The 72,089-nt window shown below is 38.0% G+C and overlaps 1 protein-coding gene across 1 annotated transcript; it reads right to left on the reverse strand.

Annotated features, from left to right (window-relative positions):
* Positions 1-24,152: 24,152 nt before the first annotated feature.
* On the reverse strand, positions 24,153-59,794 carry DBX2 (developing brain homeobox 2). Its single transcript, XM_003252266.4, has 4 exons — positions 59,226-59,794; positions 44,570-44,665; positions 32,044-32,231; positions 24,153-24,821 (listed from the first exon to the last, which is right to left on the reverse strand). Exons 1-4 carry the CDS (start codon positions 59,626-59,628, stop codon positions 24,489-24,491), a joined length of 1,020 nt encoding a protein of 339 aa, XP_003252314.2. The 5' UTR covers positions 59,629-59,794; the 3' UTR covers positions 24,153-24,488.
* Positions 59,795-72,089: the final 12,295 nt, after the last annotated feature.

The following is a 72,089-nucleotide window of genomic DNA, read 5'->3' on the forward strand; positions in this document are numbered from 1 at the left end:
TGTTTATATGCCATATGCAGTTTGCAAAGCACTTCTACATAATTTACCAAGAAAAAAATAACCGATGCTATGATTAGAGATTTTCCTTGTTTAGTTATTGCTAGTTTTATGAGTCTCTTTTCCTCTGCAAAGTGAAACTAATCTCAGGATCTAGATTTCATAATTGTTGTGAAAGTTAAATGAAATAAAGAATGTGAAAAAATTTCATGAACTCCATTGCATTGTACAGTAATAGAATTTTGTAAAATCTTATCAAATTCAGTTATTATTTAGATCAATAATAACATATTAAGGACTTTTTATGTGCCAGAGAATATGCTATGTGCTAGAAATATAAATATAAATAACACATAGTCCCTACTCTCAAAGAGCTAAAAGTTTCATGTGCAAGACAAAAATGGGGAAAATGATTTCAATAAAATATAGTAAATATGTGATAAACGCATACTTAAAATCTGAGGGTGCATAGATTAGTCCAGTCATGGGGTATAGAAAAATATCCTGGAGGAAATGATGTCTTAAAGAATGAGAAACAATCTTGAAGAATGTAGAGTTGAAAATCCCTAGTTTTTAATTTACCATTTTATAGAGAAATTAAATATCAGTTTGTTCTATTAATGTATAAGCTATTTGTACCTTGCTAGCTCCCCTATTACAGTGAGAACATCTTTAGGAAGGGACCATGTCTTATTTACTTTGTATGCCCCCAAGTCTACTTGAATGTTTTCAGGGATTGACTCAAGTACTCTGAACACAAATGGAGGTACAGATAACTACACATAACTATATATATAATTACAAAGATTTGATTGTCACATAATGTCATAGAATTATAGAATTTCAGACCTGGAACTGGAATTGATCTTGGAGGGCATTTAATCCACACTGCAAATATGATGTAGAAGAAACTAAGTTGCAGAAAAAGCCATGCAAGTGATTAATGGCTATCTCTGAAAGCTGGGATTCTTATTATTTTAAACTATTATAAAGTATGGCCATAGTTTTGTGTGCTTATATAGATATGTTTATATAGAAATGTATATGCAAATATGTATGTGCAAGCATATGGAAGACATACATGCATAGATACATTGAATTCATGAGGATGTAGGCATCCCAGCTTGAAGATCTCTTGAATTATAAATATCTAAACATTTCCTTATGAGGTGAAAAACAGATCCAGATCTTAAGCCCGCTCCCCCAGTTGCCATTTGCAAAACTGCCTTTTGTTCTTAATTTTAAGGAATTTTTAAGTTGCTCTATCCTAGAACTCCTTATCTTCTGTTACAAAGAAAGCTAATAAAAAGTCAGGAAACAACAGGTGCTGGAGAGGATGTGGAGAAATAGGAACACTTTTACACTGTTGGTGGGACTGTAAACTAGTTCAACCATTGTGGAAGTCAGTGTGGTGATTCCTCAGGGATCTAGAACTAGAAATACCATTTGACCCAGCCATCCCATTACTGGGTATATACCCAAAGGACTGTAAATCATGCTGCTATAAAGACACATGCACACGTATGTTTATTGCGGCCCTATTCACAATAGCAAAGACTTGGAACCAACCCAAAGGTCCAACAACGATAGATTGGATTAAGAAAATGTGGCACATATACACCATGGAATACTATGCAGCCATAAAAAATGATGAGTTCATGTCCTTTGTAGGGACATGGATGAAACGAAACCATCATTCTCAGTAAACTATCGCAAGGACAAAAAACCAAACACCTCATGTTCTCACTCATGGGTGGGAATTGAACAATGAGAACACTTGGACACAGGGAGGGGAACATCACACTCCAGAGACTATTGTGGGGTGGAGGGAGGGGGGAGGGACAGCATTAGGAGATATATCTAATGCTAAATGATGAGTTAATGGGTGCAGCACACCAATATGGCACATGGATACATATATAACAAACCTGCACGTTGTGCACATGTACCCTAAAACTTAAAGTATAATAATAATTATTATTTTAAAAAATACATTAAAACATATATATTTTAAATATGTGTAGTTCATTATATGTCAATTATCTCCAATAAAGCTGTTAAAACTTAAAAAAAATGAATTGTAGGCAATAAATAGACTTGGTTCCTTGATTATCTGTCTGGAAGTAGATATGAAATACCAGGCCTATTACATAACGCTGCTACAGGGGACTCTAAATGTAGCTCAAACTCTGAGGCTTCTGAAGAACCATTATAAGACCTGATCACATTAGGTGACTAGCCCTAATAATTGAAATGTGAAATAAATACCATGGAAAGGCAATTCTCAGAGAAAGATTCCTAATAGGTCTATTGGATTTAGACTGGGAGTGGAAAATAATTTTAAAGTATTTTAAGCATATGACAGGAATGTGTAAGTTCTGTTTTCAAAACTGAACATAACAGTTTAGTGTTTCTGATGGGGAAAATGATACCTAAAAGAAAACAGAATCAGATTATGAGTCTTGAGTACCTTGTCTAGGAGTTTTGTTATATTCTGCACAATTTTTGTTTATCTTGGAATCAATGGAAAGCTACCAAAAGTTTTAAAGTACAGAGTGACAAAATGAAACTATGAATTCTGGAGTCAAACAATCTTGGTTTGAATTCAAGCTCTGCAATTTTATAGCTTTGAGATTTAGAAGAATTTTCTTAGCATGTCTAAACCTTGGGTGTCTCATTTATAAAGCTGCTATAATAACATCAACTTTTCAGTGTTGATGTGTGGATTAGAAAATGTATGTGAGTCTCTAGCACAATGCCTGGTGCCAACTAGGGCTCAACATGTAGTAGTATCATGAGTATTTTAAGCAGAATAATATGGCATTGGTGTATAGCATGGTTTGGGGTTGGAATAAATGAGAGAAAAACAAATTGAGATGCACATAATTAGTACTAAGAAAATATTGTCAATTGCTTCGCCACTAATAATGAATAGAATAAACTGCTGATTTTTTCAAGGAAGATGAAAGGCCATTTCACTGGTTACCTACTATTCTCAGTTATAAAGCATGGCTTCATGGAAACATTCTTGAACCTCTCTGTGGAACCATTTAGTCCTACTAAGACCCTAGGATATGTGTTCAATTCCTCTGCTCTATAGCGACAGTTCTTTAAGTACTTTTTTTTTAGCACACAAGTATAACAAACATGAAGCCAAATATGCAGATGAAAATTGACAAATAGGTTTCACTAATGCTCACCCTGCTGTGCATGTCAGAAGGCAACAATTTTAGGCAAACATGACTCAACTCCCAATGCTATCTCCATCTGTTGCTTCATCTCAGAGTCTCATCAATTTATCAATCCAGTGTCCCAGTCTTATCCCCTACCAGTCTTCATGCCTGTTATTGTAATATTCATGACTTTAATTCCATGATTTCTGAAGTTTCCACAGGGTTTCTAATTCATTAGATATTATATGCTTCACTGCCTTGAATGAAAATGTGTTCTGTGATTCAGAACTTGAACACTCTAAACTGCTTCTCATAAACCTAATATTTACTGTCTCCATCAGGTTTCTAACATACTTGAATTGCTGAATTTCCCTTGGAAAATTGTATTAAAGCAGCCTCAACAACCCAAATGCCAGCATTCTATTTAAAAGCAAAAATCTACTACCATGTTCTGCATCACTTGGGAATTTTGCAATATGGCTGAACTATGAAATAGATAACTAATGTAGCTATCCAAGCTATACAAGTATTATGTATTTTGCATTTTTCTATGTATTTCTAATTTAATTCAAAAAGTTTGGGGCTTGATAGGATGTTGTGATCAAAGTATAGTGAATAATAGAAGAGAAATTAATGTCATGGCCATTCTATTAGAACTCTTTCAATTGCTAGTGATAAAACCCCATCTCAAACCAGCTTGAGCAAAATAGACTTTATTAGCTTAAATAAATAAAATGTTCATAGGTTTCTAGCTCAGGGCATAGCAGCATCCAGGTGCTGATATATAGCTCTCACTCTCCCTTTCTTGGACAACTGGCTTTTCTAGGCATAATGAATAGTTGCACCCTACAATATCCTTCACCATCATGCTATCTTAGCAACTCCACAGAAAGAAAGCAATGAGACAATGCTCCCTGTACTAAGTACTAAGACCAGGGGACTAGGGTGCTCTAATTAGTTAGACCTAAGGCATGCAGCCTCTTCTGCATCTGGGAAATGGAGTCATCCATGCTCAAATCGTATAGAATGGGTTCTTCTCAGGAATGGATGGGATTTGTCAATAGATATGATAAGGGATACTAGGCAGACAAAATCACTGATCTTTTCCACAGATTTTCAAGAACATGACAATGTTCTCAAAGATAAATCTACAAGATAATATAAAACAAATTGTGAAATTAAATATACTCAAGTTAACATGTAGAAGACAATCTGTATTTGTGCCATTGATGATCAGGTAACCCTTGAAGAGAATTCCCAATAAAAATATATGGAGGAAATTAGACTGCAATAGCTTTTGCACCCCTCGCTGCTATTCATATTATACAAATATCACCAAATTAAGCTTCCTAAAGCTCTGCTCAAAAATTTTTGATAGCTACTCAATACCAACATAATAAACAATGATCTTCTTAGTCTGAAAGTAGACATAATTTTATTCAAATTTAGTCAATAATACAGATAGCTTTTGGCCTTGAAAAACTACCTAGTCTCTTTAAACCTAAGGTTATTCATTAGTAAAATTATAATAACTACTTTAGTAGCTATTAGAGAACTAAATGAGCTTATCTCAGTATATGGCACATAGTAGATGCTCAACAAGTAGAGGGTATGTTCTTAGCACTGCTTGTATATTTCCTCTGCAGGAATAAACTTCTTCCCATTATTCCCTCATTAAATTCTCCCAACATTTTCTTCACTTAGTGTGATCTTGGTAAAGGTATAGATTCTGTCTTTTTTCCTCCACAGATAAATCCCTAGAGCCTATAACTGTGCCCATAGCATAATAAGAGCTCAATAACTAGTTGTAGAATAAATTAATGGTCTGCCTTGTCTCCTACCCCAAATTATTGACTTATTGAGGGGATGATACTTGCTCAGTTCATGTTTATATTACCCCAAATTCCTGTTTCAGCAACTAAAACAAATAAATATTTGTTGAATGAATTACTGAATGGATAAAACCTGAACCATTGGCTCAGCACTACCTTTTCACTTCTCAAACACAAATATAGTCATTGATGAACATTTTAAACTGCAACCATAATCATGATTTCTAGGATTTTAAGCTCATATTCAGAGGGGAAAAATGGTACAAACAATACACCTTCATGCTCAATCAAAAACATATGCAAACCAAAGTTAAAAGCATAAGGAGTGGCATTTACGTTGTTCAATGGCATAAAAATATAAAGATTGCTCAATGACGTGAAGTGAGTTCTTCTTAAACCCATTCATTTTTCAATCTCAGAACAATAAATAGTAAACAGTATGTATTTAATAAAACATTTCTGAAGTCAGAGCACATTACTGAGTAATCAATAAAATGTGCTTTGTAATGTATAGGCAGGACTGATACCACCGTCCTTTTAATGAATCCCCAGACCACAGCAGAAAGTTTAATGGATTCCAAATTAGTGAGAATTTTATGAAAGTTATTAGCACACTTGTTCAACTAAGAACTTTACACCCTTTCCTGGTATTTTCAACTGCTTTAATGAAACAACAGTTACAATTTTGCCTAAATTTTATTGGCAATATAATAGAACAAAGTTCCACTTAGTCATCACTTAAGTCATTCTCCAAGTATTTGCATATGGGATAAGCATGATATAAAACAAGGAAGGGGTTGCTTGTTTTCACCAAATCCTGATGGGACTACATACATGAACATGATTTGAACCCGCGTTAGTGAATTTCCTAATGGAAAAACATGAACTCTTACCTTTAAAAATTATATGACCCTTTTAGGACTTTCTAAAAAGAAGGTTCACCCAACTTTGCTAACATCAAATGACCTATTCAAAATAACCTCTTAATGTATTAGTATATGAATCAAAAACATCTGTATCATGTTTGACTTAAAATATGCATTTATTTGAAAGTAAAAGGGAAAAATTTTATAAAAATGTGCTTTATTTCAAAGAATCTAAACCACTAAACACATTTTTGATACTCTTCTAACATTTAATTCAGTTGTTTGAAGTAAGGCTTGGAGACATCTGTCTTTCTTCCTGAAATGAGACTAGCTAGAGCCTTTCAGCAGGGGTGTTTTGACCTGGGATCAATACATTCAGATTGGGTCTATGCATAGGCCTAGGGAAGTCCCTGAAATCGCTGAAATTATGTTCAGAATTTTGTGTGTCATGCTGACATGCTGTTATCTACAACAGTATTTGTTAACCTTGACATTACTGAAATTTGGAACCAGATGGTTCTTTGTTGTAGAGGCTGTCCTGTGCATTGTAGGATGTTTAGCAGCATCCCTGGGCTCTACCCACTAGATGCCAGTAGCATCTCCAAACATGACTATCAAAAATGTTTCCAGACATTACAAATGCTTTGGGAGAACCACTGATCTTGAGAGAGGGTCCATAGCTTTTAACAGATTCTCAAAGAGGTTAAGAGTGACTGTGTTAGTGTGTGGACAAAGAGACTTAGTCACCTACCCATTGGAACTCATAGGTAAGTGTGCTGGTCTGGCCTTTGAGGTTTCCCCAGATTTCTTTTTTTTTTTTAATGTTACATAGGTATATGTGTGTCATGGTGGTTTGCTGCACCAATTGACCCATCATCTAAGATCCCTTGTTTCATACCCCACCCTCCAACAGGCCCTGGTGTGTGTTGTTCCCCTTGTTGTGTCCATGTGTTCTTATTGTTCAACTCCCACTTATGAGTGAGAACATGTGGTATTTAGTTTTCTGTTCCTATGTTAGTTTGCTGAGGATGATGGCTTCCAGCTTCATCCATATCCCTGCAAAGGACATGATCTCATTCCTTTTTATGGCTGCATAGTATTCCATGGTGTATATGTGTGCCACATTTTCTTTATCCAGTCTATCATTGATGGGCATTTGAGTTGGTTCCGTGTCTTTGCTATTGTAAATAGTGCTGCAATAAACATACATGTGCATGTGTCTTTATAGTAGAATGATTTATTTTCTTTTGGATATATACCCAGTAATGGGATTGCTGGGTCAAAGGGTATTTCTGGTTCTAGATTCTTGAGGAATCACCATACTGTCTTCCACAATAGTTGAACTACTTTACATTCCCACCAACAGTGTAAAAGTGTTCCTCTTTCTCCATAGCCTTGCCAGCACCTATTGTTTCCTGACTTTTTAATAATCACCATTCTGACTGGTGTGATATCATATCTCATTGTAGTTTTTATTTGCATTTCTCTGATGGTCAGTGATGTTGAGCTTTTTTTCATGTTTGCTGGCTGCATAAATGTCTTCTTTTGAGAAGTGTCTGTTCATATCCTTTGCCCACTTTTTAATGGGGTTATTTTTTTCTTGTAAATTTGTTTAAGTTCTTTGTAAATTGTGGATATTAAACATATGTCAGATAGTTAGGTTGCAAAAATTTTCTCCCATTCTGTAGGTTGCCTGTTCACTCTGATGCTTTGCAAAAGCTCTTCAGTTTAATTAGATCCCATTAGTCAATTTTGGCTTTTGTTGCAATTGCTTTGGCATTTTTGTCAACAAGTCTTTGTCCATGCCTATGTCCTGAATGGTATTCCCTAGGTTTTCTTCTAGGGTTTTTACGGTTCTAGGTTTTACATTTAAGTCTTTAATCCACAACCCAACCCAATGCCTGACTCACATAATCAACATGTATTTGGTTAATAAATGTGCAACTGAATTGTGAAACCCATGGCAACTGTAGCAGTTTATTTTTAATTAAAACAATCCATAGGAATGAGGTAGTTCTGGAGTTACTACCTCCCAAAGTTATGATTTTCTCTTTCTGCTTTCTGTAAACCTTTGTATGAGAAATCCAACTTAGAGAGAATGGAGTCCAGTGAGTGCATTCCACCATTAACTTCAAATCCTAGGCAGTGGATTTTCTATTTGCTTCATACAGGTTTGGCCCCATATACAGGTCACAGGTATCCGTGAAGGTCTGTAACATCCATAGTATTCCTATCACCTCCAATGAAACTCTGGTGAAGTATGGGATAGTTCTCATGCTCCCCTTTCATTTTGCCAACAAGTCCATGAATTTCAACCTGCTTTCCTTTTTTTCTTTGAAACAGCTACCACATCTATTGCATTTGATGTTGTTTTCCAAACCTAATTCTGAAGTGGCATACAATCTCTCCAGCACCCTTCCACCCTTCCCCTATACTACCCCCCCCCCACCACCTACACATGACTTTCTTGCCTACCCCACAAAAACATAAAGATGTTTTTCAATCTAAGTGTTTCATGGGAAAACCAAAAAAGAATAATAAAAATGACGAATAAGAGGAGATATAAAGTTGTAATGTTGCAGATGTCTCACAATCTTTCTGCTAGTCTATAATTCCTCACCACTCTTTCAGATGTTAACTGGAAATTTTACTGACAATTCTCTTTAGTGCTATAGGTGGAGCTCACCAAGCTTAAGCCTTTCATTCTTAACCCTGCTCTTGTCTGGATCTGTGGCTTCCTAATGCTGGGCCACACATGTGAAGCATCACAATCATCTGAGAGCTTGAAAAGTACAGATTCTGAGGCCCAGCTCAGACCAAATGACCAAATGAATCAATCTGAACATCTTATACTGCTAAATAGGGAAAGGGAAGAGTGACTTTCTCCACACAGTTATTCAGGGACTCAGGCTGATAGGGTTCTGCAGTCTTCAATACAGGGCTTCCAAGGTCACCATGGTCGTCTCTATCCACTCTGTAAAACAGAGAAGACCATGGAGAGACATGTGTGGGATGTGTATGTAGGTCAGGCTTGGAAGTGACTCATGTTCCATTGGCCAGAACTCAATCACATGGCACACCAAACTGCAAGGCTGACCAGGAAATGTTGCCTAGCTGTTGTCTCAGAAAGAGGAAGAGAACATGGATTTTGGTGAGCAGCTAGCATTCTTTGTGAAATGATTTGAGATAACTAATATTCTTTTGGCAGGGCTAGAAAACCAGCTTTCAGCCACTAGAATTGGTCTGATGTGAAGAAGTCACTACTTCTCTGCTCGATGTTGCAGCCATCATGTGAGGGAAGTAGCCATGTACCCACTGCCATCATCAAAAGCCAGATTCTTGTATTTCCACTATCAACAGTGAAATGGATTCTGCCCATTCCTCTGGAGACTAGAGCAACAGAAGGCTTGTAGAGGTGAATCTGATGAGGAAAGTCCAGGACACATTGCTTTGCCGTAGCTGCAAAAGGGAAGGTTGGGAATCAAGTCTTCTGGTTTTATTTTTAGAAAGGCAGGACTCATAAGACTAGACAGTGACCCAAACACATCCAGGATATTAAAGAGCTGCTAAGCTTCTAGAAAAAAATTGATAAAATCCACACCGTAGAGAGAGCTTAGAAAGGAGGGGCCATTGGCAAGCAACCCATAAGAAATAAACCAAAATATATCAAGAATTATGATAAATATAACACAACAATTCCCAGATTGGACTAAGAAAAACAAAAATTCTGCTATATGCTGTTTACCATAAACATCCTAAGACATAAGGACATAAAAAAGTTAAAAGACAATTATGGAATGTCATCCTTAAAAAAAGCTGTTGTAGCAAAGGGGACTGTAAGCACAATAGCATCACCAAAGTGAAATTTGCCACATAATTACAAAAGATTCAATTCACTGCAAATATATAATAAATCTAAACTTATATGTACCTAATAAAATAGCTTCAAAATATGAAAAGCAAAATTTGACTGAACTACACAAGCAACTTGGAAAATCCTCTGTTACAGTGAGATGCTTATCACAACATTCTCAGTAACTAAGTCAAACTCCAAATTAATATATATATAAAGATTTGGCAAAGCCACTAACAAGCTTAATCCAATGTAAGTATATATTTAAAACCTTGTTAATACCCTCCACTCTACAAGAAAATATTTCACATCAATTTGTTTACATAAGCCTCCACTATCTTGTTCCTATCCTGTCTTTTAGCTGATGATTTCCTTGCTATTGCACTGAGAAATTTTAAATATTAAGAAATTACCCAGGCTCCTTCTATCACATTTCCCCACTTGCCAACACATGCACCCAAACTCTGCCTCCCGACATGTATTGTAGATAACTACCTGTGCTCCTATGTAAAACCAGTCCCTGTCCTTGTGCACTAGGTCCCATCATCCCTTCTAGCTTCTTTTCTCTAAGAGGCCTCCTTTCTCTTCTATATTATTTTGCTGGATCATTCCATCAGAATTCTTACCAGCTTTTCCCCATCTCTTCTGCAAATATTGCTCATTTCTCTGTTCCCCTTTGTAGTAAAAGTGCATGGCTATCCCCCAGTACCTCTCCTCTGATGTTCTCAAATCTACCCTAGTTTGGCTTTCACAGCCATTATTCCACTGAAACTGTTTTAGTCAAAGTCTTCTGCACATTGCTAGATCCAGTCGTCATTTCTGAGTCCCTATCTTACAATACTATTATAAGCATTGACCCGGTTGATTACTCCCTCCACTTTTATCCACTTTCTTTTTGGGTTCTAGGATACACATCCCCCTTGGCTTTCCTCCCATCTCGAAGGTTGGTTCTTCTCAATCTCTTACTGGTTCTTCATCTCTTCTTGGACCTCTTGAAATTGGAGACTCTTAGGGCTCAGCCATTAGTCCTTTTCTCTTCTCTTCGCATACTCACTCCCTTGGCAACCTCATATAGTCTTCGGCCTTAAATGCCTCCTATTTGTTCCAAATGTGTATCTCCAGTCCAGGAATCTCCAGAAATCCAAGTTTTCATATACAACTACCAACTCAACATCTCCTTTTGAACAGCTCATTGACATCACAAATTCAACGTGTCTAAAACTTAACTTCTAATCTCACCCCCCTGAAAACCTAACTCACACACAAACTTCTCTGTCTCAATTATTGATGATTCTATACTTCCATGAACCCAGGCAGAAACCTTGGAGTCATTCTTGACCTCTCTGTCTCATACCACCAATATTCTGTCAGGAAATGTTTAGGTCTATCTCTAAAATACATCAAGAATTTGTCCACTTCTCCCTACCTTCACTACTGTTACCATTATCCAAGCAGCCATTATCTCCTCAATGGATTGCCACACTATCGTCCTAACTGGACTTCCTGTTTCCATCCTTCCCCTTTTAGTCTATTTTAAACACAATAGCCACAGCGACGCTTTGAAAATCTAAACACATCATGTCACTTCCCTGCTCTCCCTCTCACACAGAGTAAAAGCCACAGACCCTATAATGATTTGCACCTCTTATTATCTCACCTTATCTCCTAGTACACTCTGTTGTTTACACCCCTGCAGTCACACTGCCTCCTTGCTGTCCTGTAAACACAACACATAAACTCCCACCTATCAGTATCTGTATCTATATGCTCTTAGAAACTCTTCAATTCTTCACACTGTTTATTACCTCTGCCTGAAATGCTCTTCCGCTATATATCTACAGGACTACTGAGGTGGGTGCAATGAGGTTAGAGTGTTCTTGGCAGAATGAAAAAACATGAGTAAAGTCCTTAAAGCAAGAGAGAGAGTATAAAGAGCAAAATGTGCTTTAAAAAAAAAGTTTAGAGGGAAGGGATGGTGGTGAGTGATGAAGTTGGACTGAGAATTAAGTGGTGACCATTTCATAAATATCTGTGTAGGCTCTGTTAAAGAACTTAGCCTTCATCATAAAAGCAATAGGAAATCTTCCAGTTCCTTGATCTCTTTATCTCCAATGACCTTTCTCTTAACCCTATCAGCCACCCATCCCCACGGTCCCATCCTAGACTTTAACAACACTAGACATTGCATTAATTCTGAAATATTAATTTCAAATGTTATACATTCTAACTACCAGATCACTTGTTTCTGCATTTCCACAGCTAAAATCCTTCACCTTCACCAAGGCCCTCACTACACTAATCCCATCACTTTATCACTAACAATAAGCCCCTGCCTGCCTCATCTCTTCACTTGTCTACTATATACCCCATGATCTACCACCACCATCACATTCTTTCCGAAGAGCCTCAGCTCCCTTACTCTTTTATCCCTCCACACTACTGTCCCAGAAAAACCCCAGTTGTTAATCTGCCTATCTCATGTAGTGACAGCTGAACATTGGTAGAGAAATATCATTCATGTAAACTTACCTGTTACACTTTAAATTAACATCACAGACCATAAACGGGTACTCAATAAGATCCAGAAATCCTACTCTGTTTCTCTAAGAGACTCACTCCCACACTGTCTCTTTTATTGTATCTCCTTCTAACATCCCATACCCCTCCTCAGCCTTTGCCTTTACTTTCAGTTAATGACTTTGCTTCATACTTCATTGAGAAGCCATAAATTGGGAAGACTCATCATCTCACCATCCACCTACCAACAAACCTGCATTTGCACTGCTCTTGTCTATAAGTCCAGGGTAGAACATGCTCACTTCTTCTAAGGAAGGTCCCTCCTCCAAACATCGTTCTTGATCCAATCCCCCTTGCTGTCACCAAGACTGGGTCGTTCTCTCCCTTTCCTTCGTTATCATCATTTCTTCTCAACTAAATCATTCCGTTGTTATCCTAATATTCCCCACTAGCTCCCAACATAAAAGAAAAGGTCTCACTTCTTTGCATAAACCTCTCCAGGTTCCACTCTATCTCTCCACTTCCTTTCACAGAAAAACTGCTTCCAACTTTTTCTATACTCAGCCCATCTTCTTTCTTACTTTTCATTCTCTCTTCAATCCACTCCAGTCTGGTTTTCCCTCCTGACCATTATTCCGATTAAGGCTGTTTTGGTCAATTATTATCATCTTCTCTCCTGTCAAGTTCAAATAAATTCTCCCTGTCCTTATCTTACCTCTCAGCAGCATTGCAGAAGAGACTGGCTTCTTTCTTTTAAGAATCTTCTGTTTACTTCCCTGACATAATAATGTATTCTTACTTTTCCTCCCACCTCGCTTGCTACTCCTGACTCTCTTTTGATATCTCTTCTGCAAACTCTCTTTGTTGGTGCTCCTCAGAATCACTCAGGGGCTCTCTTCTTCTCCTTTCTATTTACACTTAAAAAAAAATCCCATCCAATAGTTTAAATTACTACCTATATTTTAATGATTCTGAAGTTGATATCTCCGGTATGGATGTTTCTTTTTAATCCCAGAGACCCATAACCAACCTTAACCAATGTCCAGTTGAAAGTCTTACCATCTTAATGAGTCCAAAATTGAATTTCCAATCCAAACCCCCCATACTCCCACCGTCTCAGTAGATGCCCTCATTGCTCATCTGATTTGCCTAGCTCAAAAGCCTCAGGATCTTCTTGATCCCTTTATTTCTCTCATCCATCACATTTATTCCATCAGAAAGACCTACTGAATCTACCTTCAAAACCTACTTCAAATATATCCATTTCTTTCTACCTACTATGCTACCAGCTTTGTTCAGGCCACTGCCATTTCCCTTTTTGGTCTCCCTTTTCTTTTCTGCCCATCATTTCTCACTCTATTCTCTACATAGCAGGAAGTAACTTTTTAAATAGGATTATTCCTTCACCCATCCATGACTGCACAGTTCACTTAGAATAAAATCCAAACCCCTTACTATACCTTCTGCAACTGGGCCTGATCTAGCCGTGCTCAAGTCTATAGACTTCCTTCCCCCTTGCTGACCAACGCTCATCCCCATAGGTCTTGCCTCAGTTCCTCAGACACAGCATGCTCTTCTGCTTCAAAGCATTTGCACATGATTTTTCCTCTGCTTGGAACATTCCTCCCTCCACTCTTTGCATATCTAGCTTCTTCTCATCCTCCAGGATGGACCTGAAATATTATCAACCAGAGTAAATTTTGCCTCAGCCCAACGTTGCTTTTTTGGAGAGCTTATTATAATTTATACTTTTTTGTGGACTGAGATTGTCTGTTTACTGAAATAGAATACAAGCTGCGTGGGCAATGACCACATCTCACTTGTTCACCTTCATATTCCTGTAGTCTAGCACAGAGCTGTGCACAGCACATATTTGGCGAATGAATTAAATAAGGAATTATTGAAATAGGAGGAAGGGAGTGACATGATCAAATCAATATTTCAAGGTAGTGGTTCCCAACTTGGGGCAATCCTTCTTACTCCCCCAGGGACATTTGACAATGTCTGAGAACATTTTTTCTTGTCACGACTGTGGTAAGGGAGGATTTGCTCATGGGTAGAGGCCAAGGATGTTATTAAGCATCCAGCGAGGCACAGGAAAACCCTCCACAACAAAAAATTTTCTGGCCCCAAATGCCACTAACGCCAAGGTTTAAAAACCCTGTTTTTAAAGTGAAATTCTGTCCCTTTAAACAAAAACAAAAACAACCAACTTGCCACACCTCTCTCAGACTCGCTTTTCTCATCTGCAAATGGAGATAATTACATCCACTTTATAGCGCTATTGTCAGGAATAAATGAGATAATGTGTGTAAGCAGTTAGGGGGGCAACCTGGTTGTTAATTATTTTTCTAATAACCACACTGGGATAGAGATCATTATGAAGAAAAATACTAAGAAAATATATATTTAATTTCAGACTGAAGTTTATGACTACAGGTAAAGCTTAAACAACTTTTTTTTAAATTAAACTATGCCTTCGATTCAGCAGAACTCTCTCATCTGCATAAGAAGGTATTCATGGAGTTGCGAACAGCAGTTACACATCAGAGTGGTACTTGCATTGATAAATCATCCCTTGCTGTTGCACTCTTCAAATTAGCAAATGAAATAGCATCATCTGGCAATGGGGCAATATTTATAAATTAAATTTATTAACACACACACACACAAATCCCTGTTTTAGAGAAATCAGGAGAGAATTTAAATAATAGACTATTGCTAGTTGGTCTCTTCTTTAACTGGCAATGGGGAGGCCAGTTAAAATGTTGTTCCCAGGTGAGAGATGATGGCCTGGAATGAAGTAGTGTATGCAGTATAGAAAGAAATGAATAAACATTTAAGATGTACAGTCAACTGTACTTTGTGATAAACTATATGGAGGAGACAGAGAGAGACAAATAGACAGACAAAGATATTCAAGATTATTCCTAGGCTTCTGATTTAGATGTCTGGATGAAGGTAGTGTATTTATTGAATCTAAATGTATAAGAAGTGGAGCTCATTTGGAGGGGAAGATGCAATCAATTCTGAATGAAACATGAAGTTAATAAATGACTGTGGGAGTCACAATACAAGCTCAATAAATTCCATTGCTAAAGTTAAAAAACTTGAAAATTTCTAGAGGTAAATCAAGACAAACATTATAAAAGTAAAAACAATGTAGCATGGATAAATACCACACAGAGAGTTACTATAGATATTTCATAAAAGTGAAAAAAAGAATAACATGAAATAAGATAAAGAGCAGTAAAATTTCAGAAATGTAATGATTAGAAAATCTATAGAAAATAATTGAAAGGATTATACAACAAAACATAAATTGAACTTAAAATAAGTAAAGATAGTAAAAAGGATAGGAAAAGCTTTTAATTAATGTATAATTCCTGTTAGCACAAGCAAGCAATGAAATGACCAATTTCTACTATTTATATGAAAGGAACTTAAAGTTTTACAATACATAGAAAGAAGACAATAACATCTATTAAAACAATGGTATTAGGTCTTCTGGTTATATTTCTTTACGACTTGAAGTTCTTTATCATGAAGAAGATTTATGTATGTTTATAGAATCATAATATGAAAATATACTCTTAACCAAGAAAAAGTTTTAAGAGGAAGTCTTAATTGTAACAGACTAGCATATTTTAAAATATTATACTAATTGTGGTAGGCTGAAAACGTGGCTCCCTAAAGATACCAGGTTCTAATCCCTAGAACCTGTAAATCTTACCTCATTGGGAAAAAGAGTCTCTTTAGCAATGTGATTAATTTAAGGATCTTGCAATGGAAAGATTATTTTAGATTATCTAACAGGGCCCTGAGGGCAATCTTGTAAGAGGGAGGCACACGGAGATTTGACACAGAAGGAAGAGAAGGAGGCCATGTCATTGCAGGGACCAATATTGGAGTGATACAGCCACAAACCAAGGAATGCTGGAGCCAAAAAAATCTGGAAGAGGCAAGGAATGGATTGTTCCCTACAGCCTCCAGAAGAAGCCAGCCCTGCCAACGGGATCCCTGGTTCTCAGGCTTTGGACTCAGACTGAATTACACCACTGGCTTTCCTGGTTCACCATCTTGCAGATGGCATATGGTGGGTCTTCTTGGTCTTCATAATCATGTGAGCCAATTTCCATAATAAATCCCCTCTCATGTATCTATATATCTATACATCTATAGATAGATATAGATACATAGATCTAACTAGCTAGCTAGATATAGACATATAGATCCTATTGGTTCTGTTTCTCTGGAGAACCCTAATTCAATGAGATTTGCATTTTAGAGGAATCATTCTGACTACAGACTGGGGAAGGAGTTGGCAGAGAGCTAGAAGGAATGCAAGGAGATTTCTAGGAAACAAGAAGCAAGCAAGAGATAATGGTGATCTGGAATGCATTAGCGGCTGTGGTGATAGAAAGAAGGAAACAGTGAAGAGATGTTAAGGGAAATGCATAGATAAAGCTAAGTAATTAATTGCATATGAGGGGAGAGAGGGAGGAAAGAGTCAAGCTGACTCCCAAGTTTCTGAATTCAGCAACTGGTTATTTTGCTATATATTGAGAGAAGGAAATACTGGTGATGATTTAAGGTGAGAAAAGGGCTCATTTGAATTTGAGACGTCTGTGAGACATCCATGTCAAGACGTGTTCTCTGATTTTAAAAGCAATATGCATTTATAGTGCATTATTCAGAAAACAGAGAACATGGAAAAGAAAGCAAACATCACCTTTAACCTCACTACCCAGAAATAGCCACAGTTAATATATGGGCATACAGTCGTTCCTTTAAAGCTGTGTGCACATGCCTACACACACACACACACACACACACTCATAAACACACACACATACACATAGGCACACACAAATATTAGGCTATTAACATTTTGTAGTCTATTTTCCCCTTAACAATGAATCATGGCCATTTTTAAATATATCATTCTTCTACATTATTATTTTCAATGGCCACATAGGATTTCATTATATAATTTGCTAAATTTGATTCAACCAAAGCCCTACTGTTATCAAAATATATTATGAGAAGATTTTTGGACAATGAAACTATTCTGTATGTCATTATACATTTGTCGAAACCAATAGACTGAACAACACCAACAGTGAACACTAATTGTAAACTATGGACACTGAGTGATAATGATGTGTCATATGGGTTTGTTGACTGTGACAAATATACCAATCTGGTTCGAGATGTTGACAGTGAGGGAGGCTGTAAGTATGCAGGAGTAAGGGATATACGAGAACTCTCTATATCTTCCACTCAGTTTTTCCAGGAACGTAAAATTGCTCTAAAAAGAAAGTCTAATGTGTGCATGTGCGTGTGTGTGTGTGTGTGTGTGTGTGTCTGTGCATAGAGAGCGAACATCCTTGTATTTCTTTAAGATAAATTCCAGTAAATGCGGTTGTCTGTTCAAAGAGTATGCTCATTTAATATGTGCTTATTGGCCAAGCACATGTTCAATGAGGCACGGTGTCTCCTGCCTGTAATCCCAGCACTTTGGGAAGCCTAGGCAAGAGGGTGGAGGATCACTTGAGCCCAGGAGTTCGAGACCAGCCTAGACAACATAGTGGGATCTTGTCTCTAAAAAATAAAAAAAAAAAAATTATCTAAGCATGGTAGTGCATGCCTGTAGTCCCAGCTACTCCAGAGGCTGAGGCAGAAGGATCGCTTGAGCCTGGGAAGTCAAAGCTTTAGTGAGCCATAATCACACCACTACACTCAAGCCTGGGTGACAGAGTGAGACCCTGTCTCAAAACAAACCACATAGGCAAACTCAAGTTGCTTGCATTACCAAATTGCCCTCCAGAAAGTATTTAATAACTTACATTTTTACTAAGAGAGTACACTTGAGTTGATTTTTGATCCCTGACTCAACACAGCCCATTATTGCATTTCACTCTATACTTCCATTTATGCCATCCTCAAAATGCTAAACGTTATTGGATGCTTCTGTCAACAAAATCCCATTTTCTTAATCACAATGTAGTGTCAAGTTCACCTTGTCTTTTGATTACCAGCTAGTTGCATCTCTGAGAAAATGTATGCCATGCTAATTTGTCTTTATTTAAAATTTCAAAGTTCTCACATGGATCCCAGATGTTGACCACTTAATGCAAGAAAGTGTTTCCTCATTATACAAATATGGTATGTGTCCAAAATATTGGCGTTGTTTAATGAATCACTTAAAATAACTACATCACAAAAAAACAATGTTTCACGTGTGAGTCATAATTTAAACAACGCCAATTTTTTGATGTGTACCACATTTGTATAATAAGGAAACACCTTTTTGGATTAAATGATCAACATCTGGAATCCATGTGAGGGCTTTGAAAAATTTGCATTGTATTTTCTTAAATTTTCCCAGTATAGAAAGAAATCCAAACTGGAGGAAACTTTTACAACAATTTATGTATCCCAGATATTCTTGCAAGTAGTGCGTTGCGTGGTTGGTACAAAAGCTGAAGTCAAAGCAATATTAGTCAAGTTCCATGACAAGGACTTCCAAGGAAGTCTAAGTCTTTTGCTTTTGTTCATTCTAAGCCTTTTCCTCTGATATTGTAGAATATGATTGTAGGAGGTTGACTAGTGGTCACCCCCACAAAAAAAAAATATGTCTTGTCCTGAGCCCTGGAAGATGTGAATGTAAGCTTATTTGAGAAAAGGGTCTTTGCAGGTGCTATTAAGTAAGGACTCTTGAGACATGATCATCTGGATTTAGGGTTGGCTCTAAATCCAATGCCAGGTGTCCTTTTAAGAGAAAGGCATAGGGACATTTGGGACACAGACACATAGGGAGAACACATAGGAGAGAAAACCATATGGAGTCAGAGGTAGACAATGCAGTCGTGCAACCCCAGGCCAAAGAATGGCTGGAGCTGGAGCTACCAACAGCTGGAAAAAACTGCCTCCTGGATGCATCGGAGGGAGCATGGCCCTTCTGACACCTTGATTTTAAGTGTCTTTCCTCTACCACGGTGAGAGAATAAATTACTGTTGTTTGTGGTAATTGTTGCAACAGACCTAGGAAACTACAATGCCTATTCAGTATTTGAGTGACATGGCATTCATAGTGAAATAATGAGATATACATTATGTATTAATTATATCACTATTTTATTCAAATTTGGCGTGCCTAGTTTTTGGCTTTTGACTAATATCAAGGACTTGATGTTTCTGCTTTAGGTGTAAATAACATTAAATGTTTCCCAGCTCCCTTTTAACCTTAGAACATTCTGATCCTGAAAGACTATCCCCTTCTGTTATTTAAGCAACTTGGAGAGAAAATCCATAAATTTGTAACAAGTGAGAGATTTGAGACAAAACAGGCAAACCAGACTTATCACCTCAGGCTTTGGAGTGGTGACAGATGTCAGATCCCCATTAGTTTGCTTGACTCCTGCCCACTTTGTAGACAATAATACATATTCAAAAAGCTGAATAATATATCAGTTTGACTACAAAGCACAATAAAACAGAGGAATATTATCCCACATTATTATGTTTGCTGCTGGCTATGGACTCAAATCCAAGTGTGTACACTCTCTTGAATTTTGAATGGATGGGATATGTTTTGATAAGCTTTACGGTGGCTTTTTGGAAGAGGCTCTCCCTTTGGTGTGTTTGATACACTATATTTAACACCTCTAAAAGTATAATCCCAAATTTCTTCAGTTCTCATTCTAAGTCTTATGTTTGCTGAGGCTTCGTGTAGTTCAAATAAATGATAAACATCAGATTACTTTTCTTAAGTGTATTCTATGGTACAAAAGCCCATGATCATTCTTTCTGTGACCCATCATCTCCTAGCCCCACACCCTGGTCCACCTCAAGAAGTGAAGGAGCTACAAGGAGCTATTACACAGCTGTCATAAACAGTTTCAAGTAATTTTAATGACATGGGGCAATGTTCTGTGTGCAAAATTGAGTAAAAAATAGTAGAATAAACTGGATATACACTATGGTCCAAATTTGTTTAGACACACATAATTACATATATATACATTCAAAAAATGACTGAACAATGTTTCACGAAAGAGCTAAGTTGGCTATCTCCAGATGGTGGAATTACATATGAACTTTACTTTGTTAGCTATATTTTCAAGTGTGCTTCTCTATAACCAGAAATAATAATGTAATAGAACTGAAGTAGTAGCTGGAAACTAAGGGCCATCTTTGTTAGACTATTGCTATGTCTTTAGGGTAGTTGCTTATTTCAGAAATTGTTTGTAAAGGACATAAATTAATTCTGCAAAATTTTCCGTATGTATTCAAGAACATTCATCCTGATATCCCTCCACTTGTATTATTTGCTTTTTCTTCTCTCGTCCCACTTACCATAGGTATAGGCTGATCTGAGGCTGAGAAGGTGGAAAGAAAAATAGAAATAGGGTACACCTTGAACAAAAGGAAGCTACTGAATTCTTCCCTGGACTCTTTCTGGCTCCTTTTGGGTCCACTGTGGCCTGAATGGAGGAGGGACAGCACAGAAAAGCAGCAGGGTCAAGCAGCTTGCATTTTTCTGCATGGTGGATCATGGAAGAACCTTGCATTGCAAATGGAAGACGAGGTGTTGGAGGATGTCAGGAGCTTATTGTTTGCCCTGAATTCACTGGATCCCATCACCAGCGGCATGGAAAATGTCACAGAATTTCTTCTTGGCAAGAAGACTAGATTATAAGCTCCTTGAGGTCAAGAACCATGTGCTTCATCATACTTGTTTACATAGAGCTTGGATAAGGCTTCACACATAGTACCCAGTAAGTGCTGAAATTTAGAAAGAAAAAATATTTTGGGGAATTTCAGATAGCCGAAACGCAGTGTCTAACAAGCTTATGTATGCAACAGAATAGGTTTCATGGAAGCATTAGTCATCAAGGGAGGGGTCATGCAGCACACTGGGGAGTATGTAGCTTTTAAAGGAATGCATCAGAAAGCGGAGAGAAGGGGGCCAGAAAGAACACCTGTGGCTTGGACAAACATGTTTAATTGTGACTTGTATTTGAAAAGTGAACAAAAGTGTATATTAATGATTCTTGAGCGGTGCGGTGTGGCAGGATTTTGAAGCAGTACGTATGAAGTGTATGTCCAAATCTGAGCACATATCCAAAACTGGTTGGAAGGTATGGCATGTTCATGGACATGCACTTTTATAGTTTGAGAACCACTGGACTGAATAATTGTTTTCCCCATTCAAACCACCATATTACTAAGAAAACAGAACTGCCCTTTCAACATTAATGATCATGGTCTTCGTTGTCTCCAGAGCCAGGGATCATCCCTAATCTGTTTATATATCTCCAACACTAAGTATTTATCTTTCTGAAAGCTTAGGGGATAATGCTCGTCATTTTTTTCTCATCTGATTAAGATCCTTTCGACAATTATTTTTTAAATTAAAATGCTTCGGCCTCCAGGCTTCTATGGCCCTGGCTCTCACTACAGCACTATTTGTCTGGAAAGCAGTCAACAAATCTACTAATATGTGATCAACTGAAGAAACGGAGTCTGCATCTAGATGGCAGAGAAAAATACATAATTACATGAGGGGAGGAAGGATGGTTAGCAGAGCACAAGAGAGAAGGGAGACCCTTCAACAGGATAGGGGGCTCAGCCACTCTCTCCAGCCATTCAGGGAAGTGAAGGCAAAGTGAAAGCACACCAGGCACACATATGTGTACTGTGTGTGTATCTTTGTGTGTGTTTCCCAAGTACCAGTAATATATCCATCTAAAGCATACTTTTCCTAAGTGCTAATATATTCCAAAGTGGAAAACAATTAAAAGCTTGATTTGTCTATTTGAATATCAAGCTAATTTTACAGTGAGATGCCTCTGCTGGGTCTTAGATGCCTCTGCCGGGTTAGGCCCTGAGGGAAGATCATAAGAACCAATTAGCCCAACCTGTGTTATCAGATGGCCATGACAGAGGTGTCTCTTATTTGATTTTCAAGTTATTCTCAAGAAACACTGACCACAGATAAGCATTTTATGATTTTAGCAGTGAGTGATAAATATATATATATACACACACTCATATATATATACACACACACATATATATACATATATATATGATAACAGTGATCATGCTTAAACACTCCTATGGGACTATTTTCTATAGAGGCTTCATAGTTGAAGGATTTTGCAATTCCTTAATTTCCTTAAAGTTCAAAATCTAATAGAAAAGACAATACTGAAGATAAAATCATTCCCCAAGTAAGATGGTAAAGCTTCTGAATTTAATAAGTCTCACTGCAATCCGCAAAATGTATTTCTTACAATGCATCCCATAGCTGTGTGAATACATCACACTGGTATGCAATCCCCACATAGTTGGTAAGATTCCAAGATTCAAAACTTGAGTTTCAGGGTTCAAGTCCCATTTATTAACTTAATGATCTTGGATAATTACTCCACCATACTCTGCCTTAGTTTCCTTGTCTGGGTAACAGGAATTCTGATAGTAATTACCGTCTACATCATAGGGTTATTGCCATGAGGATTAGATGAGCTAATCCACCCTAAATGCTTAGCACAGTCTCTAGCACATAGGAAGTACCCTATAAATGTAAATGAGGTTAACATTATAAGAATAGAAACCATACTATAAATCATTTTAAGACAGGTTTTAAATTTTAACTTTTGTCAGCAGATCCCTGCTCCCATCCCCCACAATGAGGCACTGAGACACGCTTCTAAAATGACTTTTAAGTAAAAGATCATGTGGTAAAGACACAGGTTGACATACCAAGTCCAATTCTATTCGTACAAAATAATTTCCTGCTGTTGATTAAAATCGTTACCTCCTGAAATATCTTTTCTAAACACTAAACCCTCAAAAGACGTTAACTTCTCAGACTCTAGCGGAGTTCAGCAAATTAGAAGCCACCATCATTATGCAGCTTACTCACTAACAAAATGCCTGTTAATGAACTTCTGATAGTGTTTCTTGTCCACAGATTGATAAGAGTTTAATGCAAAACCACATCATTTCCTATTTTTGTTTCATTTCCTTCAAAGTGAAACATAATTTCTTCTTGGTCCTGGAGTAAAAACTTCTGGATTAACTAAGCAAACAGTTACCAGAAATGCAATTTAAGAAAGATATAATTTCAGGGTAGTCAAAAAACACAAAACATCTGTGTGGTGTTTGTTAATACATAAAAATAACCTGATATATAAAGTGTATGCCACCTAAGTGGAAAATTGAGTCCCTAACTAGAAGTGCAAACTGAAATAATCATTGATTCTGTTAGTATTGTGGTTTTAAGTCCAGATAGAAAAATTTTAAGAACTGTGACACCACGGCTTTCTTTAGTCTTGGCCAGAGGTCACAAACTTCTTGGCATAGATATTTTGTTTGGCCAATACAGTATTTGAAAAATTACTTGACTCAAAAATCTTTAGGTGGGCCACACCCTCTATTTACCTGACAGGCTCTTAAAGCCGTTTTATTTTGCAAACCCTGGTCTAGGCCCATCTTTACAGAGAAGAGATCAAAAAATAATTATTAGTTAAATGGGTATCTCCCTCTCGATGGCCCGATGGTCCAGAGACTTGGAGATGAAGGATACTAATAGTTATATACAGAAATTCTTCTAATGCGCTTGTTAGGTTCATTTTAAATATATATTTTCAGTATATGTATCTAGCAGTGGCTAATTTGTTGAGGACTGCTGAGCTAAGGTGTTAAAATTCACCTACAGCTGGATACCAAAAGAAGTCAGAAAATTGAGAATTTTTAAAAACATGTTTTTGGGGTATGAAAGTTTGCACTGAAGTCCAAATTTTACATTATTTTCAAAAAATTAATAACATTCTGTCAATGGTAGTTTTCTTCACATAAAAGGAAGTGAATTTACTCAATGCAATAGTTAAAGAGAAACTAGTTTCTACTAATACATTTTAATGGATATTTATGTATATACACACACATAGAGACAAACACATATATACACATACTCAGAGCAGGGACCGAGCCAGCTGTTGCTCTCATTCTTTTCAGTTCTGTCATACTTCCTGGGAGATTCTATTCCACTTACAAATTAAGCCTGAGTCCAGGGCCAGACAAGAGAACACTGGAGTGGGTTTCCTAAAGCATTAGTTCATATATCGCTCCAAAGTCGTTAGGCTCTAAGCACTGATGAGGTACAAGCTAGCTGGCATTACAGTCCAAATGTTACTATTAAGCCTTCTTTTAAATTAACACGGAAGAATGCTTCCATTCAGACGGCCCTGGTAAGTACACCCTTGCTTCCAGCTTCTTCTTCAGAACATAAATACAAGGCACCTTGCAGTGAATTTGCATCTGGGGGTGGTGCCCCTGAACTCTCCTGGATTAGTCTTTCTGAAGGTTCTGGAGAATTCTCCCTCCATCTTGGACTTGAGTGCTGTTGGGGGCCGTCCCATATTGAAGGACATGGAGAAGGGAAACCCAGAGCAGACCGTGAGAGGGGATCCTCTTGAAGACCTACTTCTTGGATACACCTGTTGGAAAGCACTTCCTTTTCTTTGGAATTCCGCCATTTCATCCTTCTGTTCTGAAACCAAATTTTCACCTATTGACAAAATAATTGCACAAAATGATCACTTATTCCAGGTTATTTTACTTCAGCATTTTAAACTGTAATTGCTTCTACTATCCCTTCTACAGAATACCTTATTATGAGAGCCAACCTCAAAAAGTCCTTGTGGCTTTTCACATGGGCTTCTTCAAAAATATCCTGTTGTATTTTATTTTATTATTATTAATTTTTGCGATGGGGTCTCTCTCTGTCACTCTGGTGCAATCTTAGCTCACTGCAACCTCCGCCACCCAGGCTCAAGCAATCCTCCCACCTCAGCTTCCTGAGTAGCTAGGATGACAGGCATGCACCACCACAACCAGCTAATTTTTATGTTTTTTTTGTAGAGACAGGGTTTCGTCATGTTGCCCAGGCTGGTCTTGCACTCCCGAGCTCAAACAATCTGTCCTCCTTGGCCTCCAAAAGTGCTGAGATTACAGGTGTGAGCCACCACGCCCTGCCAAAAATATCTTAATCGAATGTCCCCATACACACATTTGAAACAAAACAACTGTGATAAATTGGTTACACCCTGTAAGTCTGATAGCTTTCAAAATTCATTTAACTCTTAGATATTTTAAAACATCATCTAGTCTGTGCTGAATTATTTATTCAAAGGAAATATATGGGCTAGTATTAGCATTTGAGTGTTTATTTTGTGCCAGGCATCAGGCTATGCACTCGGGATGGGTTTTATAATTTGATCCTCACAATGGCTGTAAGAAGTCCTCATTTCACATGTTAAAAAAACTGAAGTTTGGAGAGATTAGCTTATGGTCACACAGCTAGTGAAATGGAAGCACTGAGACTAGAATCCATGACTGTCTGACTCCAGGGCCCAGGCTCTTATAAAAATTGAGACCTCATCAGGAGCTTTCTGAGACTAAATTAAGAATCCATTTTGTAATGCTTTGATAAATTAGAGGCTTTATACAGTTTCCAAGTCTTGATTACCCCCAGGATTTATCAAACTGTAAGAATTAGTCTCAATAAATAACAACTAATTGTAATTAAGCCAAAAGTGCTTATGATGGTGGTTCCTAATTTGAACCATACCTTCCTCCAACCCATGCCACTTGAGTCTTTATTACTAACCTCCCTCTTTATACACTGTGTAGTCAACTGTGCCTGAGCTGAAAACTTCACAACTGGTTTCCTGGAATCTTAAAAGCCAATCATGTTTTTTCCTGTGTATTGCATCACATCCTTACACTAACAATTTAGTTGATTTCTATTTTTAAAACAAAAACTAGAAAATTTTTACCCAAAGAAATAATTATTATAGTATATCAACCAAGTATTTCTCTCAGTGAAGAAAAAAATTTTATCTAAGGCTCTCATTCCAGATTGGCAAAACAATTTCTTCATTCTTTTTACTTGATTGGCAATGTTCAAAATGGCAACAAAAGAAATCCACCCCAGGCAATTCAGTGCAAAAGACTGTCATCCCAGTCACAACACCATGATTAAGGCTTTTCATACGAAAACAGAACTAATGTGCACATACCAGAGCAGTTGGTTCTATTCATGAACTCATTTATTGTTTGCAGTGGGCATTTATTCCTAGAAAGCATGCCAAGTATTTCTAATGGGTTTTCACTGAGACAGTTTTTTGCTCTCATTAGTGATTCTTGCCTTTGTCATCACATTCGTTATTTCCTCTTCTCTTAGCTTTTCTGTATATCTATAAATATTTGCTGTTAAGTGATATCTCAAAGAAAAAATACATAAAAGGAATTTCTTCACAGTCAATGGTGTTGAGACAAATGCATATTTGGGGAGTAACATAAAAGTTCTACCTCTCGAGAAATGCAAAAACAAATTCCAGATAGACTAAATAGCTAAATATAAAAACAAAACTGCAAAAGTTTTAAATGAAAATAGAGATTATCATGATAGTCTTGGGGAGACGAATGTTTTCATAAGCATGACATAAAACAGAGGATACATGGAAAAGATAAAAAGGAGCTGAATACATAAAAGTGAGAAATTTCTGTATAAACATATGAAAAAGCCAAAAACTACCCAACAAAACTAAAAGCAAGAAATCGAAATGATATTTGTACACCCATATTCGCAGCAGCATTATTCACAATAGCCAAAAATGGGAAGCAACCAAGCATCTAGAAACAGATAAATGGATAAATAAAATGTGGTACATACATACAAAGGAATACTATTCAGCCTTGAAAAGGAAGGAAATTCTGGCACATGCTACAACAGAAATGAACCTTGAAGATACTATGCTAAGTAAAACAGGCCAGGATAAAAGTACAAATGCCATATTATTCCACTCATATGAGAGCCTTAGAATAGTCATTAACAGAAACATAAAGTAGAATAGTGGGTGCCAGGAGGTGGGGGAGGGGGGAATGGTGAGTTATTGTTTAATGGATAGAGTTTCAGTTTTACAAGATGAAAAAATTTCTGGAGATGAATGGTGGTGATGGTTTCACAACAGTGTCAGTGTACTTAATGTCACTGAACTGAACACTTAAAAAAAGGTTAAAATGATAAATTCTGCTATGCATATTTTACCTCAATAAAAAAAAGCCACAAACTTAGAAAGGACTTTTGGAACATCTGAAACAGGAAAAATATACTAACCATAATATTCCAAAATTCTTGACTAACAGCCAAAGTATTGCTACATATCAATAAAAAGACAATATGATAGAAAAAAAGATGCAGCCATGAAAAGGCCAATTCACAGACTACAAATGGCCAATACAACAATTAAAAGCCCCTCACGTTCTGGTAGTTAGGAAAATTCAAATTGAAAAATAACAAATAGCATTGCCCACGAGCGTGGCAACATTTTTAAAATCATAAATGGTGCAGGTTTTGCAAAAAGGGACTACTTGTTAGTAAGAGTGAAATTTTCATATGTCAGTATCTGATTTGATACAATAAAAGGAATTTTTAATCTGCTACATTTTAAATGTACATACACTTTTACACATAAATCCCACTCACACTCTCTTCTTACAAAATATTTTTGAAGTGCATAAAAATTTGTGATAGTGATAATTGGAAGTAACTTAAAATTGAGGATGGTGAAATGATGGTCTGTTACAAAAGAAAAAAAAAAATGAAGTAGATCTGTATGTACTGACATGGAAGGAAGCAATCCATAATATTCAAAAAGGAAAAAAGCACTAAACAATACACATTATCAGTAGCATTATTCATAATAGCCCAGAACTGGGAAGAATACACATGCCCACCATCAGTAAATGGATGAACTGTGGTATACTACATAATGGTAGTACTACACAGCAATGAATACACATGAGCTTTTACTACATACAACATGAAGATTCTCACAAACATACTGTGAAGTAAAAGAAGCATATATGATTCTATTTACATAAATTACTGAATGATACTTTTTTAATTTGTTAATAGCTTTATTGAGGCTATAATTCACATACCATACAATTTACCCATTTAAAATGTACAATTCAATGGTTTTCATATATTCACAGATAATGCAACCATCACCAATTTTAGAACATTTTCATCACCTCAAAAGGAAATCCCACACCCTTTAGCTATCTCTTTTCTATTCCCTGTTTCCCCCAGCCCTAAGCAGATTCATCTACTTTCTGTCTGTATAGATTTCCCCATTCTGGACTTTCAAATTAATGGAATCATATAATATGTGGTCCTTGTAACTGAGTTCTTTCACTCAGTATATTTTCAAGGTTCATCCATGTTGCAGCATTATCAGTAAGTACTTCATTCTTTTTTATGGGCAAATAATATTCCACTATATGGATATACCACATTTTGTCTACACACTGCATACTACTACTTATATAAAAGTACAAAAAGAGGCATAACTAAGAAGTTAGAAGTTACGATAGAGGATAACCTTGGAAGGAGCAGATAGTGAGTGGGAGGAGATACTTGGGGGATCTTCTGGCTTCTACTGCTAGATCTATGAGCTGGATATACAGGTGATTTGTACTGTTCTTTAGAAAATGTCAAAGTACATGCACAGTATGATTAGACTTTTATGTATGTATATGTATATATATATGTATATATATATATACACACACACACAAGTCTCAGCTTCTTCACTTGTAAAACAGAGGTAGTAAAAGTAGCTACTTCATAAAAATTTTGTAAGGATTAATTGACATCAAATGTAAGGCGCATGGTAAGCATGCAAGTGTTTGTGTTATTATACGTTCGTGCATATACAACACATATATAAATTTATTTTTAAAATAATACATGATGTGTCAAAAATTCAAACAAGTGCCATTTGTAAATGACAGAAGTAACCAAGGAATTGCATTCAAGCAAAGTAAGATGAGTTTTCACTTTTATCTTTACAGGTTTCCTTTTTAATTGAATTTACCATAATAAATACCATGTAATTGATATATTTACAAATAAGAGAATGTTAAATTACTTCCGAGATGCTGTAATTGATATATTGATATATTTACAAATAAGACTGATATATTTACAAATTGTAATTGTAATGTTATAATCGATATAATTATGTAATTGATACATTTGTGTAATGGATATATTTACAAATAAGAATATGTTAAATTACTTCTGAGATGCTGTAATTGATATACTGATATATTTACAAATAAGACTGATATATTTACAAATTGTAATTGTAATGTTATAATTGATATAATACAATTGTGTAATTGATACATTTGTGTAATGGATATATTTACAAATAAGAAAATGTTAAATTACTTCTGAGATGCTCTACCAAATTCAATAAGACAAAAAGTACTCACTCCTGAGGCACTGAATTTTAAACACAATATAATTAACTATGTAAAACCATGTGCCTACGGATAAGAACCACAAGATGGCAAACAAATAGGAAAATAGTTGTTTTTAGGCAGGAGGAGAGATTGTGGTCATACCCCACAATTTTTATATATGGCTGTTGCATTCTCTTTTCAAAAGTCTCTTTTGGGGACCACAATATGTACTATCACAGATTTTCACAATTTCTCAGAGCACTGTCAGATGGAACTTAGCTACTTTCCACTGCTTTCCATCTTTTAACACCTACTTCAAATTTCAACTCAACCAGAGGCTCTCCAAACTCCCAAACCTGCCTGTTTTCTCCCTTCTGACTATAGGAGCTTCTTACACCAGTGAGATGCAGGCCAGGCCCACTGAGCTGCCCTGATGTCCTCTCTCAGGCCCAACAGCTCCTCTGAGATCAGAGAGTTCCACCACTAGACTTTCCAGGAGTAGTATATGGACCAATCACACGGCTGTCCTTTGCAGAGATGAGGATCAACATAAGGCTTAAGAGAGATAAGTAACTTTGAAAACTGCCAATCCCCTTATTGGGCAGTATATCTAACCTACCACATGATACTGTCTATATTATTATATAGTTTTATCAGACTTTTTATGAGCTTCCATGGGGTGTGGAAGCTTCTGAGGTGCACAGACTGTGTCTTATTCAGTATTTATCAATATTCCCTGTTATTGCCTACCTACCACAGTGTCTTGCACACAACAGACCATCAAGATCTGGCCGCTGATTTATCTGTTATATACACAAAACTGCTTTGTGATATAGACAGAATTCCTATATTTGTTTCTGTTTTATTTAAGTGAGAAACTGAGGCACAGAACAACCAATTAAGGTTATGGACTCATTAGTATTACACAGCGAGGAGAGGACAGACTGACTAATATAGGCCAATTACCCTCTACCACACCTTGTGCAGCTTCCTACTATTTGACAAAGTTAGGGCAAGCAGCTTGTGAAGACAACCCTAGGGTCAAGGAGAGTTTAGTCCAATAATAACTGTTTTTGTTTGTTTGTTTTGAGATGGAGTCTTGCACCGTCGCCCAGGCTGGAGCACAGTGGCGCGAACTCGGCTCACTGCAAACTCTGCCTCCTGGGTTCATGCCATTCTCCTGCCTCAGCCTCCTGAGTAGCTGGGACTACAGGAGCCCGCCACCTCGCCCAGCTAACTTTTTTGTATTTTTAGTAGAGTCAGGGTTTCCCCACATTAGCCAGGATGGTCTCGATCTCCTGACCTCATGATCCGCCCACCTCACCCTCCCAAAGTTCTGGGATTACAGGTGTGAGCCACCGTGCCCGGCCAATAACTGGTTTTAATAAGGTCCAAAATTAACCACCAGGTCATCTGTAGTGAGGAACAACAGTAGAGCATGGTGGTTAGAACAGAGCCTCCTCTAACCCTTTAGTCCCTTTATATTAATTCAAAAAATCCAGGCAGATGTAGGCCTGCAATAGAAAACTCAACCTGGCAAACAGAGTTTATGCTGCATTTCAGCCACCACTACCCCTTTTGGCCAGACACCTTTGTACAGTGAATTCTATGCACAACTGTACATGGTATTTTTAGGTTAAAGAGAACACAAACTCCAGAGTTAAGCTGTCTAAGGTGGGAGCCTACCTCCAAAACCTCTTTACTACATGATATAGGACCTACGTTCAGTTTCTTCTTTTTTCATTTAGAAAACGGGGATTATTATAGTGTGTATTTCACATGACAATTATAAGGAGGGTTAAATAGGAAACTTCTAGTGCCTTATGATATTATTTGTAATAAGTAGGCCAAACTTTAAATGGAGTATTATACAACTCCAAAAGCTAGAAAGTCCCATTCACAATTATATGAAACCTCAATGAACAAGAAAGGTATGTAAGTGCTGCAAATGTGAAACTGCTTAATTGTACTTGACATAAACCCAAAGAACAAAATCATGAAACCCATTAAGAAGGATTCATGAGTCACTCATTCATGCTTCGATTTTGGATTGGAAGTGAAAAGAAAGATAGTAAAAGTGGTTCCTGCTTTTTGAAGAATTATTTACCTGTTTCTCTGAACACAGAGGAAATGATTTATAATGTAATTACCACATCCTTAGCATTTCTCTTCATTTGAAAATAAAGTAATAGAATGGCAAAAACCTAGACCTCTCAGCAAATGGACCTATTTCCAAATAGGAAAGGGGACATATATCTCCACCCACTAAAAAATTATGAAAAGCATTTCAAGAACACCTCAGGCTCTAGCACCATGCCTGGTGTAAGACATATTTGCCAAATAAATGGATTCCATTGTGTGCCTTAAGAAATCAGAAGCAGCTGCCTACGGCCCACCACCCTGAACACAACTGATTTCATCTGATCTCAGAAGAAATCAGAGGCAGTAGACATCTTCCTGCTCATTAGTACCTGTGATTCCTTTAGTCCCAAGTTGATGGCAAGTTTCTTTCGGTCTGTTTTGCTGATATATTTCTGTTTCTGAAACATTTTCTCCAGAGCCTTTCTCTGGTCCTCAGAAAAGACAGCTCTTCTTAAAATGCCCCTCCGAGCTTTGGAATTAGAGTCCTGTGTCAGGAGAGGCAGCACGCTCTCTTCTCCTAGAGTCGAGGGAAAAACATACAAAAGCCCAGTTAGCTTTAGAAAGAAGTCAGTCTTTCTAGGACAATACGGTATCCTCCTACTCTGTACTGTGGCCAAATGACCTCATTTCAACCCTGCTCACTTAAAGCAGCACTTCCTAACTTATTTTTGGCTATGGACTCTGATATGTCCCCACCCAAATCTCATCTTGAATTGTAATCCCCATATGCTGAGGGAGGGACCTCGTGGGAGGTAACTGAATCATGGGGGTGGTTCCCCCATGCTGTTCTCATGAAAGTGAATGAGGTCTCACGAGAACTGATGGTTTTGTGAGGGGCTTTTCCCCACTTTGCTCTGCAGTTCTCTCATTCTTCTCCTTCCTGCTGCCATGTGAAGAAGGATGTGCTTGCTTCCCCTTCTGCCATGATTGTCAGTTTCCTAAGGCCTCCCAGCCATGCTGAACTGTGAGTCAATTAAACCTCTTTCTTTTATAAACTACCCAGTCTCAGGTATGTCTTAATTAGCAGCATGAGAACAGACTAATACAGACGCCTTTGAGAATCTGATAAATACTATTTGCTCCCCATTGTAGGGGAAATGTACATTTGCTTGTCCTCCCAAATTTGCATGCCACATCAGACAGCCCAAGGTCCCAGCTTACAAAGCCCCAATACGGATTAAGTAGTAGGTGGTTTAAATACTTCATTTTTCTCTAATTCTTTATTTGTTTATTTATTCATTTTTTCAACAAAATTTTGAACACTTACCATATGCCAGACACTCTGCTCAATATTACACATTGAGAAATAAGACAGATACGTTTAATTGCCCTCATTACCTGTAAAATATGGCGGAAGGGCATTTATTGAACTAGCATCACAAATGTGTTTTATTCCTAAGGAGGGAGATTTGGGAACACAAAACAAGGGGTCTGACATAAACCTGGGATAGGGAAAGCTTGAAAAAGTCAGAGATGTTTAATCTGAGAAGAGAAGAGAGAACTGGAGGGCTCTCAGTTACTCCGCTACAATTCCATTGATCATCAACTCCTTGAGGTCAGAGACATTTGCTACTCTTTCTGCCTTTTTGTGCCTAGCACAATACTGGTTCCCATGCTCTGAGAGTTTACAGGCTTTCATGGTTCATTCACTCATTCTGCTTCCCAGGTGTGGCAGGCAGAGCAATGGCTCTCAGAGATGTCCATGTCCTAATCCCCAGAACCTGTGAATATGTTATGTTACATGACAAGAGGAATTAAGGTTGCAAATAGATTAAAGTTGCTAATCAGCTGACCTTGAGATGAAGAGTGTATCCTGTATTATCCAGGTGGGACCAATGTAATCATAAGATTCCTTATAATTGGAAGAGGGAGGCAAATTAGGAGGTCCTAGTCAGAGAGAGATTTCAAGATGCTACTTTCTTGCTTTGAGGTTGGAGGAAGAGGCCAGAAGCCAAGGAATGCAGGCAGCCTCAAGAAGCTGGAAAAGACAAGGAAACAGATTCTCCCCAGAGCCTACACAAGGAACACACCCCTGCTTGATTTTAGCCCTATGAGACCCATTTCAGGGTCTGACCTCTGTAACTATAAAATAATAAGTACTTGTTGCTTTAAGACACTCAGTTCATGGTAATTTGTTACAGCAACAATAGAAAACTAATACACTGGGTATCAGGCTCACTGAGCCAATTGCTGAAGAAACCAGACAAAGAGCACAGAGTTCCCACCCTAAAGGAGCTCACCTTCTTATGGGAGGGGTGACCCATGAACACTCACTCTGTAACACAGCACCAGGAAGGCAGCTACTCTGTAACACAGCACCAGGAAGGCAGCTACTCTGTAACACAGCACCAGGAAGGCAGCTACTCTGTAACACAGCACCAGGAAGGCAGCTACTATGCATTCTGGTGCTTAATAATTATTTACTGAATAAACAAGTAAATGAATGTCATAAGTACTAGAATAGAAACATCTGCAAAGTGCGCTGGCATCAGAAAGGAGGAAATGATGAGTTCAGAGAAAACAGTCAGGTCGAGTCAAGTCTAAAAGAACAATACTGTTAAAGAGAGGAAGAACCAAAGCCAATTCAAACAGTTACTAGTATGTCTGAAAGCACAAGGAGTAAAGTCTATCCAAGGAAAAGTAAGCAGTCCTCAAGGCTGGGGAAGGGCATAAAGCAGAGGCTGCAAGAGGGCAACCATATCCAGCCTGCAAATGCGCTTTTTTTGGTCTTGGCATGTTGGTTAAGAATTCTGATTTAGTTGTCCATGTTTAAAAAGCGGGAAGTTTCACATAAAGTCCAGATTTCTGACACCTCTTCAAAGGTAACCACACTGGGCTCAGAGTGAGTAGCAGGTGCCCCTTTTTTAGATGGAACATGTGGCCCCAGTTTGCCACAGCCTTGCTTAGCTTGCTTTTTACCTGCCAGGCCTTTGAAGATATTTGGACCTCTAAAGTGGAATGGAGTCAGACAATAGAGAACTGCAAGGGTTTGGGTAGGTAATGAAGATCAATAGAAGCAGGGCAGGACATAATAATAAACATACACTGAACACCACTGTTAATGCTTACTTTGTGTTAAGCCACTGACATGCATTATTTCATTTAATTCTCACATTGAATCTATGGCATGAATGCTACTATTACTCTCTCCATTTTACAGAAAGAAAATGAAACTTAGGAAGGTTAAGTAACTTTGTTCAAGGTCACAAAGCTAGGGTTTCAAACCCAGGAGACAGATACCACAACAAATGTACTAACCCTACACAATACTGGCATGATCTGATTTGTATTTTAGAAGGAAAATGACAACAAATCTTGTCAATTTGGCTTCTACAATGTGATAGCTTCCTTTTCTATTTGTCTAAAAGATTACAAACATCTCCTGGCTAAGCCCTGGGTTACATCTCATTACAATTCATTCTCACTCTGCAAAACGAACCACTAACTTCTCCCTCTTTCCTTCCAGCTCTGTAACTCTGTATCTCCTTTGAATTGCCATAACCCTGAGATGTCATCAAGCCCAATTATCTATGAAGGTCTACTTTCATTGATGCCCTTCCATTCATCTTCACATAGGATGTTGGTTATTTCCCCTTTTACATCACTAATTATTTTTGCCTGTCTCATGCCAAGATCATATCTTGAAGGCAGACTTTGACAACTAGATTCACTATTCTTTATCATACATTTAAGCAGTTTTATGAAATATTGGTCAATAATAAAAATATTCTGAATATCTCAATATGTGCATCTTTTTTCTAAGTGCGTTTCTTCTCCGAACATTCCTTGGTTTGGATATCAGCCCTTACATGCATGACTTAAGGCAAGTTATTTAGTCTCTTCCAGCTGATTTTATAAGGCTGCTCCCAAGATTCAATGAAATAAGATAACAAAATTTCAGTGCTTAGCTCACATTAAGGATCCCACAAATCTACTTCACTTCCCATTGTTGGATTTTATTTGTTCTTCAAAAGAATCATATGCCACAGATATCCCTCACTATAGATGAAGACATGTTCAGAGCAGTCAAGGTCCAAAGACACACAAAGGACACAGAGCAAAGCTGGCACCAAGACCTTCTGAATTCAAATTAGTGGCTCTTTCCTCTGCATTCTGGCATTCTTAATTTGTAAATGTATCCAATATACAATTATTACAGCAATAAGTATTAAAAATTAGGAGAAAAACTAAATATCCGCTGGTAAAGAAATGCATATGTAAATTATCCACTTGGTAAAATTTTAATGAATCATTAAAGATGAGGACTATGAAGATTAGGCAGCAGCAAAGAAAGTGCTTACACTACGATTTTTTAAAGTATGATATTTAAGATATATATTATGTTCACAACTAAGCAAAAATGCAGAGAAAAAAATTGAAAAGACAAAAATAAACACAAAATTGTGTTATTGCATTGTAGCATTCTGGACAAATAACTCGTCTCCACTGTCCATGTTTTAAGTTTGGTTCTATTTTCTAATGAAAACAGGCAAGCATTGTAGCAGCCCTTTTGGGAATAACCAGTCAGTTACTGAGTTGTTGTTGAGCAATAATCAAAGATGAATCCAATCCATCCTTAAGGTGTTCACAGTCGATAAGCAAAAGTCCAAGAATAATACAGACAGCCACAATACAGTGGGATGAGACCACAGCACAGAAGGCATTATGGCACCAGATAAGAAGCCGCTGAGTTAGGATGGTCAGCAAAGTAGGTCCTAAGAGAGAGCAGCACCTAGAAGAACAGCAATTCCTCTTGTTGGCAATCGAGGGAAAGGCAGGTAGAGTCGAGGGATTAGCATTTGCAGAGGCATGAAGCCAGGCAAAGACAAGTGTGAAACACGGCAGATCTAAGAATCTCACACAACCTAGTATTTCTGGATTGCAGCGTATGACTGGAAAGAACACAGGAGAAAAGCTGGAAAGACAGATTAGGGCCAAGGGTGTCTGAAACAAGTTTAGGTTATAACTTGTGAAGGGAAGCCTTGCAAGAAGGACGTAAGCAACCTAGCATTTTAGAAAGGCAAATGTCCTCTGAGTTAATAAAACCTTTTATGTCTATATACAGAGTCTAAAACAAATTTATGGTAATAGAAAAAATATGTACCCTTTTTTTCTAAGTAGAATTTGTATAAGGAAGTCTCAAGATTCTGTTCATTTTGGCTCTTCTTCACCAAGATCTACATGTTAAAATAAAATAGCAGGGAAATAAAACTCATTTAAATGCCCCTAAAACTTTTAATAGCAACCCATAGGTTTTCCTAATAAGTTGTTTTTAAGTAAAGAAAAAGAAGATTCCCATCAAGAAAGTCTACAAATAAATTATTCTCGCCACTGTGATATACATTAACATTTGGGGCATCGTGAGCCCAAACTAGCCCTTGATCTTGAAAGGTGAGACCTGGAGTAAGGGTCAAAGGGTTAACTACTGGGCCTGGTCCTCAAGTTTCAGTGCCCTATAACAAACAAGAACTCAACCAATAGACAAGCAAAAAAATACACCAAAAATAAAGAATATTATATTCTTTCCTTCTTTACTAGTTGTCTGGTTTCTCTGAGCACTGATCTCAATATACAAATCAAGCTTGCTTTCATAAAGTGATGCAACGCAGTTCCTACAAGAAGCATACGACAATGCTGCTATTACTAAACCACCATTGATGCTCCTTCCCATGGCTCACCCACCAGTCTTTTATGGGCAATCTCTGGATCCAACCACAAACATGTTAATGAACCCATACCATTTTCATACCTTCTAAACATACATATAAGCACCTAAATTTTATGTCTCCAAAACACACATCCAACTATTCATAAATTTATGACAAATGTCTGACTTTTATGGAGACTTCCAGGTAAACAAAAATAAACAAATAATATAAAAAGAAACAGATATGGAGAATAAGGCATGTAGCAGAAATGAGGCGTTAAAAGCTGAAGCCACCAATTCAAGGTGCTACAGGCTCTATCAATTCGAGGATATTATTATAATTATGCAGCTTCCACATATATTGGGCTTATATGTGCTCACATATGTGCCAACTACATGCATTATGTCATGTAATCTTTACAACAATCCCTGGAAGAAGAAATTACCACCCCCGTTGTTTACAGGAAAAAAACTAGGCTCTAGAAAGTTAAGTTGTGCAATTAAAGTCACACATCAAAGCAGACGGAGGCAAATCATTGCCTTTGTCAAATTACATCAGAGATTGTCAAAGGTACGAGTGGGCAGGGAAAGAAGTGGGAAAGTGGGAAGAGTTACATTAAAATAGCAGAATGACCCAGAATAGGCTGGGCGCAGTGGCTCGTGCCTGTAATCCCAGCACGTTGGGAGGCAGAGGTGGGCAGATTGCCTGAGGTCAGGAGTTTGAGACCTGCCTGGCCAACACGGTGAAACCCTGTCTCTACTAAAAATACCAAAATTAGCCAGGTGTGGCAGTGCGTGCCCATTATCCCAGCTACTCAGGAGGCTGAGGCAGGAAGAAGTGCTTGAACCTGGGAGGCACAGGTTGTAGTGAGCCGAGGTCGTGCCACTGCACTCCAGGCTAAACGACAGAGCAAGACCCCATCTTAAAAAAATAAAAATAAAAATAAAAAAATAAATAAAAATAAAGAATGACCTGGGATAGAAAACTTTTCAAAGTCATGATTCCCTGGATCCTGACATGCTCCCTAATTGCCGTTTCCCCAGCAGCCCTGTATGAAGGGCTCAGTGAAGGGCGCTACAAATGGAGGTATGCTGTGTGTTCATGATATTGTTAAGGAGGGGAGGTTGGGGGAGACAGAGAAACACAGCATTGGACAATCTAGCGGTCATCATCGCCTCTCCCTATTGCCTCAAGTTCCAGAAATCATGACTTAACTCTGAAGACAGGGCAATGGTGTTTGTAGCAGCCAGCAAGCACTACCAAACAAAGACAGACCTTATCCAGTCACTTTCTAAACATCAGACCAAGAGCAAATAGCTGCAGCTCTGGCCTGTCTATCTACACCACTGCAATTCAAAAGCATCTTATACTGTGAACAGCTTGCCAGTAATGTGTGTGATGTTTAGACTCACCAATAACTCATGTTAATCTCTGGATCATTGATCCCATTCGGGGACACTTCCTTTGTCCCATATCCTTTCACCTATTGCTTCAAGAAGCTCTATAAAGGCTTCTGGATCATGCATGTCCAGTGCTACTCTTTGCCCCAGCATAGCTCCCAGCACCTGCCATGGCACTAGCCTTCTCTCTGTTTCTTGTTCTGTTCCAGCCTTTGCTCGCAACCTGGGCTACCCTGAGGTAGGCCAAGGAGTGCTATATAAAGTCGACTTCTAACAAGCCACGTTGTTTAAGGTTTGCTTTCTAAGCTTACAGTTTTTCCATATTAAAAACTAACTCATAACTCAGTATCCCCAGACTTTGTAAGGAAAATGATAGCGTAAGTCTATGAAGCACCACTGAATCTAAACCTCTCAAGGCTTTTAGTAAAAAATATGATTATTTCAGGATAACTCAAGCCAAGGGCTACCAATAACACTTTCAGAAACAGAATTCTTTCATCCTTTTACATAGATTCAATAGCTTCTCAGAACTGAAAGGGATAAGAGGTCATTTGTTTAATCCAGACCTCTCCAACAGGCTAGCTACAACACCATCAGCCTCTATTAACTATTTCCTCAAAAGTAGCTCATTTCAAACCTTGAGTCTGTGTCTCTCCCTCCTGGAGTCAATTTTCCTCAAATGGGGGATGGTTCTTGCCTGTGGGCTCACCTTTTCCTGCTGCAATATTCCTCATAGTTGTGACTTCCTACCTCCTATCTTTCAGGGTCTTCCCTTTCATGAAGAGCTTCCTTACCCTTCTTATTTTCAAGTGTGTGTGTGTGTTTGTGTGTGTGTGTGTGTGTGTGTGTGAGAGAGAGAGACAGAGAGAGAGAGAGAGATGTAATTTTTGCAGATCTGAAGTTTGGAGAGAAAAGACACAGCATTTGCCAAACCTGTGTGATTTAAATTGAAAGTCTATCCTTCTGTTTCTATATAATCTTGTATTTGGGGGTGCCACAAGATAATACTTATCAAACAGCTTGATTTGCTAGAAATCATTCCCTTATAACAAGCCAAAAATTAACTTTCCCTAAGCTCCACTCATTGGTCCCAATTCTACAATTTATATCTATTTGCATACAGTAGACCTGAGTTAAAGAAAACTCTCATGTTCTCCCTAGCGTTTCTCTTCTCCAGGACAAAAATACTCAATTTTTTTTCCAAAATTCCTGACTAGTCATACAGAGTCTTCGCTATTTTAAGTTGCCGTATACCTCTTAACCTGGTTTTTATATGAGAGTTTGTTCAATGTACCTTTTAAAGTGGGCCTCCAGAACTCAACAGGTGCAGGCAGTCTGACCATTTCAGAGTCTAGTAATACTCTGATGTCTCTTGTTCTGGATGGTCTATTTCCAAAAGCACAATCCAACAACCGTCTATCATTTTGTAGACACATACTGAGCTGACAGTACAATGCTTTCCTGCTTTGTTCTATTCATTCCCCCCCCTCCCCTATTCTTCACTTGTTTTTGGAAACCAAAAATCAGGACTTCATAAGCAGCCCTGTTAGATTTCATGTTATGCTCAGACTAGGGCTACAGACAAGATCAAAGAAAACCACCCCATATTGTTAAGCAGTTACCCTCCCCCACCCATCACCCACCCTTTACTGCTTAAGAACATTTGGGGAGAAAAGGAACTCCATTCCAGGAATATTATTCCAATACTTTCACTGCCTCTCTAGAACTGCTGAATAGAGCCATCAACTTGGAAAATCTATTGTCTTTGAGTCTCTGACTCCTTTAAACATTGTTCTTGGTTGACTGAATGCCATTTATCTATGGAACACCCCTCCCTGTACTTTTGAGAAGTCTACACCTATTCAACTTATTGCACAAACTCGATTATGTTTTAGACAATATAATTAGCCTTCTTTTTATATTAGAAAAAAAATTCTGCATCCCTCTGAAGATCTTACAGTGCTAAGATTAATCCTTATTTAAAAATTGTATGCAGCATTTTGTAGATTTCCACAGATCCTGGTCAGTGTCCTCAGTCCACTGGCCACTCCAGCTGAGAGCAGTAAAAGAGAACACAGAAAGGACAGGTGGCAAGAATACTAATCAGAGCATTCCCCATCTTTGACCATGAAACTCATAGAACCAACCCACATTCACAGTTAGAAAAATAATGTCCCTTCCTTTCTGCCTTCAACACAATCTTAAAAATTCAAACTTGGAGAGTGTATTACGTTTTTTTACGTTTTAACAAGAAGAAGAAGATAGCATAATTATCTTAAAATGTAGAATATAAGTTCATCTCCCAAAAGGCAGAGCAGTTTGTCTCAGAAGAATACTTGGCTCAAATCTTTATAACGCTGCTCCAAACTTAAGCTTTGTCTTTTAAGGCATAAAATTCAAAGGTCAAATTCAAGTTGGGTACTCAAAGATGAAACAAAATAATTATCTGATTAATTCAATTAGCTAGTCTACATCATTAAGATTCCTACACTTTAAGTAATTTTTAAAAAGTCATTATTTACATAATTTCCACAACTTTCCATTTCATGTTATTTGAGAAATATGTTATTTTGAAAAGAACCTTGTGGTTGTAATATCAAAGATTTTCCATACACTGCTTTGGGTGAGGGGAGAACTGTTACCACTGCCTTTTAATTTTTCCCCACTGTTAAGTGTTGTGCTTAAATAGCCTATTAAACTGTTTACTATATGTGAGAAGGCCATTGAATGAATGATTGTTACCACATTGCAACAGGAAGTCAGTCGTAAATCTAAGAAGTTAACAAGAAAAACTAAATCAATATTAAATAAATGAATCATGTTAAGAGTCAAAATTATACTTCACTCCCATAGTTAAAAATGTGCTGGTCTGATCCTACTCTTTTGGAAAGAGTGAAGCAATATTGTGAAACAATGATGAGGGCCATTGATTTAATCAGTTATTAAACTTTTTAATATAAACCTAATTTTGGCTGTCTGAGCTGAAACTTGATGCAAGTTTATTTGGACAGTACATTTTCCTTTGCTTGTACAATGTTAAATAATACAAAGACCTGGGCATAAAAATCATTCTTATTATTAAAAAAAGGGGAAAAAAAAGAAAATCTAGTAAATGCCTTAAATTAAAGAAGATTATTGTACAGATGTAAACCTTATTAACTGTACCTTGGTATCCTGGTTATTGATGTAAAATTCTTTATTGACAGCTTAATTCTACCATGTTATTATTTGCTGCTAATACAAATGAACATTATAAATAAGAAAATATGAAATTCATTTTAGAGTTATAACTAACAATATGAGAAACTATCATTTATTAAAATCACTTATGGGATCTCTAAACTGTTTTAAAATGCCAACTTTAGAAATGAAGCCAAACCAAGTGCATCATTTTCTATCCTTGATTAGAGCTGTACTGATTTTCAGCTTCTATATTTATTTTTAAGAAAAAGATAAACACAGGACTTCATAAATCTCCAGGGATAAACACTATAATTTACAAGAGTTATGCAAAAGGCACAAAGTAGAAAGGACTGGGAAGCAGATGGAGAAAAATAAGACCTGCTTAAAGTAATTTTTCAAGCAGCGGAGAAGATAAAGTCATCTAGAAAATGTCTTTAGCATTACTTTTACATGCTCTATTTACTGAACTGGCCCAACCTTTCTTTTCTATCTAGTAAACTGGCCCAAACTTTGATGGCTTGAGACTCTTCAAACGTCCCTATAAAATAAGTACACACACACACACACACACACATGCACGCACATGAATGTCTGTCCACCTATTACATGGAATTTTTTGTCCATTTCCACTTACCTGAACTGCCAGAGAGTTTCTGAAGTAAAAACCCAGTGTCATATCATGATGAAATAACTGAAGCTAAGAATGGGACCTCTTTTGATCTCCACTCCCGAAATCTAACACTGAAGACTTAATTCCACAGCGATGCCATCATGATACGGTATCAGATATTTGGGTTTTAGGTCTCTACTCCAGAAGTCTTTTCCTGATACTCTAATATATGGTGATAAATGTCTCCTTAATTTGCACAAGAGTTTTCAATTGTCCTCATAGGAGACCACCTTGAAGGAGCGAGTAAAAGGTTTAGTCATGGTTTCTATTTTTCTGTTTAAATTCAATACATTCTAGTTAAATGGACAATTAATAGGTCACTTCCAAAATAGTAGTGTATCAGTCCCGGTTAATAAACAATCCCCACAGTTGATAATGGGCCCTATGTATTCAGCAAGTCCCTGTATACACTCAGCTCATCCACTAAATCCCTTTTCAGGTAGACAGGGTTATATGGGAAGATGAGCTAGAATGAGTCTATAAAAGTCAGTTTCATTCACTGCTTTATTTTTCAGTCAAGTGCTTTAAATGGTGTCCAGAAATTCACTTGGAATGTGAGACAGGAGAAAAGACTGACACACAGAGCCTTGCTTTATGACCATACAAAAGGGCAACTGACCCTTGCCCAAGCCTTTTCCATGTGAAATGGTTCCTAAAGTTCATCTGCAGAGTGAAAAATCGTGGTGAGGTCGCGTGTGGATGAGTCGAGTGAAAGTGACGATTGGTCACGGGTCTGTCACCCATTGTGGCCGGGTCCCAGCCATGTAAAGTGCTCTGTGGGAAAGTATCAGCCCCCTAAAGAGATGCTTAGAGCCTGCAGCTCATTAAACGGCCAGCATTTGCTGCCTCACTTGTCAGGAATTATTCTGTCGAGCAACTGCTTTCCTGAACCATTCCCAAAACACATGCACAGAGGCAGCAGGGATCTGAATTCAACCATGATGGGGTTCGGCACAGGAGCCTGACTCAACTCTTATTTCACTTTTCACCTGACAGAGCTGTTAAGCTGAATAAGTTTTTTCTCTTGGGCAGCTGAAAGAAATGCACCCCTCCACTGGACCTCTTTACCATAAACTCAAATTCCCTGCCTAGATATTCTCATCTGATCCAGAAATCTCAAGACCAAGGGGAATTTTACTTTTATGCCTGCGTTTTTCCTTTGAGTGTGAGTGTGTGTGCACGCTACGAGATTTTGAAAGTCTGAGATATACCTAATGCTAAATGACGAGTTAATGGATGCAGCACACCAACATGGCACATGGATACATATGTAACAAACCTGCACATTGTGCACATGTACCCTAAAACCTAAAGTATAATAATAATAAAAAAAAAGTAATGGCAAAACCACAGAAAAAAAAAAAAAAAAGAAAGTCTGTCATTCTCACTCCACCCCCAGACTCTACGAAAATGTTGCTTTTATAATGTTGGCAGAAGAGTTCTCTTGAAAATATTTCCAACAGTTCTGGTTGGTTACCTTCAAGATGCCAAAAAGGAGAGATTTATCTCCTCTCACGATCTTGACAATTTTAAATTATTCTCCATAGACACTTAGTGACTTTCTGTGTTACGTTTTAAGCGGAATGGAAATTTTACACAGCACAATTTTTCGCCTTCCATCCTTTCCTTTTTCCTCTTCTTTAAAGGAATGTTGCTACACATTTCAGAAAAGCCAAACTGGTCCCTCCGAGATCTTTTATATCAAATGGAAAACAAGTTGCTTTTGGTGATGTGTCAGCCCTGGGTTTCAATGCCATTAGAACTGCTCACAATTGCTCAGTGTGCTGAGGTTTGATAAATCTCTGGAAACCTCTTGAATAGGATCGCTGTGACTTTTAGTGGGGAATTAGCTCCTTGCCATTGCATTACCAATTAGTTTTCCAGAGCACATTAAATCCTGCAGCTTTGGTTTACAGAATAACTGAGGCATTGCTGATGAAGGATAAAAACTTACTTGGAAAAGCAGCGGAGGATGCAGGGCGCCGACAGGACCCACCGCAGCACGCTGAGTAGAATGGCGGGACGCTCAGAAGAAAAGGTTTGGAAGGTGCTGCGGAGAAAGCATTGATCTCATTGATTAGCCATTTCTTTAAGACAATATTCAAAACTCCAGTTTCCTAAAAGTCATTGAGTAAATACTTCGCTTAGTTTTAATTTGTATTGAAATTAAAGTTATTATAAAGTAGCCTTTGTCTGTCAAAGAGCATGCCAAATAATCTCATCAAGATTTGAGAGGGGTAGTGAAAAGACGCAAAGAGACTATGAAACACCAAGCTTCTTAGATCATTTTCTGTGTGGTCATCATTATAATAGTAAACATCAAATATTCCTTTATTTAAAATAGCCTAGAGCAACACTGTCCAAGAAAACTATCTGTGATGATTGGAAATGTCTATGTCTGTATTGTTCAAAATGGTATCTGCTACCCACATACAGCTACTGTACATGTAAAATGTAGCTAGTATAATGAATAACTGAATATTTACTCTAAATTCACTTATATTTAAATAGACTCATACGACTAGGGGTTATATTAAATAGCACAGCTCTAGATATCCTACTTACCAAGAAATGATTTAAATGTTATGTGCTTACATTTAATTTTTAAAGTTTATATCTCTTTGCATATTTTCAGATGGTTCTTTGAAACATATAGTTAGTTGGATTCCAAAGTTGTAACAGTAGATTTATTGAGCAATTCCATAATGAAAAGTGGTGTTTCTGATCACATTTACATGACTTAAAGTATTTGAGAATAATCCCATTTTATCTCAAGAGTAATCTAGTCACCCTGAAGATGTATGTGTTTCTAGTATAGTGAGTTGCCGTGTAATTCTGCTCTGCATAGTTTCATTAAAATAATCTATTCATAAAATTTTCAGGAGAAATGCATGAACTATTTATTATTACTCCTGTGCAAAAGTATGAAAAAGAGACCCATTTTGGAGGCCAAAAACTTCTATACAATTTTTTTGAAGTCTCATTAGTATAAGTTGTTCTATTATTTTGACTACAAAACCATCATAGAAATGATGAATCATCCCCTTTGAATTTAACATTTTAAGTTAAACTCTGTTCCTCAGTAGATGAGAACAGCTATAAAGGATAAAACGTGAATAATAACTCTCCATTATTGAGCACTTACTGTATGCCATGCTTTGGTTAAGTGCCTTAGACACACCATGTCCTTTCATAGAATGGGTTTAATACAATATAACTGTAGGTGGAGATTGCCTAAAGCGGCACTTGCCCATACCATGACACATTCAACAGAGTGCCTAGCACATTCTAAACAGTCAAAAAAATTTTTAGCAATTGAACAAATGGTCTTCCAAACTAACAAACAGAAAACTTCCCTGGTCTTAGGGAAAGAATGAGGATCAAGAATTAATCCTTCGCCTGCTTCCTGACCCATCCTAAAACATGGTGTCTCTCATAACTGATGACCTTGAAATCTAAAACATGACTTGAAAATAAATATTCTTATTATTCTTCTTTCATATTCAAGGGACAACTTCTTTCCTTTTCTTATTCACATTCAGTGAATATTGTTTCCATATGACTACATACCTTTTTGAAGAACACAGTAATTTCAGACTTGTATTTTAATGAACTGATGAGTTGTTTATGTTTATTTTCACAATTTCTTTGAAGGATGTATCAAAATAAGTATAGTTTCCAGTGAGAATTTTTATAGCATTTCAGGGTCCTGGGTGCTTTAAAATTGCAAATTAATCATAAATGCAGTTTTCTTCCTAGCACACAATGGGAAGTTGTTAACATTAATGCTTTTAGGGTTTTTTTTAATACTTGGGTTTTTAAAGAATCAAGTGTTTGTTTTAATGCTGTTTTGAAAATATGGCCGCTAAGCAAAGGCATAAAAAGGAAACCAATTTTGATGTTCAAAAAGTTTTATAAATTTTTTTGAAGTTTCATTGTTATCATAAGTTGTTCTGACATTGACTACAAAACCGTCATAGAAATTATAAATCATTTCATTTGAATTTTACATCTTAAATTATGTTACAAGAGTATGGCATTATTTATGCAGATTTACATTTTCATTATTGCTGTGGATATATGAAGTACTTCAGAAAGAAGAAATATAAAAGTTGCCTAATTGTGTTTATTTTCAAGCATTTCTGTTAGCTAACTTATTTCCCCTCCAAGATAAACATTCTATAAATAATAAAATGATGGCTCTTGTGCTGTTTTGTTTTGGACTTTTGTTGTTATTGTTGTTGTTTTTTGAGATAAAAGAAAAAAAAGACTCAGCAATGTTGCATTTACTGACATAAAATTAAACACTTACCATGTTAACTGGAAACAGAAAACAAAAAAAAAGGTTTTGTTTTTGTTTTTTGCTTAATTAAGGCATAGAAAATGTGACCATACTACCGATATCATTAATATAAGGATGCAATATGTATGCAATATGTGTGCGTATATATTGCATACATATTGCATCCTTATATATACATATCTATATATATATATATATTACAAATTTTTCTATTCTAACCAAAATGTTTCTCATCCCAACCCTAGGGCCCTAAAAGTGGGAAAATAAAATATTTTAAAAATTGATGGTTTACTTAAAATAAATGATCAATTAAATTCTTAGTGATAAATGTGGTTTACAGTTATCTGATCTTAATGCTGAATTTAACCAGAAAAACCATTTTAACTGAAGTCTATTATATCGCTCTACATTACCCTATCTTAATATAAAAAAGCTGTAATCAAAATGACAGTATCAAAATCTGTAATTGCAAAAAAAGTAATCATAATCTACAGTAACAATTCTAGTTTTGACTAAAGAACTGGACTTCTTCACATTTCGTGATGTGACCAGGCTTGAAGTTCTATTGTGTACAATTTTTCACCATTTTAAATCACCTTTTTGACACACATATTTACACACGAGTTGAAGTCAATTCCTGATTGCTATACATAAATACATCTTGTTTAAGCTGGTTTATGTGAAAATCACTGTAAAATTCCAATTAAGTGCTTTTTTTTTTTTACATGTTCCTATTTTGACCTAAGTCAAATGCTAATCCAGTGAGCATGTGATTGCAGGAGCACTGAATGGCCTTAAGATATCACCATTTAAAACAATGCACTGCATTGAAGGTATATAACTTTAGTGAACCATATACTTTTTTTTTCTTTTTTTTATTATTATACTTTAGGTTTTAGGGTACATGTGCACAATGTGCAGGTTTGTTGCATATGTATCCATGTGCCATGTTGGTTTGCTGCACCCATTAACTCGTCATTTAGCATTAGGTGTATCTCCTAATGCTGTCCCTCCCCCCTCCCCCCACCCCACAACAGTCCCCAGAGTGTGATGTTCCCCTTCCTGTGTCCATGAGTTCTCATTGTTCAATTCTCACCTATGAGTGAGAATATGCGGTGTTTGAACCATATACTTTTTTAAAGTAATGACCAAAACAGGAAACTCAGCTTTGATGAAAACAAAGTGACAAGTTGATAGATGTGCTGTAAACCCGTAAGAACTACTTGGAAGGTGCTCCGAAAAAGGTAGAAAAGGTAATTTGATCCTAGATAAAATGCATTTCAAACCCGATCAGTGCCATCTAGATGCAGTTGCTTAATCATTTACCATGTTAAAAATGATTAATTGTAGGCTCACTGAACAATATTTATAATGATAATATTAAGGAGTGCTTACTATATATCAGGCACTGGACTAGCTACAAATTTAACACGTGCTATCTCATTGATTCATTAACATTCAACGCATCTGAAATGTGATTATGACTGCTCACAGCAAATTAACAGAAAAAAGGACGAGAAAAACAATAAAGATTTAATATAATAATTAATTACTAGCCATGAGGGATAGAGATTTCATGCACCGTGACTCTGCCAGTTATTCAATAGGAGCTAGACCCTGGAAAACTGACACATTTCCCAAGACTTCCATGAGAGAAAAAAAAATGGCCTTTCCTCTGGAAAAAAATATAAACAGTTCAGGTTCTACAGCATGACGTCAGGTTGCATTAACACAACATCTCGAGATACTCCAAATTTCATATCCTACTATGATGGTTAGTACTGAGTGTCAACTTGATTCGAACGAAGGATGCAAAGTATTGGTCCTGAGTGTGTCTGCAAGGGTGTTGCAAAGGAGATTAACATTTGAGTCAGTGGGCTGGGAAAGGCAGACTCACCCTTAATCTGAGTGGGCACTATCTAATCAGCTGCCAGCACAGCTAGAATATAAAGCAGGCAGAAAAAATTGAAAAGACTAGACTGGCCTAGCCTACCAGCCTACATCTTTCTCCTGTGCTTCCTTCCCTCAAACATTGGACTCCAAGTTCTTCAGTTATGGGACCCAAACTGGCTCTCCTTGCTCCTCAGCTCGCATACGTCCTATTGTGGGACCTTGTGATCTTGTGTTAATACTTAATAAACTCCCCTTTATATATATGCCTATATATCCTATTAGTTCTGTTCCTCTAGAGAACCCTGACTGATACAGCTACCAATCAAGCTTCCAATTTCTGTGTGAAACTGTTATGAGTTACAAACAAAATGACTTAAAAATTTTGGAACTAAACTGGGGCTTGTCTGAATCCAAATGACTAAAATTAAGTATTCAGAGAAAACTTCATGAACTTTCCGTATGACTTATTTGAAGATACAGATTCAAGATATCTTTTATCTTGCATGTTTATTTAAGATGGGAACTTATAGCCAACCTAATGGTGAACTAGCCTGATTTTTTTTAACTTAGCTGACTAGATGGTTCTGTGATACAAGTATCCCATAGCCAAGCAAGGTTACAAGTTAAGCTACTGAGAAATTATTCTGTTTTCTAGAAAACAATAATTTTTTAAATTGTTTTTGTTCTTTTTATTCTCCTTTAGTAATGGAGAAGAACATCAGGAATCTAAATGGTGTGAAACCACATTCTTATTGTCAATACAAACAAACTATGGTACTAACTGACTTGAACTGACATTTCAAAGGAAGAATACTAAAGACCACTAACAAAACCTTCAAATAAATTTCAGGAACCACTGCATTTAAGAAGGATGAGGAGACATGATAGAAGGTTCCAAAGTATCTTACTAAGGCAACCACTGGGGGGAAAGAAAAAAAAACCTCTAGGAAAGAATGACAGGGAAGTAAATAATTAAGAATATTATTATAACAAATAATAATAATATTATAATAATAAATAAATTAAAACTTTAATCATTAATGAATAATTAATTAAAATAATTAACTAAATAATAATTAATAAATAATAAATTAAAATAAAAAATTATAAATAAAATAATAATAAAGAATGACAGGGAAGTAAATAATTCCAAAAGGATGGCTTTAATGACCTCCTTCACATGCCAGGTACATGGCCACTGAGAAGTTAAAAATCTAAACTTCTGACTTGCAAATAATACACAATTGAAGGCAGTCTAGGGTGGAGTGGACCCAAAACAAGACTCCAAAGAGCAGCAAACATCTATCTTGAATAGTTAGAACAAAAAAATATCAATTAGCTAATGAAGTTTGATTTATTTTAATACTTAGTCCATCTGAAAGTAATTCATTTATGTGATCTAATTGCAAACCTTGCCTTCAATCACCACACATAGCAAGTTAGGTAAATTCATCCTTTACTTTTCTGTTTATCAGAAAACGAAAAGCCCGCATTTTTTGCCTCAAAAGTGTTTTAAAGACAGAAAAACAAAGGGTCTTAATGTTTTGGTACAGCTCATGAGAAGATAAATCAAGTGCAGTGTCTACTTGTTTGCTTCAATCCTTTCAATTTAGGGCAAATAATATGTACTGCCTATCTGTCAAGTGCTGAGCACTGCACTGTGTGCCGGGACTACAAAGATTGAAAAAGGAGTTTGCTTCCTGGAATAATTTATATTTTTTAATATCCTTTAACTTACAGATTTGAGTCTGCTGGTTAATGAAATGAAATGTAAATTTCTCAGTTACTCCAAATTCAATTTTGTTCAGTGAAACCTGACACACTCCCCAAGGAGATCAATCTAACAAAATTCATACTGTGCACATCCATAGTTAGTGGTTCTCAACCCTGAATACACATTAGAATTGTCTGGGCTGCTTCTCAAAGATGCAGATGCCTAGCTCCCACACCAATTGTTTTAAATCAGGCTGGCTAGGACTGGACACCCGCATAGCATTTTTTCACTTTGTAGGTGATTATAATATAGAGCAAGGATGAGACCGTGAAAAGAACATAAAACAACACCTGACACATCGTAGACATTCAATAAATGTTAGCCTCTCCTCCTGCCATTAGTATATAATCTGAGATCAAGACTAAAACAGCACATAAAAAAGTAGTATTGTGCAGACTTCTACTGAAATACAGAATAAAAAGAAAAGGATATTTTAAGAAAGGCTTGTTCAAAGAAGGCTTTAAGCAGGAGAAACATCTTAATCAGGGCCTTGATTTGGAAAGTACTTGGAAGGGCAAAAGAAGAGAATGAAACCATTCCAAGAAGAAAAGGTTGCAGGGACAAAGGAAAAGAGGCAAAGATGGTGTTAACACATGGGGCAGGTGAAGGAGACCAGCCTGGCTACTGGGACAAGGCCCAAGGGGTGAACATTAAGCAATGTGGCTAGAAGAGTTAAATGCAGTTGATGGAATGAAGGCCTTAAAGGCCAAAATAGGTGATTTCATTTAATCTCTAGTCAAATTGGATAATTTAGGTTTTCCTGAGTAGCTTGGTGACATGATGAAAACTACATTTGAGAAAAGTTCACCTGGCAGTGGTGGATGGGATGCAGTGGAATAAAGAAGGGCCAAAGGGAAAGCTGCTATGCAGTAACAACATGCTGTAGCAACAGGTGATGACAAGCATTTGTGCGAACATTTCCAGCAACATCTTATCTATCCTCACAACACCAACAAGTTGACAGGGTCTGGCTTCCCTCCAGCTGTGGGATGCTAGTTAACCATGACCAACACAGGTGCCCAGGGTCATCACCTCTGCTGCCTTACCCTTCAGGGAGTCTCAATTAGACCGCTCTGAAAAAATGACCTAACCTTGAGGAGATTTCTTGCTCTTTTTATTATAAAGTCTATGTCACAGAAGAGAATACTATAAGCCTTTGTGAAGGTTCCCTGAGCTCCCGGCTATACCACTCTGTGTGATTAACACCTGCACTGGTCTACTCCAGCAGAAGACAGACCTAGCATGAAGTGTATCTGATATTGGTTATCTTGATTTCATCCTGCGACAGATTTTAAATGATCACAAACTATTTGGTACTCCTCTCATTGAAAGGTGGGGTCTATTTCTTCTTCCCTTGAATTTGGAATGGCCTTGGTGACTTGCTTAACCAAGAGATATGGCAGATATGACATTCTGAAACTTCTGCAACTAAGTCTTGTTGAAGTTCCAGAATGTCGCTTCCAAGACTAAGTCATAAGAAACTGCAAAGCTTCATATGACCTAGTATTGGAAGTACCAGAATGTCCAAAGTTCCAAAGCCAGATGGGCTTTTGGAATGTGTGCTCTTGGTGTTCTCCCTTTCAGAATCCAGCCACTCTGCTATAAAAAGGCCAAGAAACTTGGAGAGCCCAAGTGTGAATGCTGCAATAAACAGCTCCAGTTGAGCAACCAGTCAACAGATGGGATCAGTGCCAGCCGTGCGAGTAGCCATCTTGGACATCCAGCCCAGTCAAACCTTCCCATGACTTTAGTCCCAGTTGACATCTAACATCACTCAAGATTCTAAGTGGGAACCACCCACTGAGCCCAGTCAGCCCACAAAACTGTAAGAGAAAATAATAAATTTTTCTTCAAGCCACTGAGTTTTGGGATGGTTTCTTATACAACAACGCCCCTTTTACCAATATTTTGCTTATGGTGAAATGGTGGGAAGGAGTCCTGCACATCTTTTCCTGTATCTTACCAGTGGGCTTTTGAGGTATGTGCTTTAAAGTCAAATGCTGACTCTACCACTGTTCACATTTTGAAATGAGGAAAGAGAGGCTCTGTGAGGTTATATGAATTCCTTATGGTTACAGAATCAGTAATCTGAAGACCTTGAATCTAGACTTTTAAATACAGGAATGCTCAGAGAGCTATAGGTAGTTTTAAATTTAACCAATTTGCCATTTACACGTTGGAGCAAGCACTGGCATACTTATAAAAAGCAAAATAGTAAATACTTTTACGGTTTGTGAGCTACACAGTCTCCATTATGACTATTCAATAGAAAAGAAGCTATAGAAAATATGTAAATAAATAGGCGTTATTCTGTTCTAGCTTTAAACAATCAGATGGTCTTTTTTGTTTCAGACCCAATATAACCACAAAACTTGTTCAATACACCTAAACTCAATCCAGCCCTAGGTTATCTATTAAAAACTTGCCAGCAGTCACGGTATTTATTCCTTTTTTAATGTACATAAATTTTCTCAAAGAATGACTTATTAACTCCTTCACATATTTTAATTTTAAAAATAATAGAGACTTAAAGTTTTAAACAAGAAATTTTGAGCCTTTTCAAGAGGCTTTGTGGAAATCTATATATTGTATATTCTATTTCTGATGGTCGCTTAGAGTCAACAAAAAATTAAGGTTGTTATGGCATGGTCCCTGAACATGTGAAAGAAAAGTGAAAAACCTAGTCATCTGTGGAACATTTATAATCAAGAAGGCATTAAAATAGTCAGCAATTTTTACAAAAATACTCAAGCTTTTTTTTTGTTTTCCTTTCGTTTTCCTGAATGCTTTGGTTCTAAAAGTCTAAAAACTCCTATAGGCTTTTTGATCTTTGGCTTCAGAGAGAATTTCAGTACCTTAAGTTGACTGTTCACATACCTCACAAAAGTGTGCCCCCGAAATATTCTCAACTAATAGCTGGTTGACAAAATGAATAATCCTATTAAAAATGAAATCAGCTATGGTAACTTTATATAGAGTGATGAATCACTCAGCATTGCCAACTTAAGTATTGACTGGAGGCTAAAAAGAATGAAAGAGAGAGATTTCATTAAAAGTGGAAACATTACTGAAAGTAAAATAAAACATTTTGGAATAAAATATACAAGGGCCTGGTAAGTATGTTATATGTTAAGGCAAAAATCCAATTTCTTACCAAGAGAGTATAAAATAGAAACATGATCTAATGAAGTCTAAAATGAGGATTCTAACAAGCATTCCTAGATAAAAATCATATTGTTTCATTTTACAACTTTCCTTTTTATTCCTGACAAACTCCAGGTGTATTTGAACGAAAACTCAGTTATTTAAACTGACTTAAAAGTTGTGTCCTTTCATTGTATATATAAAGAAAAACTACTGTAATTAAGAAAAACTTTACTTAGAGCTTCTTCTAACCGAAAATTAAGTAGACAAACACTGTATTAAGGGTTGCAAAGCAAGACCCTCAAAAGATCTTTGTATTTAATGCCCACCCTAACATAAGAACACACTTGTTTAAATGTTTTAAATAATATTTCATTTTTGTATAAACTTTCATAGCAAAGAATCTCAAAGGATTTTATGAACACAATGATTAAACAGAAATTATGCATGGATGTTGTGTTCTTCACTTTTAAGTTGCTACCATTTCTCTCATTGTTCAGCAGCAAATCTAACTGTAAAATATCTTCTTACAGCAAAAAGACATCTGGTGGTCACTAAGAACAGGAAGGAGGTGGCACACCCAAAGAGGACTACCATGGAGTCTGAGCACAGCTTAGGTTCCAATATCTGAACCACATCCATGGCAAACAAATATAAATAAAATCACCCTTGGCAATCCCTTTGTTTTTTTCTATTTGTTTGTTTGTTTGTTTTTTTAGGCAGAGTCTCGCTCTGTTGCCCAGGCTGGAGTGCAGTGGTGCAATCACAGCAATCCCTTTAAATTGCCCAAAACATATGGCATCCTTTTGACTTTACGTAGCATAACCCTGAACACTCTAAATTCTACGTTTAATTCTACTTAAGTCCATACATAAATTTATGGGCATTCAAACCATTGTACCTCTTAAAATAACCCTCAAATCCCTAAAGGAATGGAGCTAAGTAAGTGGAAAGTTCTAAAACCTTCTTATTTGCCTGCTCCATGTACTCCTGTTTTATTATTAAACCTCAAGAGTTTTAGTACATATTACCAGATTGAAATTTGCTTGTTGTTAGAGCAAAGAAGAGAAGCGTGTGTTGTGGCAAAGGAGAGATAGAGATATTGGTTCTAATAGTCTCTTTTATTTTATCCACTGCAAGAACTTCTCCTTGAACCTGAAGGTATTTATTAACTTAGGGACCATACAGCTGATTACTCATGAACTAGATAAAAGTTATTAATATGTTAGTTTTAAATAAAAAGATATGTTGAGCAGATTACAGAAAAATATACAGATATAGAAAGAATATGGTTCTGGTATTCTCAAAAAATTCCACCAAAGGATGACTGGAGTGATGGCCTCAGCAAAGAACCACTAGCATAGGTCCCATCACTATCCCATTCGAATCCCCTGTTGTCATCCTGGTTCTGAATCAGCATCATCAACACTCAAAATTCTCTGGTTTTAATTTGTCAAAACGAATCTAAACCATAGTGTTAGCAACAGAAAGCTCAAACTCGGGCTTAAAAAATAAGATCACAAAGTCTTTACTTAGACTGGAATCCCCACCTTGAGCACAAATCCCTTTTCTCCCTTGCCTAAATGCCTAAAATGTAAAAGAGCCATTTTATTTCATACTTTCAGTGTATCTCAGTGGAGGAAAAAACTACCGTTTGCAGCACCAGACATAAGTGTGAATAGTTTCAGACAGTCAACAATTAATGGGTAAACAGTCCTTGGGATTGGGAGACAGACAAGAAAACTAGAGTGCACATTAAGTATTGGTGGTCAGAAACAATCCTAACCGGATGCCAGAAAAAAAAAATACTAATGCTCTTTTATTTCTTTACTACACACAGAATGGCTTACTTGGCAAAATTACTTTTTAAAAAAGCAGTTCAATTCACTTATCCGGAATAAACATTTGCTTTCCAATCCTTTCATATGCAGCACAAGAATAGATTTAATAAACAAAGGAAATTAGATTCAGGAAATTATTTTTATGTCAAACATTTTCTAAAATGCTTAAAATAACAAATGTTATTAATAAGCACGACTATTTATTCCACTTATTTTGAAGAGAATTGATGGCATAACCACCAATTGGAAAACTGATGTCATTCTGTAGCCAGGAGAATTTAAATCTTCCAGCATTTTACATTTTGAGGCCCTCTTTTATATACAAAGACATGCATATTTTAGTTGGGCATAATATTTTCCAAATATTGTCACAAATAATGGCATCGGGAAACTTCTGAGGAAGGATGTCTGATAATCAGAGTTTACTCAAAAAACCTCCTGGTTTCCACTAATAAATTATTAATAGATCCATGACATTTTTTCTTTTTTCAGATACAAGCCCTGGAGGAGAACCTATTCATTACCCAATATTGCCCTAAATGTGCCCCTCCCTAGCCCTGAGCCCTTTGATTTTTAAAGTTTTAAAACTATTCTATATAAACAACTTGACAACATATAGCTATGGAGTGTGGCTTTTCTTGCTGTAAATACTCAAACTTAACAATTTTCAGGGATGAAGCACTGACAACTCTACTTTCATCCATGACCTGTAAATCTGTGTTACGGTGTTTACCTGTCACCACCTTTCAAATATATTTCATAACAAGAGGAAAGGGAGAGCTAATTTCTTCCATTATGGGCTGAGGTACAAAATCACAATCTGATTTATTATTGTGATACTATGTAATTGGTGATCCAATTGGCCCTCATTATTTTCTTCTCGTCAGTGAAAGACTAACCTAAGGTATGAGTCTGAAGATTTGGGGCAATTTTTTCTCTTTCACAAGTCGTAGATGATTAAAGTGATCCTTGGGACAAAAACAAAATGAGCAAATGAAATAGTCATTGAGAAAAACAACTGGAATCCCCATAGCCACCTCATTAGCTTATTAGGAGGATTAAAGGAGCTATTTTGAAAATGGCTGCTAACCTATAAAGCAGTACAGAACATGGAATGTAAGCTCTACAAGGGCCGAGACAGTCATCTGTTTTGTTAACTGATCATGCCAATGGCCTAGAACAGAGCCTGATACATGGGAGACACTCAGTAAGCATGTGCTGAATGAATGAAATATATGGGCTATTTAATAGTAGGTAACAAAAAATAACGAAAAATAATGAAACAAAAATGCATGCAGAAGCATCAATCCCGCAGTTAAACGGTGCTATATTTCACCAATGAACTTAAAAAGAACTCTGGGGCTTTCTCATTCAAATTTAGATGTGCTGCACTCAACAAATTAAGGCTGGGAAAAAAGTGAGTAGTCAACATGCAGAAATCACTAAAATTAGATTTTGTGGTCCACTCCCAAGTTAGTGTCTAAAGGATCAGAACTGGTTGTTCCATAACATTTCAGAAAAATACGGTATTATCTTCCCGAAAACAAAGCTTCTCCAACTTTTATGCTCTCCCCAGAACACCAAATCATTATTTCATCCTCACCTATTTTCACCTGATAGAAAAAATTGTTGGCACTCCATTATAATTTCATAATTGTACACTGCATAAAATAATTACCACATTTGGTAAGGCAAGAATCTGTAATTTAAATAAAAACGGGGCAATGTTCAGAAAACTACATTCTTTATCCGATTATAAAAATAAATCAATATAAATTCTGGTTTTAAGCAGCATATTTGTGGGGTCAAATTCATGAGATTTTAGTTTTCTTCTTTAGATATTTTTCTAGTTTCAGAAACTGTTTTCTTTACAAGAATAATTTTTTAAAAAACAAAGGTTGTTTGTTCAAATGAAAATTAATCTAGAACATCATATCTTCAATGTGTTGAATAAAATATTTGGAAAAATACATGCTTAAACTGTATTAGAATACTTCAAAAGGGAATATAAATTCTTATAACCCTCGTAATTATTCCAAAAACAATGTCTGCAATTGGACACTTTAATAAGTGTACAAGAATGAATATATTCTTGAAAATAAAAAGAATGTAGTTAGGAAAACTTTTAACCTTTAGTTGCAATATTTTGAAATAAATAAATATAGTAAATTATTTTTGAGGGTTATTGAAATAACTGCACTTGATTTTCATTTATTTTATTTAAATGTAATCTGTGAAATCTGCAAAGGTTAAAATTAAATACCTTTTCATGGCGGAGACAATTATGATTAGAAACAGCTTAGGAATCCTTGAAAAATAACTTCTATCAACACAATGCCAAGCCACCAAAAGTTATGCAAATCAACAAATTTTCTGGAAAATGTTATTTTTATGAAATATAATTTATTAACTCTCTTCCAAGTGAACCTGCTTTATGCCTAATTTTTCTAATACTTCAAAAAGAACAGAGAGGCCCAAATTTCTATAAACTTTGCCTTAACTGTTTGTTCCTCTTTCAGGATGTAAAAAAGGCTCCCTAGCATTTAGGTTTTACACTAGGTGAATGAGACCGGTGTTCATATAGGTATATTTGTTCCATTCTGTTAATAACCATTTCAAAGTGAAAGACCAGGACAGGTTCTAAACATGTTAAATTCTATAAAGCCATTAGCAATAAATTTGATCCAGCAGTTTGCTGGGACAATGGAAACTGCTGAAAAAGCGTCTATTAGTCATTCTAGACAAACCCACCGGGATTAAAAGAATGAGTTAAGATCGTTTAAGGACGCAGCCAAAAAAAAAATCCAATTGGGTCTCAGTTTCTGAGTCTCTAAGAGGCTTTTCCCTTTTATCACTGACAATTTCAGGGAGCCCTACATACGCTTTAGCTAATGTTTGACTAAATTGTCGGCATCCTTCTTCCCAGTCCCACTAGTTAGGTTTTATACGGTGATTAAAATAAACCCAAACTGCCCTTCTTTCGGTAAATTCTTATTTATTGGTGAACTTCCTACTCCAGTTGCCAACTCAGCTGTTTTTCAGCTCAGCACGGATAAAAAGTCGGCCTTCATTTCTTTGCGCCTAAAGTGATCCAAAATTTAAGAGTGGAGAAAGCCAGAACTTTGCGCAACTCTGCTTCCAAAGATCTTTGCACGCGTTCCTGAGCTATCCCGACCATCCTAGCAGTTTGAGTGGCAAAATCTCCCCAAGTTGGGCCGCGCAAAGCTCTCCTTGTCAAGAACTTTTCTGAGAGCTGGTGCCGTGCGGCCCGGGAGGGAGACAGGAGCGGGCGGGTTAGAAACGTTGAACTTGGTGAAACCCCTTGAGACTGATCCCGGCAGGCCGGAGAACCTTCAGAGTTTCCCAGTTAAGGCCAAAAAGTTAAGCAGCCCTACCACCTGTTGAAAGAAGGGAACAGCAAGGAAGCTGGTGGAATGGGATGGGATGGAGCAAAAAAGCATCACAGAAAGTGGTGTGCCTCCGCCTGGGCCCCCGACTCCCGAAGTGGCATCTCCACTAAAGCTCGAGATGTTCCAGGAAGGTCCTAAACCCCCGCTGCCTGGGCGCAGTGCGCACCGCCGGTGCTCCTACATCCCGGGACCACCCGGCCCGGGGGCGCGGGCGCGGCTGGGGAGGGAGGGGAGAGCTGGCTCACCTGGCGCTGAAGGCTGAAAGGTACAGTCTCGGTCCCCCAGAGCCCGGCCCGGCAGCCTCGTACTGTCCGCAGAGGGACTGAGCACTTGAAAAGCCCACCGCGTTCCGTAGGGCGCCCCGGCGGGGCTAACTTGTTCGGCTGCGGGGCACAGCTTTAGGGGAACTGGGCTAGCGGGCAGGGGCCGGAGCTGCGCGCCCGCGGTGGCCAGAGCGGTTGCCGGGCCGTGGGGCGCGGGTGGCTGCAGCCCAGGCGTCGGGGCGCCCCCGACCCGCAGCAAATTCTCGATCAGGAAACTCTTGCCCAGGTTGCCAAAGCCGGGCGCAGCGGGGAGGTTGAGGAGCGCGGAGGAAGCCACCATGTCCCAGTACGCACCGGCGTGGGCTGCCACCGCGCTGGGGAGCATAGTGCGGCGCCGGCTGGCCTGTTGGGCGCCCGCCTTTCGCCCGCCTCTTGCCCGCGCGCCCCGCACCGCACCCGGAGCCGCAGCTTCTCGCCGCAGCCTCCCGCAGGGCTGGAGCGCGCGGAGCCGGGCGGGGAGGAGAGGCCACCCGGGACGGCGGCGGGCTTGGAATGATATTATTTATTTGCGTTGGGCGTTTTTTTAAGGGATGGGAGGAGTGAGTGTGGGAGGGGGAAGCTGTGAATTTCTCTGGCCTACGGCGTAGGCTCTGGGAGCGCCGGGGGGAGTCTCTCCCCTCTCTCTATGTAGAGCTGGACGGTTTTTTTTGTTTTGTTTTTTTTGTTTTTTTTCTGGAAGGACGGAAGGTGTGTCCAGCCCATCCATTCATGTCACCAGTCCCACAAAGTGACAGACGCGGCCAACAATAAGGGCAGTGCTGTGGCAAGGGGAGGGGACTCTTAGTGGGAGGAGGTAGGCATGGAGGCGACGTGAATGGGGTGCGCTCGCCTTCTCCCCGCGGCCGTGCAGAGCCGTGGCACTCTCGCTAGAGCTCGGGCAGTGCCCCGGGCGCCGGGTCGGGTGGACGCCCGCGTGGAGCGCCCAGAGGGCGGGGAGGGGGTAGGGGGACGCGCTGGCGTCTGGGGCGCCTCCGCGTACTACCTGTTGGGCGAACCCTGGCTCTCAGGTGTTGGTTGTCACCTCAGCAACTGATGGGCTTCCAGGGGAAGTAAACGGAGTCGCTAGTGGCAGGAAGGGCTGTTAGCAGGGTCAGTGGAAGGTATCACCGAGACTGTTGTAGCTGTGCCGCCGTTGAAAAGTAACCTCTAAAAGAGTGGGTTGTTTGCATATTAAATGAGGCCCTTATGTTATAAGGAGGAAGGAGATGTGTTTTTCTCGGAGACCTTTTAAGAAATTTCTGTTTCCAGTGACTCATTTCTGGTCAGCTTTTAATAAGATTTGTTTTTAGGGATTGTGGGGAGAGGTGCTTACAGCTCCTTCACTCTAGAAGAGAGGATCTAATACATTTTGATCTAGAGAAGGAGCTCATAGTCGGAGTTGGTTAAAGGCCAAATGACAGATGGTTGGGTCCAAAACCTAGAGGGAAAAAACGACCACCAGGTCCTCCTAGACATTGGTAGTTGGGTACGTCTCTGCAGGGAGACGGGGATGAAAACACTGCGTTACTTAGTATTACAGCTTGTCTTTTTTTTTTCTCTGAAAATTTAAGTATTTTAAAATTTATTAACAGTTTGCTAAGTGGAAACTGGACAGATGAAAAGCATGGTGTTTTGTGTGTGTGTGTGTGTGTGTGTGTGTAAGTAATTAAAGCTTGCTTTTTAACCACAAGATAACTTTGGGAAGCCTCCTCCTTTAGGAAACTCTGTTAACAGTGGAGTGTTAAAACTGTGAACTCTCTGCCAATTAACACTTACCATTGCTACTCTCCTGTCCAAATTTAGATGAATTTATTCAGAATGAGATTTTTTAAGGATGTCTGTGAAGTTTGGAGTCATATTATATTTTTCCTCTTTATCCTAAGAATAATTTGGTCTCTGGCCTCAATTTAGTTAAAAGCTAGCCAGAGTTGCCAGGCTGGTGAGATAAATATTCTTCTTAAGTTCACCTTATGGTGAATTTAAATGCCCAGCTTCATCAAAGATGAGCATAGGTAACTAAATTAATAAAGTTTGGGGTTTTTTTCTAAGCTGGTGGACAATTTTATGACCTGCTGCTAAATGGGAGGAAAGTTATTTGCAAGACCGATTTATACTACCAATGTTCATTCACTTGTTAATTTAGTCAGCTGACCTTTACTGAGCATTTCATATTTATTGAACACTTGTGGTGGTCTTGGGAATACACAGAAGAAAGATCTGGTCTGTGCCTCGTGGGAATTCACAGCCTACTAGGAGGAGAAAAACAAGTAACATCTGAGGAAGGGCTTCTAATTTGGAAGGAAAAACGTGAGAGAAAACTTTCTAAAGACAGTCTGTATTGTCATTCAGTTCAAAGAATTTTTTAATTTCCATCTTGATTCTATTTTTGACCTAGTGATCATTCAGGAGCAGGTTTTTTAATTTCCATGTATTTGCATAGTTTTGAAGGTTCCCTTTGGAGTTGATTTTCAGTTTTATTCCACTGTGATCTGAGAGAGTGCTTGATATAATTTCAGTTTTCTTAAATTTATTGAGGCTATCTTGGAGAAAGTCCTATGTGCTGATAAATAGAATGTATACTCTGCGGTTCTTTGGTAGAATGTTCTGTAAATATCTGTTAAGCCCATTTGTTCCAGGATATAGTTTAAATCCATTGTTTCTTTGCTGACTTTCTGTCTTGATGACCTGTCCAGCGCTATCAGTGGAGTATGAAGTCCCTCCGCTACTATTGTGTTGCTATCTATCTCATTTCTTAGGTCCATTAGTAATTGTTTTATAAAATTAGGAGCTCCAGTATTAGGTGCCTATCAAAACCTCTGGGATACAACAAAGGCATGCTAAGAGGAAAGTTCATAGCCCTAAACACCTACATCAAGAAGTATGAGAGAGCACAGACAATCTAAGGTCACACGTCAAGGAACTAGAGAAACAAGAACAAAACCCAAACCCAGCAGAAGAAAGGAAATAACCAAGATCATAGCAGAACTAAATGAAATTGAAACAAACAAAGAAAATACAAAAGATAAATGAAGCAAAAAGCTGGTTCCTTGGAAAGATAAATAAAATTGATAGACCATTAGCAAGATTAACCAAGAAAAGAAGAGAGAAAATCCAAACAAGCTCAATTAGAAACATAATGGGGGCTAATATCCAGAATCTACAAAGAACTCAAATTTACAAGAAAAGAAAAACAACCCCATCAAAACGTGGGCAAAGGATATGAACAGACACTTCTCAAAAGAAGATATTTATGCAGCCAAAAGACACATGAAAAATGCTCATCATCACTGGCCATCAGAGAAATGCAAATCAAAACCACAATGAGATACCATCTCACACCAGTTAGAATGGCGATCATTAAAAAGTCAGGAAACAGGTGCTGGAGAGGATGTGGAGAAATAGGTACACTTTTACACTGATGGTGGGACCGTAAACTAGTTCAACCATTGTGGAAGTCAGTGTGGTGATTCCTCAGGGATCTAGAACTAGAAATACCATTTGACCCAGCCATCCCATTACTGGGTATATACCCAAAGGATTATAAATCATGCTGCTACAAAGACACATGCACACGTGTGTTTATTGCGGCACTACTCACAATAGCAAAGACTTGCCTATGTCTTTGTGTAAGCAAAGCATTCGCATAAGAAAGCATTTATAGCAAATGTCCAACAACGAGAGACTGGATTAAGAAAATGTGGCACATATACACCATGGAATACTATGCAGCCATAAAAAATGATGAGTTCATGTCCTTTGTAGGGATGTGGATGAGGCTGGAAACCATCGTTCTCAGCAAACTATCGCAAGGACAAAAAACCAAACACCACATGTTCTCACTCATAGGTGGGAATTGAACAATGAGAACACATGGACACAGGAAGGGGAACATCACACACCGGGGCCTGTTGTGGGGTGGGGGGAGGGGGAAGGGATAGCATTAGGAGATATACCTAATGTAAATGACAAGTTAATGGGTGCAGCACACCAACATGGCACATGTATACATATGTAACAAACCTGCACGTTGTGCACATGTACCCTAAAACTTAAAGTATAATAAAAAAAAAAAGAAACATAATGGAAGATATTACAACTGACACTACAGAAATACAAAACATCATTTAAGGCTACTATGAACATTTTTAGGCACACAAACTAGAAAACCTAGAGGAGATGGATAAATTTCTGGAAAGATACAACCCTCCTAGTGTAAATCAGGAAGAATTAGATATCCTGAATGGACCAATAATAAGCAGTGAGATTGAAATGGCAATTTAAAATTTACTGACAATAACATTCCAGGACCAGATGGATTCACAGCAGAATTCTACCAGACATCCAAAGAATTGGCACCAATCCTACTGACACTATTCCAGAAGATAGAGAAAGAGGGAATCCTCCCTAAATCATTCTATGAAGCTGGGATCACCCTAATACCAAAACCAGGGAAGGACATAACCAAAAAAGAAAACTACAGACCAATATCTCTGATGAACATAAATGCAAAAATCCTTAACAAAATACTGTCTAACCAAATCCAACAAGATAGCAAAAAAAAAAAAAAAAAAGAAAGAAAATCCACCATGATCAAGTGGGTTTCATACCAGGGATCCAGGGATGGGTTAACATATGCAAGTCAGTAAATGTGATACACCACATAAACAGAATTAAAAACAAAAACTGCATGACCACCTCAATAGACACAGAAAAAGCATTCAGCAAAATCCAGCATTCCTTTATGATTAAAATTCTCAGCAAAATCGGCATACAAGGGACATATCTCAACATAGTAAAAGCCATCCAGGCCAGGCTCGGTGGCTCACACCTGTAATCCCAGCACTTTGGGAAGCTGAGGTGGGTGGATCACAAGGTCATGAGATCGAGACCATCCTGGCTAACAAGGTGAAATCCCGTCTCTACTAAAAAATACAAAAAATTTGCCGGATGTGGTGGCAGGCACCTGTAGTCCCAGCTACTCGGGAGGCTGAGGCAGGAGAATGGCATGAACCCGGGATGTGGAGGTTGCAGTGAGCCAAGATCGTGCCACTGCACTCCAGCCTGGGCAACAGAGCAAGACTCCGTCTCAAAAAAAAAAAAAAAGCCATCCATCTCTGACAAACCCACAGCCAACATAATACTGAATGGGGAAAAGTTGAAAGCATTCCTTCTGAGAACTGGAACAACATAAGGATGCCTATTCTCACCATTTCTCTTTAACGTAGTACTGGGAGTCCTAGCCAGAGCAATCAGACAAGAGAAAGAAATAAATGGCATCCAAATCAGCAAAGAGGAAGTCAAACTGTCACTGTTTGCTGATGATATGATTGTTTCCCTAAAAATCCCTAAAGACTCCTCCAGAAAGCTCTTAGAACTGATAAAACAATTCAATAAAGATTCCAGATACAAAATTAATGTGCACAAATCAGTAGCTCTTCTGTACATCAACAGTGACCAAGCTGAGAATCAAATCAAGAACTCAACCCCTCTACAATAGCTGCAAAAAAAAAAAAAAAAATTTAGGAATGTATCTAACCAATGAGGTGAAAGACCTCTACAAGGAAAACTACAAAACGCTGCTGGAAAAGTTCATAGACAACACAAACAAATGGAAACACATCTCATGCTCATGGATGGGTAGAATCAGTATTGTGAAAATGACTATGCTGCCAAAAGCAATCTACAAATTCAACACAATTCTCACCAAAATACCACCATCATTCTTCAAAAAATTAGAAAAAACAATCCTAAAATTCATATGGAACTAAAAAAAAGCCCACATTGCCAAAGCAAGACTATGCAAAATGAACAAATCTGGAGGCATCACATTATCTGACTTCGAACTATATAAGGCCACAGTCACCAAAACAGCATGGTACTGGTATAAAAATAGGCACATAGACCAATGGAACAGAATAGAGAACCCAAAAATAAACCCAAATACTTACAGCCAACTGATTTTGACAAAGCAAACAAAAACATAAAGTGGGGATAGGACACCCTATTCAACAAATGGTGCTGGGATAATTGGCTAGCCACCTGTAGGAGAATGAAACTGGATCCTCATTTCTCACCTTATATAAAAATCACCTCAAGATGGATCAAAGACAAATCTAAGACCTGAAACTATAAAAATTCTAAAAGGTAACATTGGAAAACCCCTTCTAGACATTGGCTTAGGCAAGGATTTTATGACCAAGAAGCCAAAAGCAAATGCAACAAAAACAGATAAATAGCTGGGACTTAATTAAACTAAAGAGCTTTTGCACAGCAAAGGCACAGTCAGCAGAGTAAACAGACGACTCGCAGAGTGGGAGAAAATCTTCACAAACCATACATCTGACAAAGGACTAATATCCAGAATATACAATGAGCTCAAACAAATTAGCAAGAAAAAAACAAACAATCTCATCAAAAAGTGGGCTAAGGACATAAATAGAAAATTCTCAAAAGATATACAAATGACCAACAAACATATGAAAAAGTTCTCAGCATCACTAATGATCAGGGAAATGCAAATCAAAACCACAATGCGATACCACCCTACTCCTGCAAGAATGGCCATAATCAAAAAGTAAAAAAAAAAATAGATGTTGGCATGGATATTGTGAACAGGGAACACTTCTACACTGCTGGTGGGAGTGTAAACTAGTACAGCCACTATGGAAAACAGTGTGGACATTCCTTAAAGAACTAAAAGTAGAACTACCATTTGATCCAGCAATCTCACTACTGGGTATCTACCCAGAGGAAATCCAGTCATTACACGAACATGCATGTTTATAGCAGCACAATTCGCAATTGCAAAAATGTGGAACCAGCCTAAATACCCATCAATCAATGAGTGGATAAAGAAACTGTGGTATATACATATATATATACACACACACACACATACATATATATATACACACACACACATATATATTGCATATATATTCGATCATATATATATACACATATATATATGATGGAATACTACTCAGCCGTAAAAAGGAATGAACTAATGGCATTTGCAGTGACCTGGATGAGATTGGAGACTATTCTAAGTGAAGTAACTCAGGAATGGAAAACCAAACATCGTATGTTCTCACTCATACATGGGAGCTAAGCTATGAGGATGCAAAGGGATACGAATGACACAATGGACTTTGGGGACTCGGGGAAAGTCTGAGTAGGGAGTGAGGGAAAAAAGACTACAAATTGGGTGCCATGTATACTGTTCGGGTGATGGGTGCACCAAACTCTCACAAATCACCACTAAAGAACTTACTCAGGTAACCAAACACCACCTGTTCCCCAATAACCTATGGATATAAAAAAATTAAAAAAAAATAAAGGCAGTCTCACTGAACTCAGCTTTCTTGTTGTTGTTGTTGTTGTTCTTTTTTTTTTTTTTTTAAAGACAGAATCTGACTTTGTCACCCAGGCTGGAGTGCAGACACAATTCTCGAACTTCTGGAACTCCTGGCCTCGGTCAAGTAATCCTCCCACCTGGGTCTCCCCAAGTGCTGGGATTACAGGCATGAGCTGCTGCACTGGGCCCTGAACTAAATATTAAAGGTGAATAGTGGTTGGGGATAATATGTGAAATAGTAAAATTTGAGATTGAGCAGGGAAAAAGAGTGATTACATGATTATTTTCATCACTATATCATAGTCACCATGCAGCCAGGCACAGCACAAGCATACCTCAGAGATAGTGTGAATTCGGTTCTAGACCACCACCATAAAGTGAATATCAAAAAAAAAGCAAGTCACACATTTTTTTTGTTTTCCAGAGCATATAAAAGTTATGTTTACACTCTGCTGTAGTCTGTTAAGGGTGCAATATCATTATGTCTTTAAAAAAGTACATACCTTAATTTAAAAATACTTTATTGCTAAAAAGTGCTAACGTTCATTTGATCCTTCAGCAAGTCTTGCCTTGATGTTGATGGTTGCTGACTGACCAGGGTGGTAATTGCTAAGGATTGAGGTAGCTGTGGCAACTTCTTAACGTAAGACAACAATGAAAGTTGTCACACCAATGGACTCTTTCTTTCAGGAAAGATCTGTCTGTAGCATGAAATGCTAGTTGATAGCATAGCATTTTACCCATTGTAGAACTTATTTCAAAATTGGAGTCAATCCTTTTAAACCTTGCCACTACTTTACCAAATGAGTTTATGAAATGTTCTAAATCCTTTGTGGCCATTTCAACAATGTTCCACAGTATCTTCACCAAGAGTAGATTCCATCTCAAGAACCCACTTTCTTTGCATATCACTGAGAAGCAACTCCTCATCTGTTCAAGTTTGATCATGAGATTGGGGCAATTCAGTCACGTCTTCGGGCTCCATTTTTAAATTCTAGTTCTCTTGCTACTTGTAGCACATCTGCAGTTACTTCCTCCACTAATGTGTTGAACCCCTCAAAGTAATGCATGAAGGTTGGAATTAACTTCTGCTAAACTCCTGTTAATATTATTTTGACCTCTTTCCATGAATCATGAATGTTCTTAATGGAATCTAGAATGGTGAATCCTTTCCAGAATGTTTTCAATTTACTTTGCCCTGATCCATCAGAGAAATCACCTTTATGGCAGCTATAGGCTTACAAATTTTTTTTAAAGAGTAAGACTTAAAAGTTGAAATGACTCCTTGATCCATGGGCTGCAGAAGGGATATTGTATTAGCAGCATGGAAACAACATTAATCTCCTTATATAGTTCCATGAGAGCTCTTCGATGACGAGGGGCATTGTCAATGAGCAGTAATATTTTGAAAGAAATCTTAAGGGCCCTAGGATTTTCATAAGGGTAAATGACCGTTGGCTTCAACTTAGTCACCGGCTGCATTACCCCCTAACAAGAGAGTCAGCCTGTCTTTTGAAGCTTTGAAGCCAGGCACTGACTTCTCCTCTCTAGCTGTGAAAGTCCTACATGGCATCTTCTTCTAATAGAAGACTGTTTCATTTACATTGAAACCCTGTTGTTTAGTGTAGCCACCTCCATCGATGATCTTAGCTAGATCTTCTGGAACACATGCTTCAGCTTCTCCATCAGCACTTGGCACTTCGCTTTTGCACTTTTATGTTATGGAGATGGCTTCTTTCCTTAAACCTCATGAATCAACTTCTGTTAGTTTCAGATTTTAGTCTGTAGCTTCCTCATCTCCCATGACCTTCATAGAATTGAAGAAAGTTGGGGCCTTTCTCTGGTTAAGGCTTTGGCTTAAGGAAATATTGTAGCTGGTTCGGTCTTCTATCCAGACCACTTAAACTTTCTCTATATCAGCAATAAGGCTGTTTTATTTCCTTATCATGTGTGGGTTCCCTAGAGTAGCACTTTTAATTTCCTTTCCTTCAATAACTTTGCTTTTGCATTCACAACTTGGCTGTTTGGTGCAAGAGGCCTAGCTTTTGGCCTGTCTTGACTTTTGACATGCCTTTCTCACTAAGCTTAATCATTTTTAGCTTTTTATTTAAAGTGAGAGTTGTGTGACTTTTCCTTTCACCTGAACACCTGCAAACTGGGCTTATTAATTGGCTGAATCTTGTTGTGTCTCAGGGAATAGGAAAGCTTGAGGAGAGGCAGAGAGGTGGGAAAACAGCCAACAGCCAGTTGGTGGAGTGGTCAGAACACATACAACATTTATTGATTAAGTTTACTGTCTTATATGGGCACAGTTCTTGGTGCCCCCAAACAACTAATAATGTCAAAGATCACAAATCACCATAGCAGATATAATAATAATGAAAACTTTCAAAATATTGCAAGAATTACCAAAATGTGACACAGAGACACAAAGTGAACACATGCTGTTGGAAAAATTGTACTGATAGCCTTGCTCAGTGATAGCCTTGCAGGGTTGACACAAACCTTCAATTTGTAAAATATGCAATTTCTGTGAAGCACAATGAAGCAAAGTGGAATAAAACAGTAAAACAAGGTATGCCTATACTAAACACTTTATACATATTAACTCATTTATCTTCACAATAATACTATAAGGTTGGTACTACTATTATCCCAGTTTTACTGATGGGGCACATAGAATTTAAGTAACTTTCCTAAGGCAACACAGCTATCAGAGTGATGAGGCTGAGATGCAGTGATCCAAGCTGGATGATTCCAAAGCTTTGCTGTTAACCTTTAAGTTCAACTAGCTCCCCTTCATGAACCTAATATTCCATGCTACATCATGTCACCTGTCTATCCTTAGATGCAAATGAGGCTGAAAAACAAGTATTCCATTTTTCTTTAGTGCATAGTAGCAAGGAATATTTGAGTCAAGAATTACTGTTGGGTCAGCAAACTTGCTTGCCACAGCCGGAGAAGAGGCAAATGGAAACATCTAGAGGTGAAATGATGTGAAATTTAATGAAACGGGTCAGGCGAGGTGGCTCACACCTGTAATTCTTGCACTTCGGGAGGCCAAGGTGGGAGCATTGCTTGAGCTCAGGAGTTTGAGACCAGCCTGGGCAACATAGGGAGACCCCATCTGTACACAAAAAAATCAAAAAAATTATTTGGGTGTGGTGGCATGCCCCTGTGGTCCCAGCTTCTTGAGAGGCTGAGGTCGGAGGATCACTTTAGCCCGGTCAAGGCTGCAGTGAGCTGTTATTGTGCCACTGCACTCCAGCCTGGGTAACAGAGTGAAACTCTTGTCTCAAAAAAAAAAAAAAAAAAAAAGAAATGAAATGAACGGCAAAAAGATTTAAATGAAGAAGAAAATGTTGCCAGGGTTGAATCTGTAGGACTGGATGATTTTATAGGGCAGTTCTTAACTGGAGATAACTGGAGACAGTCTCCCCCTCCCCAGGGGACATTTGGCAATGTCTGGATTTTTTGGGGATTGTCACAATATGGGAAGGGGTTCCCTACTGGTATCTAGCAGGTGAAGGCCAAGGATGCTGCTAAACATCCTACAATGTGCAGGACCTCTCCCACGACAAATAATGATCTGGCCCAAAATGTCAGTAGTGCTGAGGCTGAGACCCTCAGTTATAGAGAATAAGGGAAGAATATAGGATCACTTCATTTTCTGGTTTGGTGACCGGGGAAGATGCCCACTTACCAAAATGGAGACTTAAAGGGAGAACAGCAGGTTTTACATCAGGGTCTGAACAAAAAGATGGAGATAGATCTGCTGCTTATTTATGGAATGTTCCAGGGAGAATATTTAGTGAGAAGAGAAATGACTTAAGAACAAAGTGCAGGAGGATGCCAACATTTAAGGAAATGAATAAAAGAAAGAGGACCTGTGAGAGACTGAAAATAAGCAGCCAGGATTTGAAGACAAACCAAGAGAGAATGGTGTCATGGAAGACACAGGAGAGTGTCAGAAAGAAAGAAGGATGGCAGACTTTGGTAAAGAACTGCTGTATACTCACCAGTTTATTTTTCCAACTGGAAGACAGCTACAATGCATGTTCCAGCCTTCCTTGCAGGCTGTGTTATGGCTGATGGAATAAAGGTAGAAGTGATAAATTTCTCGCTGGCCCTGTCCCCTTCTAACAACTCAAACAATCTTCCACACTCTTCACTCCTCAGCTGCCAGATGCAGAGCTCCAGTGGAGGGCCTTAAGTCCATAGGAGATGGTGGAGCCACAAGATGAAAGGAGCCTAAGGCCCCGGGTCATCACAGGGAAGGCCAACAAGCAAATACATGAGGAGATCATGACCTAAATGAAAACTAAACTTTTATTGGGTAATCCCATTAAGATTTAGGAATTGGTTTCCACAGCTTATCCTCACCGACCTTAATATACTAACTCTAAAAATGCCTCAGACCAAAAAAATAAGTAACTTGATCATGAGTGACTTGGGCAAGAGCCTCTTTTCCTGGTGGCAAGGGAGCCAGAAACTAGTTTGTGGACTGCTGAATGCCAATAGAAGGTAAAAAGATGGAGAGGGGGAGGTTGAAGAAACACAAAGAGAAAGCTAAAGGAAATCATGTGGTTAAAAGAAGAGTCAAGGATATTTACATGATGAGAGAAAAGGGGCACTGAAGAGGAGAGGCTGAAGGTCAAGGATAGATGGGGGTGTTTGAGGAAGCAAAGTTCTTGAGGAGGAAGGAGGAAGTAGGATCCATAGTCCAAGTGGGGCAATTAAAATTGAACAAAGAAGGGGCAACATTTTTCCTCACATGAGAGAAAAGAGATAAAAACAGATGGATTCAGAGACACTTAGTGGGGAGGGCAAAGAAAAACACTGGAATTCTTGCCTCATGATTTCTGGGTTTTTTTTGGTGAAGAAGCTGTGAGAATAGAGGAAAGAAAATGGGCTCTGTGTTAAGAGATCTGGGTTTGAAATTCATCTGTACAACTGATTAGCTATGTGTGGTAGATCAATTTCATTTATAGTCCAAATTTATGAGTTCCTTCCCCCCTACAATTTTGTAGTTCACTCTCATTCTGACTCTGGGCTCAATCATGGGACTTACTTCAGCCCATGGGATAGCAAGCAAGTGTTCTGACCACTCCACCAACTGGCTGTTGGCTTGAAGGACACTTGGGTGTTTCTGTTTCCTTTCATGGACTCTTGTGGCTTCTGTGAAAATAGACCTGGTGTAGCCCATGGAAGGAGATAAGAGACCACATAGAATAAAGCAGGATTGTCCCAAGATCCCAGCCGACCTGCCAGCTGATAGCAGATGCATGACTGAGTCCAGTCCAGAGCAGCAGAACCAGCCAATGGACCCAGAACTCATAAGAAATTATTCTAGTTAGGCCAGGCGCGGTGGCTCACGCTTGTAATCCCAGCACTTTGGGAGGCCGAGACGGGCGGATCATGAGGTCAGGAGATCGAGACCATCCTGGCTA

The sequence above is a fragment of the Nomascus leucogenys genome, chromosome 11, assembly GCF_006542625.1.
Source record: "Nomascus leucogenys isolate Asia chromosome 11, Asia_NLE_v1, whole genome shotgun sequence".
NCBI classification, from domain to species: Eukaryota; Metazoa; Chordata; class Mammalia; order Primates; family Hylobatidae; genus Nomascus; species Nomascus leucogenys.

Bases quoted from the DNA above. Each gene is read 5' to 3' on its own strand.
- DBX2 (XM_003252266.4), bottom strand. From the start codon at position 59,628: ATGCTCCCCAGCGCGGTGGCAGCCCACGCCGGTGCGTACTGGGACATG. The intron at 44,666-59,225 runs GTGAGCCAGCTC...CTTTCTCCGCAG, and splicing joins CTTTCAGCCTTCAGCGCCAG to CACCTTCCAAACCTTTTCTT. The intron at 32,232-44,569 runs GTAAGTTTTTAT...CCTCGACTCTAG, and splicing joins ATCCTCCGCTGCTTTTCCAA to GAGAAGAGAGCGTGCTGCCT.